This window comes from Arvicanthis niloticus, chromosome 1, assembly GCF_011762505.2.
Source record: "Arvicanthis niloticus isolate mArvNil1 chromosome 1, mArvNil1.pat.X, whole genome shotgun sequence".
Lineage (NCBI taxonomy): Eukaryota > Metazoa > Chordata > Mammalia > Rodentia > Muridae > Arvicanthis > Arvicanthis niloticus.
This window is the reverse complement of record NC_047658.1, coordinates 103641628-103713716: the sequence shown is the minus strand read 5'-3', so window position 1 is coordinate 103713716 and position 72089 is coordinate 103641628. Positions and strand designations below refer to the sequence as shown.

Below are 72089 nucleotides of genomic sequence, written 5' to 3'. Positions count from 1 at the left end.
TAATACCCATATATTAAAGCCGTGATAGGGCAGTGGGTATAGGCCTTTGTTAATTTATCTTTAATTTACTTGCTGTTGGAAATCAAACCCTGCCTGTGAGCAGCCACCAGGCCTCACACAGGAGGAGTTCCACGGAAATGGACCTCTGCTGTCAGTCCACTGGCCATACTCTAAGGACAGCTAAGGAGGAGAACCTCTCAGGAGGATGTCTCAGGGATGCTGACAGCATCTGGGCAGCAGCCATCTTCCATCCTTAGGTTTTTTGTTCTGGTTCCATTCGATTTTTCTTAACTGGGCAAGTATGTTACTTAGAGGGCTATGGGGCTCTCTGTAAATGTAGCATTGCTGTCTTCTAAAGAAACTGACAGTCTTTCTTAGCATCAACTCAGTCCCATACTTCAGCCACCAAGTCTCCACATGAGTGCAAACACTCAGAGCAAATAGACTTTTTAAAAGTGCAGGGCTGAGAAAAGAAAAAAAAAAAATCAAAACGGAGCCGGGAACACAGGCTGCCAGGGCTGCCTTCCCAGCAGTCCAGTCTCAGATTAACCCACTCCATCGCTACAGACCAGGTCACACTCACCTTTCTGGGTATTTATGAGCCAGACAGTTGCTAAGGGGGCAACTCATACAATCACTGCACAATTTCACAGTTGAAAGTCAAATAGCAATGATTTTGCTTTGCCAGCCTGACACCACCTTGACCATGTGGAAGAAGTCCTCAGCAGTGGAGGTGCTCTGTGGAGGACCAGGAGCAATGTGGGTGCAGGCAACTGTGCAGCTGAGATGCACTATGACACGGTCATAGAGGGCATCCAGGCACTCTTTTTTTCATCAAAATTCCATATATTATGGTAACTAGAGAATTAAACACCACCACACAACCCCCACAGAATGCTCTCTGTGTTAGCCTGCCTTCCTTAGAGACACAAGCCAATGCATACCCTATTGTGTTAAAACAGCATACACACACACACACACACACACACACACATATATATATATACATATATACATACATATATATTATACAGTGTACATGCAATATGACATAAATTATATCCTAAGCAGTTGACTCTTACAATCCTAGATGTCGGGAAGTCTCAGGTCCGGCAGAAGGCAGTGAGAGTCTCAGGACATTGACAGTGTAGCTCCAGTCCGAGACCATGTCAAGCACAGGTGACTAACATTCCAGCAATACTGCAGGCCTGTAGTCACAGCTATGTAGAAGGCTGAGTCAGGAAGGTGGCCAGTATGAGGCCATCGTGGGCAACATTGTAGATGAGTCCAGTCTGAGCCACAGAGCAAAGCCTCATGACAAACACAATTCCATGTTCTTCAGTCTTAATGTATTTTGTCCCATGAGTGGGGGGCAGCCCGGGTCAGGAATTGACCTCTGTTTGCCATTCCAATGTTAATGTGCTCAAGACACCCTCACAGACACACTGTTTAACAAATAATGGAGCTGTCTGTGTCTAAGTCAGGTTGCTCCAGGAAATAAGCCCAAGTGCTGGAATTCAACAAGGTCCAACACTCAGCTCACTTCTCCACTACCCAGAACTCATACCATACCATGTGAGCCAGTGCTGGACCCCTACTAAGACTGTTTCTTAAGGCCCACCCCATAAACCCAGGCACACAGCAACTTACTCACTAGCTCCCTCAAGAGAACAAGCTGGTGTTCATGACCCAGCATCAGATTAGTCCTCAGTAAGAGCAGCCTGCAGACAGAGTGATGTTGAGGATTAACCCCTAAGATCCCTTACTGGGCTTTTTAATGTTACAGAATCCTAGCTGCATATGGCTAGTCATCACAAATCCTCTTCCTTTCCTTCTGATGTCTCCCTGCTCCTAGGAGAGCCCAATATCATCTCCTGGTAACACTGATGGTTGTTCAAGACGGGCAAGAATGTTTCCCATTTACCACCTGCCTCCCTTGTCCACACTCTTCCTCCTTCATTCATTCACAGGCCACTTTCTTCATTTGGCATGCCCCGCCTCCTTCCTTCCTTCATAGGTGGCCTCATTCATTTATTCCATTCACCTTTCCTCTCTGCTCATTCACAGGTCACCTCATTACTCATTTATGTTTCACATTCCTCATTTATTGATATGCTACTTCCTTCATCCACAGACTACTTCATTTACCCCCCACCTCCTTCATTAACTCACGGGGCATATTCTTCATTTATTATACTCCTCCTTCATTCATTCATAGGTCACCTCATTCATTCATCTCATTTATGTCCTACCTTCTCCGTTCACACATGGGCAGCTCCCTTCATTTATTCACGCTGTACTTCCTGCATTCCTTTCTTCCTTCCTTCTTTACCTCTTTCACTCATATGCCACCTTCTTCATTCATTATCAAGCCACCTCCTTTGTTTATTCATACTCTGCCTACCTCATTCATTCATGTCCTACGTACTTCATTCATTCATAGACTACCTCTTTCATTTGCATTTATTCATGTTCTACCTTCTTCACTTATTCTTGCTCCACCTCCTTTGTTCGTCCGCATACTGTTTTCTTTAATCATACCCTTCATGCCCCACCTCCTCCATTCATTCATTCTCTGACTACCTTCTTCATCCTTTTTATTCATATTCCCCCTCTATCATTTATTTTTGATCTATCTTCATTCATTTATTCTCTATATTCTTTATTTTTTTCCAAATGCCTTTTCTATCCTGAGAGAATTCTATTGTCAAGAAAAAGATGACTAAGCTAAATCAGGTGGTAGACTAAGATGAAGGTTAGAGTTGCTTATCCAGCAGTGTTGAAGTGATGGGGTGAATGATGGATGACTGGCTGGCTGAGGAGGAAGTAATAAATACAGTGGACAGTGACCAAGGTCTAGCACAGAAAGGGTTCTGGTTAGCTTTTATCAACTTAACACAAACTAGAGACACCTTGGAAAAGGAGAGCTCAGCTGATGAATTGTCTCATCATTGTGGGGAATTTTCTTGATTGATGATTGATGTGGGGGGACCCAGGCACCTATGGGTGGGTGGTGCCATCCCTGAATCTGAGTTGTATAGGAAAACAGGCTAAACAAGCCATGAGGAGCCAGTCGGTAAGTGTTCTTCATGATTTTTGCTTCAGCTCCCGCCCTCCCTTACCTTCATGATAGACTATAGTCAGAATATGTAAGACAAATAAACCCTTCCCTTCTCCAAGTTGATTTTGGTATTGATGTTTATCACAGCAACAGGAAGCCAACTAGGATAGGAGTGACCCAGGAAAGACAGCAGCCAGAAGAGGGTGACTTAGATCAGAAGGATGGAAAACCAGAGGGTTCCATCCCCCGAGACACTGGCTAAACACAGATTGGCTGGTTCTTGGCCTGTATTTGTTAATGTTGTCCCTCCATTCTGTACCTTTCCACGCTCATCTTTAAATCTCTTTATAGACTTGTAAACTAAAGTGAAATGCAAACGATACATAGGTGACTGTTTCAGCCTCTTTCAGAATGCAGGCTGGCATCCTTAAATACACTCACATGGCAGATCAACCACCACCACCCTCCAGAACCTTCCATTCTTCAAAACCAAAAACCTGTATGTGCAAAACACTAGCTTCCCATTCCCTCTCATTTAAGCTCCTGGAAACCATGCTTCTATATTTGAGGCTGATGTCTAGGGACCTTGTGTAAGCGGAACCACTGTGGATTCGACTTTTTACAGCTTGCTTATTTCAGCTAGCATCATGTCCTCAAAGTCAGTTCAGATGTACTAAATCTCATTGTTTTTTCATACTCACAATGGGAACCTGGGCTATGTCTACCTTTCTGCTATTACAAAAGATGCTGCTGACTAACGTGCAAAACACGCCTGACTCCTTGCTTTTCATTTGTTTGAGTCTATACCTGAACTGGAGTTGCTGCGCCATATTGTGATTGTTCCTTCTTTTGAGATGTTGTTACACTGTCTGCCGTAGTGACTGAATGCACTGTTTCACATTCCCACCAGTAATCAGCAAAGAGTTCAATACCTGACACCCATTGCCAATGTTTGCAATTGTCTTCCGGTTTGCTAACTGCCACCCAAATGCATGTTGTTCCTCAACTCTTAACTCTTGTAATTTGTGTCCCAATAACCCAGGCCTTGAATTCACAGTGTCTCTTGGTGGTGCCATCTTGCCACTGGGCATCACAGAATAGTCACATGTTAAAGCCTTCCAGGTCTAGATATGTAGTCAAGATTTATCTCCTCCAAATCAAGAGCACTTTCTGTGCATAGGCAGAAAACATCTAAAACTCAGCCTTTATAAAGCCTTTCCACCCTAACTCTAAAGAATTGCATCCACAGCCTCCCCCTCTTAGAGGATACCCAGTCCATCTTCCAGGGTGTTCTGCCCTGACTCTTAAGTCATCTCTCCCCTAACCCCCTTTCCTACTGACCTCCTTTCACTGAGCATCCAACTTAGTCAAGAACATCTCTGTGATGGGAGATTGGCACCCATGGCCAGGACCCCCAGGTCACACATCTACACCATCATCCCACAGATACATGTATGGAGTGAAGTTTGTGGGAGCTCAGTGTTACCTGTGATCAAGTCAAGGGGTGGGTGTCATGAATTCTCCTCCTGCCTTCCGCAATAGCCAGGGCAAACTCTTATCTAGTACTGCCAGCTGGCACCATCCCTATTGATCCCTCGTTGCCTTCCACTCTGCCTTTCCTCCTCCAAATCATCTACTCTCCACAGCTTGCCTCATCTGACCTAGTCACTCTTCTTTCCTCTCCTAATCTGCCAGGCACACACCTACCTTAGGGCTTATCTCCAAATGTACAAGAAACTCACACCTTTCCCGATCACCTTTACATCTTTCCCATAGCCCATTTTGCCTTCTAAAGTGTACACAATTGGCTCGCTGACCATCCTCATTGATTTGCAAGCTTCTTTAAGACAAAGATTTGTATCTGATGTGTTTTTTTTTTCTTCTGAGATTACCCTGGTAAGAGTTACTAAGAAAGTACACACTGAGGACAAAAAAGCATTCTTGATCAGAATCATGAGATTCGAGCCATCAAAGGACATCAAAGCCGTGGAGTGGGCTACTGTGGAATTTGGATCTCTCAGTACACAGGTTGCAATAGAGTCTGACAGAAGTACCTGTATCCACAGTTTGATGTCCGCTTGTCAGGAGACCCTGGAGGGCTGAACTAAGGAGAGAAGAAAACGTTATGCAAGGCTGGTCCAGATTCCCAGAGATTTGATGCTCAGGGCTTTCTAGGCTGCTGGGAAAGAGCCTTAGGACACCTGGTCTGACTGTGGAGGGCAATTGTTCTCATTCTTTGTGGAGGCTCCCAGGCTGCAGCTGGGAACAGAGATGCACTCTGCCTAGCACCAGCCATGCCTGGGTTGTGAACAATGGGAAGCCAGGAAAGCCACTTTAGGATCTCTGGTGACTTAGAGTAGAGTGATTAAAGCTGGGAAAATGCTTTACCAATGAAGCTCCAACCTTGCTAGGGTTGGCCCAGGCTCAGCCCAGGGAGTCCAGACAACCAAGCCTCTTAATCCCCCCTCTACTACTGTATTTAGGAAGTGGGGTTGGGGGGCGGGAGGACTCAGGCTGTCTAGCTAAATTTGAATTTCAGGTAACTAAATTTATTTCTGTATAGAGATACTTCAAATATTGTAAGCGTTGTTTATCAAAATTCAAAATCCCTATGTTACTGCACCTGGAAATCTATTTCCTGACCACTGTGTGGGAGCTGGGCTGGTCACAGAAGATCCTGGGTCAAGGAAGCAAAACCTTTGCTTCTCTTTTGCTGACCATCCTTTGTCACCCATTACGGCACTTTCTGGTCACATGGGCCAGAATTCAGAATGACCTTGAAAATGATGTCACTGTAGTTTCTCACAGGGCAAGGAAGCCTGGACCCTGTAGACAAAGTTGGTTGCCCTTCCAGTGGAGAAAATATGATTGGGGTTCCCTCTCCCTCTCCTTCTTGTCTCACTCTCCCTCTCTCTCTTGTCCACAGCAGCAGGAAAGAGCAGATAGTAATAATTTCACCCACAATCAGCCCTATTACACTAAGTTTTAAAAGGACTGGGCTAGCCTTCCCAAATGAAGCCTGCACTAAGCTCAGTGCGGCTTTAGCTGACTCTAAACACCCACTGGCTGGGTGTGATCCAACCAGTTTTGTGGTTAATCTTACCACAGGCTTCTTAGAATGGGTTTGTAGCTTCTCCTCAGGAGGAGGAGGGGGAGGCCAGGACTTCCTCTGCCAGGAACATCTCAGGGTCAGATTGCTTGTGTTTAGAGTGCACCAATGGGGACAAGTGGTTTCCTTCTGATTGTTTCTTGAGAGATGGAGGGGGAAAATGCATTCTGCTAATCAGAAATGAGCCCATGTTGCACAGCAAGAATGCTTTCTCTCTCTCTCTCTCTCTCTCTCTCTCTCTCTCTCTCTCTCTCTCTCTCTCTTCCCCCCCTCCCCCCAGGGGAGCTGCTGCATTTTGGTCAGGGCAACCTTGACTGCTCATGCTTCCTCTCAAGGTGTGGCCTACTTAGCAGAATGAGCCAAGCACAACTATAATTAGAATTATATGCAAAATGAGAAGACTGTTTAAGGAACATCTCTGGGTCCTAAGCGTCTGTTGCCATGGAAGCCAGTGAGCAGCTCTGCGTTTCTGGTGAGTTAAGCACCGGTGGCCCACTCTCTGCTGAAGGGGCCCCTTTAAATAAAGTTGCCTTTTTTCTCTCTTTGGTTTCTGAATAAACATCAACCTGGGTTTTTAGTGCAAAATCCTGATTTCAAGGTTATTGATACCGTACTAAATTAATACAGTCCGTGGACGGCACACGCTGCCCGGCAAAGCCGAGAATGCTCCTGTCTCCTGAAGACTTGACATTTGTCTTTCATCATGTTCTGAAAGGTCACGAGCTACAGATGGATCAGGGTACCTGCCTGAGTTTACATTTACATGCAGTTTATTTTATTCCCATGCGCTTCTCATGAGCCCATCACCAGAATAAAACTGTAGCGCTTCCGCAGTCTCCAGGCTGGCTAAACTAGAGAGCTGTCAAGTTGCTCTCTCTCTCTCTCTCTCTCTCTCTCTCTCTCTCTCTCTCTCTCTCTCCATAATTTGAATTAAAATGAGAAATAGATGCTGATTTGATATTTCAAGAACGGAAGCTTTGAGGTTCATGTTGCTAAGACTGGCCATCTTAGAGATCACACCACAAGATTTTTTTTTTTTTTTTTTTTTTTTTTTTTTTTTTTGGACAGGATGATGTGGTAGGGGAGAAGAGGATGACAAGAGACTCTAATCCAGTGATGCACTTTATATTTGAACCCAGGACTCTCACTGCCCTAGTCACTCAAGCACAGTTTGCCAATAACAGATTTAGAATCGGTGGGTGCATACACTTGTCTTCACCTGTGAGTGTGTTATTTATGTGTCTGTTGCAGAAAACCACTTATGTGTCTGATTTACTCCCATATCTTTTCTTTTTTTGTGTGATAGATACTAAATCCCATCATATATATATATTCCCAAAATATATCATATATTTATAATATATTTAATATAATATATATTTTAATATATATATATATATATATATATATATATATATATATATATATATATATATGCCAAAATACCTGTGGAGCTGACAGAGCATGATGCATTCATTTTCCTTGATTTTGTAGTGAGGGAAAAGGCTAGCATGAATAATTCAAAATAATGCTGAGGCTGTTAGGATTCCGTATGGGAGAGGTCATCACAGTTGGAAGAAATGAGCTGGGAAACCATTACTATTCTGCGATCTTTGAATCTCAAGGTGACATCGTTATTATTTCTCCGTGTGTATAATGCGGTGCCTCAGTAGCCTCAATAGCTTATTGCTGTGTTTCCCATGTAGGGGAGAAAGATCAATTATATACAGACCTCGAAATGTGAACCATAAGCAGAGTGTCCAATCAAACTGTCATTAACATTCCTCACACCTTAGACATGTGCTTCCGGGTCAAGTGGCTTTAAAAAAAAAATGATAACGGATTCATTGAAAGTTAGAGTGGAGAGGATTTGTTTTTAAAGGGAACCATTTCTCAGTCAAATAACAGGGATTCTCTGATCATGTCTGTTAATTTCATAAAAAGCAGCCTCATGATCAGCTTGGCTCCAAGAATCCTTATACAGAGGTTCCAGCATGCACCTTTGAAAGACAGGCTTGTTACAGGTCTGATAGTAACCACAAGCACTCTTGAGTAAGCATAAAACAATCCTGTGTATTCACATCTAATTTACTCCTCTTCTATCCAGACTCAGATATCAAAAAAGAAGGAAAGAAAGAAACAGCGAGCACATGCTAAAGTGGTATTTATAGCACATCCCTCGCTATTAGTCACCACTACATAATCAGAGATAAATCTTGCTTTCTCTGGAATGGGATTAAAAACACCTTTACATTAAAAAAAAAATATTCAAATTGCTGTTGCAAAATGTCCCTATTCCTATCCCAAAAGGGTCCTTACATGTTTAAAACATTTTTTGTCTTCACAGAATTTCCCAAAACTTCCCACCATCTTATTTTTTTCATACAATTGTTCTATCAGCGTAAGGAGCATTACATTCTGTTTAAAGGCTAAACAGTTCCTAGCATGTGTGATTTCTGTAAGATGGATGCAAAAGCATTATAAATCTCTTAAGTTATACAGAGCTACTTTGATTGACACCCACCCTGCCTACCGCAGTCAATCTGACTCACCCCATGTTCTGATCAGTGTGGGGCCACCTGGCTTCTGGAGGTCATAGCTGAGGAAGCACACTGCTGTTTTGCTTCTAAACGATGTGAGACTGGTCCATCCTCATCTGTCATCCACTGGCTAATGATTTTCTGCTTTGTCTCCTTGAATTTTATTTTAAAATGTATGGTTTGGTATTTGTTGTGAAATAGTGTTTTACAGGATACATGAAACAGACCAGTAACAGATATGGTTGGCCGACTTCTTAGGAAGCATCTTTCTTCTCTCTTCTTTGTGATCTTTTTCTTGCTTTTCTTTATCTATCCCTCCCTCCTTCTCCTCCCTGCTCCACCCTTCTCTCAATCCTCACAGACTGGCTAAGCTTATATCTAGAGCTCATAGGCTCCACTGCCACCCTTTTTCAACTCTGGAGTGGCTGGGTCCTGCAGGTTCACACTGCTACACTTGGTGCTTCATAGTCTTTGAGCATCCGCACAGGATTGCCAAGAGCCAGACCAGACCTTGCCTTCTGAATGCACTGAGCAGAAAGATGGGAGGAGTAGGGTTCAATGAATGCCACTTGGTCATCTCCCTTCTACATAAACCCATCCTCCTTACTAAGCCACAGTGAGCCTCTCCTCAGATCTTGCCTCACAGGCAAAATCCCCAACCAACCAACCAACCAACCAACCAAACAAACAAACAAACAAACAAAAACAAGTAAGAAACCCCAAACAGGTAGCAAGACAGAAGGTTCCCTAGAAGAAGTTGTTGGGCCCTAAGATCCAAACCGGGAAGATGCACTCCCACAGAAACACTCACGGACAGGGGGTTCACTGCAAAAGCAAGAGGCTTATTGATTCCTGTGCACTGAGGTAGAGGAACCCCGAGCTAAAGCTCAGAGCAGTTTTTATACGGTTTTCACAGGGTTTACGAGGGAAATCTTACAGTCACCTCTGAGACAATGTTAACCACAAAGGCTGATCTCAAACGGCCACTCCCACAAGTTTCTTGGCAACTCATATTTGCACACTATCCTATGACAATGAGTGTTAGCTAAGTCTATCTTATCATAGCTCCTGTTTACCCAGGTTTATTGCACTAAGGGTCCAGCTTCCCGATAACCTTTTAATCCTCTTATCTTGGGCCCTCCTGGAATGTGTGTAAGTCTTTGAAATGTGCTTCTCCCAGAGCGTGTCTCTGGAGAAGTTAATTTTTAAGTTTAGACTGGGACCTGAGATTCCTTCAAAGGCAAGGCTGGAACTACCAAGTTCTGTGCTTAAAGTTGTTGCCAGAAGCTGAAGAAAGGCAGTGAGACTGAATGAGACAAGTTCTCCACAAACTCCAGCAAACTGTGTCTGGGTGGGTCGGATGTGCTGATGGTTGGTACTGCTTATTGGAAAGGAACACAGAATCCTTTAAAAATTCATATAAAATCTGGGGTGTGGTAGACATGAGTTGAGGAGAAAAATGTAAACCACCAATTATAAGCACATCAACCCAGGTTGTGTACCAGCACCCCATACCGGGTACCCAGATGCCCAGACACAACCAGACCTCTGAGAATGAGCCCCTCAAGGGAAGTGGGCATCCTCCAGTGAGCCTCATAATCTTATATTAGGTTTCTACAGCTGTCATAGAAAATTACAAACAAACCATGTCACTGAAACCATGGAAATGTTTTTGTTTTGGTTTGACTGTTTTTACACAGTTCTGAAGTCCAGAGAGTACAGTTAGGGTACATATGACAGGGCAGGTGCCCTGAGGATCCCGAGACTGTTTTTAGCTCTCTCTCACTGTTCATAGTGGCTCTGTAGTCCTTCAGCTTGGAGTGCTGTTACTTCACAATGTATGCTTGTCCTCCCTGCTCTCCTCATGCCAGGCTCATTTCAAGCCTCTGCATCCAGATACTCCATTTTGTACTAAGATACTGGCCTCAGACCCTCTCAATTCTCTCTTCTCACTGGATCCCATCTTATACCACAGAGACCCTATTTTCAAATTATGTCAGAGAATTACCATGAGTTAGGGCTTGAGCATATCTTTTGGGGAACAACACAGGTCAACCTTTTGTAGTCTCTCCTTTTCCAGCAAATGTATGGTTCCTAGACAATGAGGTGGCCACGGGCCCTAGTAAAGCTGCCTCACTAGGATTTTGAACATCCATTGCTGTGTTCAATGGTCCAGCATCCTAGAGGGTTTCTAGATTCTTCGCAGGTTTCTTGCCCTGTTTCTTCTCCAGGAGTGGCCACGAACCCAAGTCTCACTCTGGGAACTCCTTTGGAGCACAGCCAAGGAGAGTGGGTAGCTGCAGGCCTGGGAGGTACAGACAAGTCACCTAGGAGCTCAGGTCCTGTTCCCACCCTGGGGGCTGCCTTTGAAGTTAGCAGCAACTCTCAGAGCACAGGGACAGCAGTGGAGGGAGGCCCTGGCACACTCTGCTCTTCCACTCTGTTCAAAGAGAATAGTCTGAGCAAATAGCTTAGCAAATAATGAATGAATGGCAGAGTCTGGGCCAGCCCAACAGGAGACCTGCTTACAAGGGTCAGTCTTTCTACAGACTGCACCCCCTGCCTGAGGCATGCTGAGCCAGGCCTGAAACAGAGAGGGGAGGTGGCTCTTTCCTTCTTTTTTGTTCTTTATTTTTTAACATTTAATTTCTACCTTGCTGCCCTGAGGATGCCCAGTAGAGGCACAGGTGGTGCACTGATGGTCAAAGCCAGCCATTGTCTTATTTACTTGCCAGTGCCTGCAAGAAATAGGAGAGAAAAGTGTGGGAGGAGCCAGGCTTTTCCTGGGTAAGGAAGGCATTAACACTCTGAAGGCTTCTGTCTCCAAGCTTTCAGAGCCTGTATCCCCGTTTGGTCCATAATCACAGCTAATGGGCTGGCCACAGAGGCATCAGGGGCATAAAATGGTCTAACACTACATTGACTATAAATAGCAAAGCCATAAGTGACATTACTTTGCAGATAAGAAACAATCACATCATTAAGCAAAGGTGTTTAGTGTATCAGTCACCCTAACTTTGATTGATTGCGAGGCATTTGTCTGTCACCAGCACAATGGAAGCTGTAATGCAACTCAAGGGTTTAAAGGGAAAATTAAGATGAATATTGCTGCTAGCTCTTCAGTTTGCACAGATGCAAAAAGGGTGGGCCTCCCTTGCTGCCTGCAGGGCTGGCCTTGGCCCAGCTTCCAGGCCCAGCGGCTAACAGACTGCCCTGAGGAAGCAGAGAAGGTAGCCCTGGGGGCTAGACATGGCCTGCCCAGGGCAGGAGGCAGTGACAACCCTGAAGGAAAAACTCCCTGCCCCCAACCTGCCTTTTCTAAAGGAAGCAATACACTCCAAGCAGCAAGGCTTTCCCTTTGATTCCAGCCCGACATCAGGCATAGTTGTGGGAGTCATGACTGGAGTTATGTTGACCAGTGTTAAGGATTCAGATGCAGGCATGCTAAATACAGATCTGGTAGCCAGCTCAACTTTAATTCAGCTTAAATGAGGCACCACTCCAAGCTCAGGAAATACCAGGTGGGTTAAGCAGCAGTCTCTGTTTAAACAGCAGTTTCTGTTCTCCAGGACTGGGGACCCTACTAGAGACACTCATGGTACCAAGTTGCTAGGAAAGGTTACCATGGATGAAATGGGGTCGCTGGAGAGCTGAGTGAGGCTTCGAAAATGACTGAAGTACTATAAGAAGACAGCATCCTTCCCTCTGCTTGGAGCATCAGGAAAGACACAGCAAGGCAAAAGGAGGGTCCCAAAAACTTCAGAGGGAGAGATTCTGAATCACAGGAGTCACAGACAGAGGTTTCCGAAAAGATACTGTTGCTGCTACGTGTGTACAGATGAACTAGGTCGCATGCAGCCACCCAGGATACAGAATGCCAGTAAGGAAAGTCTGCAGGGCCGTGGGAGAGAAAGGGCTAGTAAGAACCCACTGAGTATACAGAAGGTCTTCAGAGTGTGGTCGAGCCTGCACCTGTTTTGATGGGCAGAATTGTCACTGACGGCTTCTGACTAGGTACCTGGTTCTCAAAAGTGGGAAATGCTTCCGGTGCTAAAAGAAAGCCTAACAAGGTCCAAGTTGTGGCTCTGGATATTTGTGTCTGAGAGGCTCTTTTGCAAGGACTGAGATGGAGCCAGAGTCTTCTCTCTGTTATGGTGTTTGTTTGTTTGTTTTAAGAAAGGGTCTCTTGTAATACAGACTAGCTTTGAACTTGCTATATAATCAAAGATGATCTTGAACTTCTTATCTTCCCATCTCTAACTTCCAAGGGCTAAAATTATAGGCACACATCACCATGCCCCATTAAAAAAAATGTGATGCTGGGGATTGAACTCAGGGCCTTTTGCACGATAGACACACACTCTACCAAATAAGCTATGCCCCATTGTTGCGCTATCCATAGAGACTGTAGCAGAATATACCTCTGCTCATAGTATCAGTTATTACACATCTCCTTGGAAGTGAATGAACCACTATCTAGTTGTAGAAATATTTCACTCACCTCTACACAATGACTGATCGATCTTAAATAATCATTACACCAATCAACAAAATCTGTAGAATTCATTGTATGAATCAATAATCATCTAATCAATAATCAATCAGGAATAATGTCTACTCAGGAATGGAGAATTCAAGACCCCATGGAGGGTGAAAGAGCAGATTAAATTTCTAGCTCACTGTCACAAGTTCCTTCCAGTCTGGCTTCTTGATATTGCCATTGGATTTTTAGAGGGAGACTGGTCCTGTATTTGCTATGTCATCACTAAGACACTGCGGGTTTTAAACTTGGGATGCCAGCACTGTCTCAGGAAAATATGGATACCTCAGGTTGTTCATGGTGTTCCCTGTGGGTTTGGGCTTATCATTTCTGTGCCTCCACAGTTTCTTAACCTCTTGCACCCCCTATGATTCTTTTGCGTATATGTGGTACTGGGGATGGGACCCAGGGCATGTGCCAGACAAGCATTCTACCACTGATTCGGTCTCAGCACCTTTGTGGGTTATTTTATGTTTGCAGTTATTGCAAACGTGATTTTGCCTGTGCATCATGCTTCAGATCCCACCCAGTCCTTGGATCAGCATTGCTAAGCCATTGGCTTGGCCCTTGTCAGGGAGATCCCTCTGCAAATGTGTCCAGTGTTTACAAGATGTGTAGTAGACATATTGGTCCAACATGTCCTGAGAGTTAAAACTGAGAGCCAGACATGGCTTTGCCTCTCACAGAGAGTGTTCCAATCTGAGGTTGGGATGACTGTAGTGGAATCAGAGATGGGATCTGTGGAAGCAGATGTGAGGTTCTCAGCTCTAGATGCAGGCTCTATAGCTGAGCTGTTAAATCCCAGAAAAGGGTGTCTCTTCCCTACACAGGACACCATGACCAGGGTGGAGTTCCTTGGCTGGGCATCTATTATAGCGTGAATGTAAAATGTCCTCCATAGGCTCATGGGTTTGAATATCCTGGTCTCTAGCTGGTAGCACTGTTTTGTGAGTTGTGGAACCTCTAGGAAGTGGGGTTTCGGCTAAGAGAAGTCTTGAGGTCTCTGAGGCCGGACCTTGAAGGTTTTATTCAACCTGAGCTCTTTGAGTCTTGCCTGTCTCAGTATGACTGTTGTAGTCTCATTCTTTCACCATACAAAGAGAACCACTCTCATTGCCATGCCTTTCCCACACAGATGGACTGTACTTTCTGAAACTAGGGGCCCAAATGAATCTTTTCTTTCTTAAAACACTCTATTGTCATTTGTGATAGCCATGCAAAAGTATCAAAGGAAGTATCCACGTAGCCTGTCCTAACTCAGCTGTCATTCATTCTTGCTAGGATCTACCTTACGAATAGTCCTGGTTTTGATAACCTGAACATTCATGTTCATAGAAAGATATGATTACAGGTCTAAAGAAGAGCTTGTCAAGTTTATAATCTTTAGTCTATCAACTTCTGACCAGTGGGAAGTGAATCTTACTCTTCTGATTATCTGTGGTTCCTTGTTGCACACCTGCTGAGAATCCCACCCCCAGTGCTTGGCTGAGTGCTTTCTTAGGGTTGCTTCAACTTAATGGTATCCATAGAGGAAGTCAAAAGGCCTTGGAGCCTCACCCTGTCCTCATCTGTGATGCCATGGGTGGGTGCCATGAGTTTCCTGGCTAACAAGTTCCCATCATTTCCTGAAAATAAATTCAGCTTCTTTGACTAAGAGGAGTCTTTCCTTAGTGAGTGTCTTTGTTACTTTTGCTGTGAAGAGACACATGACTAAGGTACCTTATAAAAGAAAGCATTTAATTTGGGACTCATGGTTTTACAGGGAAGCATGGTAGCAGGTAGGTAGGCATGGTACTGGAGCAGTACCTGAGAGACTGCATGTCATCCACAAGCAGGAGGAAAGAGCTAACTGGGATTGGAGACAACCCCAGTGACACACCTCTTCCAACAAGCCACACCCACTAATCCTTCCCAAACAGTTTCACCAATGGCAGATGAAGCATTCAAATATGTGAGCCTATGGGGACCATTCTTCAAACCACCATAGTCATGATGAAGAAGTGTGAGGTAGCTGGTCACATTGTGTCCATGACAGGAATTGGAAAGGGAGATGAACACTGGTGCTCAGCTTGCTTTCTTCTTCTCAGTCAGTCCAGGGCCCAAATTCATACAACGGTACTACCCACAGTAAGAGTGGGTCTTCCCCGGTTAGTTTCTCCAACATAGAAACCTCTTTAGAGACACACCCAGAGATTTATTTCTCAGTTGATTCTGGATCAAGTTGATAATGAAGATTAAGCAGTACAGTCTCCATCAGTTTAAGCCCTGTCAGATGAGGAAATGAGAAGTCAACTGAAGAGTGGGAAAGGACCAGGGAGACTGATGAAGGGGGCTGGGCTTCTGGTATAACAAGGAAGTATACAGTATCATGTTTCAGCTCCTTGAGTTCTTCTGGAACTTTTCAGAATAACTGTGTTGGGAATGCAGCCCTCGGCCTCTGTATTGTTGAGAAGTGGGTGATGTGGAATGTCAGGTTATGGGTTTCATCTCTCTGGTGAGTTCGGTGACTGTTAGCCTTCCTTCATTCTTCTCCCTAACTCCGCAAGCTGCACTTCACATCTGGGGGAACTTATATTTATGTGTAATCTCACTGCTTACACTCCGCTGAACAATAAAAGAACAATAAACTTAATAAAAAGCCCAAGTGATTGGAAACTGCTCTGGGAACAGCAGTCCGGTATGAAAGCTATAAATTCACTTGTGTGCTCACGACAATGTCAGCTAATTTTTATGAAAAGCCCATCACGCAACATGGTACCCAACACCGCGGTGGCGTGAGTGTCAGGCTTCAGACTTCCCCTGGTAACGAAATGGGAAATGTATCACAAGATGATATCGCAAGCCACAGATTCATCTTGAAATGCTCTCTCCAGCCAGGGGTGCTTCCTTGCTGACCTTGTCTCACACCTGAACTTCAAATTAATCATTTCTTTTTCTATACTATTGCACAATGCCCACTGGTACTGAGGCAGGGTGTGGAGAGGGCTTTAGAAAATAACAGCCAGAAATATCATGCCACGTGACAGACTTGATTGGCCCACATTAGTGAACCTACAGTAGACATAATTAGCCCCTGGAACAATAGCAGTCATCGAGAGGCCAGAAGCTTCATCTGAAACCATTATCTCCGACAGTACACTTTTAAATAAACCATCAGGGGCCCATTGCTTACTGCACGGACCCAGTGGGAGTACACAGTTGCTTGGTTGTCCCAAGAGATTATAGTGGATAAGAAATTGGGCTACGTTTCCACTTTTCAAAATAGACGTTTGCCTAATTGTTTATGATAGCTCCTAACCTGTTTCTCAGACCTCACAGTATTTTTTTACATTCTAGTAAATCAACTTGGTTGGAAAAAAAAAAAAAAAAAAAAAAAAAAAACCCTCTGGCCAGATGATTGAAAGGAAAAAAATAGCCGTCCTGGAGGCTAGTGCTGTGTGTAACTGAGCAGAGTTAGCAGCTATGGTGATGCATTCCATGGCTATAAGAGTTTGTAAACTTTATGGCCCTGAGCTGAAGACTAGAGCCCATAGGTTCTAACTTCCTATGATTATAACCATTCGTAGATAACAATATAACATTTACATATACATCATCTGCATATACAGCCCAGCAGCCTCTGCCGTCTATGACACAACTGGACCCAAGCTGTGGATATCTCTGGAATGTGTATTACTGAATGAGGAGACAGTGGGTCAGGTCCTCAAAGCAAAATTGAAATCCCTTCTGGCCAGCAGCCTAATATAAGGGGTCTTCCAATGGGGAGGAGATAGAAAAAAAGGGGAAGGAGGAGGACCCAGAACAAAGGACTCAGGGGTTTCTGTTTGTGAATGTTTGGCTGAGTCTATGGTCTATAGACACACGTGCAGCTGGGGACCCTGTCTGAGTGTCATAGACATGGGAACTTCATCTGCGTCAGACAACTCTCCTCCTGTGGGGGCAAAACTATCTCTGGACCTGTCTCCCACAGGCTGTGCCCTTCCCATGACTACCCTGCAGTTCTGAAACTCACAGGGCATCAGAAGAGGGTTCTAGCACAGTAGTATGGGAGCCCCGTGTGGCTTGCAGAGCACTGCAACAACATTCAGGAGGTCCTGCCTGTGGATTTCTCAGCTTCTGAGTCTACCAAGGCTGTGTCCAGGTTGGGGCCTGCCTAGTTGTGCCTCCTGGAACCATCAGAGATTTTGTGGAAGGTGTGTCTACTCTTTCTTTGCCTTTCTCCAGTACTGGAGACTTTCTTCTTTCAAGACCCACCCAAAATGTCAAACTCTCTGGGATGCCAACTTGGGTTCCTTCCAGGTAAAGAAGATGTGTCATCCAGGTGCGTTAACATCACACAAGTGAATAAGAAAATTAATAGAGGTTGCAAGTTAATACTAACAGGCCCACCCCAACATTAACCCTATCTGTGAAATGCTTGAGCACATGAAGAAACTGGTCCTGAGAATTCAAAACTGCAGGATCTCCATGCCACAGGGCAACAACAGGATATCTGAGAAGAGTCCCAGAGAGGATCCAATATTGATAGTGTGGTAGAAGCCAGAGACTTCGAACCAGGCCAATGACCCAATGCAATGAACATTTGAAGTGAAACTGTTTGGGCAAAAGTATATTGTCACACAACTTCTATGATGAGATGTTATTTATTTATTTAGTTTTCTTTTGGGGGCGGTTGCAAGGGTGCAGGGTGGATATGAAGGGGCAGATGAGTGGAAATGGGGTGTACGATATGAAATGAACAAAGAGCAAGAAGTTTCTAAAAAGGTACGTCTACTGTCTTTAGATGACTTGATTGCTTCAGCTCATCGAGTCCACACCTGTCCCCCACCCAGGCTGTGGGCCACATGAGCACCTCCGCTTACTACCTCCGGTATAGCCTTGTGTCACTGCTGTCCGTACACATGCTCCTTCTCACTGTAAAAAGAAATGCTTCGTACCCTTACGCAACAGTCTGTTATTTTTCAAAACAAGCTTTAAATAACAAGAAACTTCATTCTTCTGCAAGATAGCTCGTAGCTCACCAAATAAGGGGTTTGTGGCATTCAATCAGATGACAAGAAGCACTGAATGTTAAGTTTTCTCCAAGTGCTCCAACACCATACAAATAAATATGAAGCTACCTTAATAAAGGCTGCAAGTTAATACTAATTGAGCCAAGTCCTAATGTTTAGCCATGCAGCTATTTCCCTCTGTTTAGAGAGTGTTTAATACTTAAGGGTTGGTACCCTTCCTGTGATTAATTGCTGGGATGTGCACAGACTAGAGTCTCACGGAAGTTCATTCTCTGCAGGTTAGACTACAAGCATGGCTTCCCTGTGGACTCAGCGACTTCTCATTCCGGTTGGGAACAGCTCAGCTTCTCTCCACTTGACAAAGTTAACTTGGCGTATGGAGGAAGCACAGCTTCCACCATCTTGTCCAAGGCTACCGCCCTCAGGTTTCTTGTGATTTTACCAGCCCATGGCCACATGACCATCGTGAATTAGACACATATACACTGCTTTGTTTATCGCCCAAGCTGGAGATTTTCCTAAGTCTTCATTTTAACCTAGTAAAATCCACTTTGGTCTTTTGTTTACAAAATAGGCATTTGGCAGCAATTGTTTTAAAAATGAACATATAGAGAGATGGGTTCGTGATTTATACCCCGTCCCTGTGTAATTAAGAGACAGCTTTTGATTTCAATGAAGTGACAATCACATAATGGATTTTGGAAGCAAGATAAATATGAAGAGGAAGTGACATTTATGAAGTACACAGGGAGAGGAGCGGCGAGATTTATTTTGCAAGTGATAACACACTACGGTGACAATCTTCACTTTTACGGTTACAATTTGCCAAATGATCTCAAATCTTGTTAATTAAAAAAAAGGAGGGGCAGGAGAGGGTGAGAAGGCAGGGAGCCAGGAGAGGTCTTTTGTGCTTAAGCGGGAAGGTGCCTGCTATTTTCTTAGGGCTGAACCACACCTAGAGAAAAAGCAACTGCTCAGAAATATTCAAATGCTCAGTATTTTCACAGTTATTGGTTGTTCTTAGTAACTAAAAGTTAATTGATCATAGATTATCAACATATTTAAACTTTTTTTCCTCCTCAACTTTTTCTCTTAGTGCTTGGTTTTCTCAGACTGAAAAAAAAAATCAAACTGGTATGAAGAAATAAATTTTTTTTTCCTCATAAAGAGTGTAGTTAAGGGGGCCACTGCACTTCTTATCCAGTGCTTGGCTCAAGGTGGTGGTTTTTTTTTTTTTTTTTTTTTAATTTTTTAAATTTTTTTACTGAAGGTTTTTTTTTTTTTTTTTTTTATATTGCCCACAGTTAACACAAGGGCGAGGATAAGAACAGAGTTCTCCAGTTTGGCTCCAAGCCAGACCAAACTGGCCATAAGACAAGTTTCCTATAATTTGAAGATCTGCAGAAAAAAAAAAAAATGAACCTATTGTATTTGCCAGCCTTTATTTAGCTGTTTGCAATAAAAAAAAGTTTCTCTATTACTTTAAAGAAAACCATTTTCTTGTAACTCTCAACTCTACGAGGCAGTGAAATTTGTCATGGCAAATTCACATGTGAAATTCTCTATGTGATTTCTGCTGGCGTCTGCCATAATCTAATTACTTTCTAAAAATACGTGTGTGTGTGTGTGTGTGTGTGTGTGTGTGTACACATATATACTAGACTTAATACATATAACTTTATATATATGTATATATCTACCTATATATACTAGACTTTATACATGTAACTTTATACACATACACACACTCACAAACTCAGTGACAAAATGAAAGAAAAACATGAGTGATAATTTTGGCATGGTTCTGTTGGACAATAGTCACCTATCTTGTTTTAAACATAATTAAAGAGAGTTAATACCATCCAGGTGTGGTGGCTCAAGCCTGTAATCACATCACTTCAGAGGATGAGGCAGGAGGACTGCTACAATAAGGAATAAAATTCATATCTCCGTCCATGATTGGTCCCAATTTTTACTGGTAGGCATCTCCCCAAACCTCAATTCTTATAGTTCGGTTTCCCAGGAACAAGCCAGGTGAGGCTAACACATGAGGCGCGTTGTTTAAGATCCCACAGTCTTGATTTCCTCTGACAGAGTTGAATAATGATCCTTAGATCTCTCCGAAGATCTTCATATGTCAGCAGTATAAAAATCAAAACTGTAGCTGACATTAAAATGTTGAGGACATGTCTCCATTACTGATGAACTCCCATTGTTCCTGTGGAGAAACCTAATTTCTGGTTTTGTTTATTTGTTTGTTTGTTTTCAATATGTCTTCTTTCTGCCTTACCTTTGCCAGAAATGTTTAGACTCTCCCTTCTAAAGCATTGTGAGGCTACACGTTGTACAGGAATATGTGTATTTGTTTGGTGGACTGAAACTTAGTGACCACCAGTCTTTAGCTTCAAGAACATTTTTATAAGACACCACAGCTCCCTCTCTCACACTCATTCATCCACTTTCCCATGAACACACTCCTTTTGTCCAAACATTGGGCCTTGATTCATTCTCTGAAGTGTCTTGTCATTTTCTATCCTACGTCTCATCTTGTTAACATTTGTACTTTCCTACTTTTCTGATTTCTTCAGTTTTATTCTTCAGTTTTATCTTCTACATGTGTGGCAGCACTAAAAAGAAATCTTCTCAAACCACTGTTTCAATTAGTAAGATCTTCATTGTTTCCTGAATATTCTTTTTTTAAAAAATCTTGCACTGTTTCATGTGGGCACATGTCTTTCATCTCTGAGAATATTAATATATTACTAATATGAGTGGGGCTTTGCCACCGGATTCTGCTCACTTTGTTTCCTGAGAGTTCTTTCTCTCATCCTGTTTGTTTATTTTGATGTTAATCTTTCAACTTAGTGCCTTTCTTTAAACATGTGAAGTTGCTAGTTGGCTGGTGGGAGACACTGGCAAGCTTATTGGATCTAGGGTGTGTGAGAGGGGCTTATTGATGGTGACCTTGTTACCTGGCAACAGGCCAAACTGGCACTACTCTCAGGGCTGTGCACTTGTTTGGAGGGCAGCCTCTTCTGGGTGTACCAGTGTCTTTAGACGGAAATGCCCATATGGAGGATGGACATTTTCAGAGCACAGAGCAAAGGCCAAGTAGGCATGTTAGACACTTCTCATGTAGACTCAAATGTCCACTTTTAGTCTGGTGCTTCGCTAACATCCTTGGGTAGCCAGGTGAACCAAATCCAGTTCCTTTGTGATGCAGCCTCTCTGGAAAGTGTTCTCTGCAGTGGTGGAGAAGGAGAAGAGAGTGGGCAGCATGGTGGGAAAGATAAACCTATGGTCTAAGGAATTTTAAAGCTTTTCTCTCACTTTTATCTTTGTGAGCTCTTCCTGTACCGATGTTCTCAGTGGTAACTTGTGCCTTAAAATCTAAGCTTTTCTAGAGTCCTGCAGCATCAGTGAACAACTTTCAGGGAATCTAGCTTCAGCTCTGTATTCTGAACTCACTCATCTGCCATCTAACACTTGGTATCTTTTCTCATTGGTTGTCACGGTCTATCATCTTTTGTTTGTCCTTATTAGTTCCTGACTTTCTAATTCCATTGCTCTCATTGAAGTGGTATTCAGGAAAGGACAATCATAAACAAGTGTGTTTGTTCTTCCGTAACTAAACAGAAGTTTCGTTTTGCTTCTTCATTTTGATTTAAAACTATTAACTTTAGTGATGAAAACGCTGAAGACATATGAGTTTATTTAAAAATCAGTTAAACATTTCTACAACTGGAGAGGGGATAGATATATTAAGGTTCAATTTCTATCTCTTTTATTTTATATTTGCCTCCTTTTACTATAGATAAAAGAAATATTGTTCTAGTGACTAAGAGACCCTCATTCTTGGAATAGTTAATCAGGGAGAGAGGTATGCCTTTATTTTACCAGTTTCCTGTAATAAGGAATAAGGTAACACTCGCACCTGTTCCCATTTGGATTTATTTTCTGGTTTTTTTTTTTTTTTTTTTTTTTTTTTTTCATCCAGATGACCCTTGACCATCAAGACAGAATCTTAAAAGAGCAGCTTTGTTTACTGGCACTACCAGTCTATGTTGTGTGACTTCACATGTCCGGTTTGGGACTGGTAATGTGACTTGGGCCAAAAGTGCTTCTGGCTTTAGATGGGGCTTTATTTGGTAATCTTGGAGAAGCTGAGGATGCACAAGTGTTTCCCTGAAACATTTGAAACTGCTTCTTTGGTTCAGCCAGGGACAAAGGGCAGGTCCTTTTCCTCCTTTCTAGGGTGTGGAGGGAAAAGCCAGGCTCTTCCTGGGGCTGGCAATCCTATATAGCCTGTTCTAGTAGCTTCCTTGAAAACAACCTGACAAAACAGATTTGACTCAGCTAATCAAAAGCTTTTCTTGGTGATTCTGCATTTGCAGATAAATTGTCACAGGCCTCCTCAATTCCAGGATCATTTTATCCTGTGAGAAAGTTCTAGCATCATTCCACAAAGTTAAAACCGAGTGAGTGTGCCTTAGTGTCCCTTGTTGGGCTTAGTTTTCGGATGTTTCAGAAACTGAGTTTTCATTTGGATAACCTGGTGCCCAGTACGTGTACTTCTGCACACATAGCTCAGTCACTGGCAGCCCAGTGGTGGGAGTGGGGGTGGGGGTGCAGAAGTCATCTTTTCCCTGCTTGGGAACATATGAGTCCCACCTGTATCTCTCCTCACAGCAACGGGGCTCCCACAGCACAAAGTGCAACAGCAGCTTTGCAGAAGCAAAGGAGGGAAACTCTATTCTTTATGTTCTTCATAGTTGAAAGGATTATAAATAACTTCGTTATCGCCCCTGACTGGTGGAAAGGCTGGAAGAATGGACTTCCCTCAAAACATCCATACACAACAAAGCAATGTAAGACATGAGCAGCTTCCTTTTATCAGAGGAATGCCAGAAAACAGGAAGTCTGATATGCGTGCGTGTGGAAGCTAGACAGCCTGTGTCACTTGCTGTCTCCAGCATCCCAATCTTCCTACATCAGTCTATTCTTTAATGTTTATTCGTAACCAAGGTGACTAGATTCTCCCATCTCAGTTCCCTGGGCTCACTTGCCTTATCTCTGTGGACTCCTTGCTTCTCCATTATCCTAAGCCTTTGCCTGCCCTTTTCATCTGGATGACTTACTTCTTCTTCCCAAAGTTCCCCCAGGCCAGTGTTATTGTAAGGAACTGATTTTACTAAAAAGAAGAAAGTTGAGATGGAGACACCATAGCTCCCAATGCCACCATGTTATGAGATTGCGCTCAGATATTTCCCTCAACAGAGAATGCCCCACTCCTTGTCCTCTCCCATGGACACAGCCTGCCATCCTGGGCTTGGCCACCTCTACCTGTTATGGTATCTTCATGCATTTTCTACACTCTCTTACAATGCTCTGGCCACTAGGGAATGGGTTGCAGTCTCCTATTCAGCTTCTATACTTGATCTGGCAGAACCAAAGAGCTCTCTCTGTTTTACTCTCTCACTGGACTTTGTCTGTAGGACACATCCCTCTTAACTGATGATTTCACAAGGCCTTTCCCCTCCATGGGACCATCTGATCAAGAAATAGATCTGTCATGTCCCAGAGGGAGGTAGCTAGGCTACTGTGTTTCCTGTGATAGACACTGGAGAAGGCATCTGAAGTCATCTAGATTAGTACCTATTGTGCCTAGGCTCTCTGTGATGGCTTTTTCTTTTGTAGACTATGGTATAACCCTATGCTAGGTGTGATCAGCAATCTCCAATGCGCATTATCAAATCTGAACATTCATGAAGATGCTGCACCTCTAATGTGAGAGGATGTTACAGCTGCCATGGAAGAGCCAGGGTGACACTAACCAAAGACTCAGGTTCACCTGGATTTTGTTTTTGTTGTTGTATACCTGTGTGTGTGTGTGTGTGTGTGTGAGAGAGAGAGAGAGAGAGAAAGAGAGAGAGAGAGAGAGAGAGAGAGAGAGAGAGAGAGAGAGAAAGAAAGAGAGAGATGTAACTCATACTAACCTTTAATTTGCAATGCTCCTGTCTTAGCCTTTTGAATCTAGATTTGCAGGCATGTACCAACACACCTAGCTATATTCATCATGCTGAGTGTTTGTATGTGTGTGAGTGCAGTGTGGATATTTGTGTGTATGCAGGTATAATGTGTGTATGTTTAAAGGCCAGAGAATATTCAAAATGTAACAAGCAGGCTAGGCTGGTCGGCCAGGGAGCCCCTAGAATGTGCCTATTTGCACCTTCCCAGTGCTGATTTTATAAGCACATGCTACCATGTCCAGTTTCATGCCTTTTTCTTCTCACTTATGTTCTGCAGAACTCAATCTTATACTTGCAAGGAAAACGCTTTCTTTAATGCCATGGCCATCTCCCCATTCTTTTTAAATGGAAGTATGTAATATGGCTTCCATCAATCGGGCAACTGTCAACCAGGGTTTATAGAAAGGTCACATTCCCTCAACCAGCTGCTGGAGAAGGTAGAACCTTCCACCAGCCAAGGGCTAGGAGAAAAACTTGATGCACTTCCATTTCTGAGAAGCCCCATTCTCCGTTCCAGGCTGCTTCCTCAGGCTGGTCATGCCGTTAGCTGTTAGCTCTTGAATTCCTCTGTGCAAGCACAGCTGGATAGGGACAGGCCTTCTGCAGACCAACATTTACAAGGACACTCCCTTCCTGCAGAGCTGAGGCTACAGGCTCAGGCTGAGCCCTGCTTAGAAGTGATTTCATTTCCTCCTGCAACAACTTCCCTGGATAGGTCCCGGGATCCTAACACCCACGTTTACAGATGAGAGAGAGCACAGGCAGGGGAGGTCACTTGTAGAAGGCCACACACACAGTAAATGACAGGCTTGGGATTTGAGGAAGGCTCCAGATCTGTGCGCTGTGTCAGTTTCAAAGTCCTGCTCCACTAGGGAGAATGTCTTGTTTGCAACCTCTAATAACGAATTCATGATGGACTGCAAGGGTTTACAATATTCCACTGAGTGTGTATTTGTATTCAAACTGGCTATGTTTATAGTTTGGTTTCTAGATATGTCCATCCTTGAAAGGACAAATATAAGAGAGAATGCTCATCCTAGGAGAGTAGCAACAGGGTCAGTCAAACCTGTCCAGGGGAAGGCAGGAGACCCCATGACTCTTAAATCATTCTGGCTCTTGCTCCGCCTTGTGCTTATCTCAACTTACAAATAATATTTAGTCACTGGTTCATTCCCCCATTCTGTTCCATGTCAGACTGCAGGTTCCACAAAGACAGTGAGCCTGCCTACTTGATTCCTCACTGTGTCTCCAGCTTCTAGCTGTGGCAGCTTGCCAATGGTAGCACATAATTATGGTTGAGCGTGTCCATGGGTTAGTGCAAAAGACACACTGATCACAATTCATGTAATTTCCCTTTCCATGGGATAAGTTGGCTAGAAGTAAAAGCAGACCTCCGATGTCCTAGAAGTGTCACAGCCAGAGTGTGGCTACTACTGGACCAGCAAGATCATCTCGTCCAAGGTGTTTCTAGTCTTAGTTCTTAAACATGCACTGTGAGTTCACAAGGATGGTCACCGCATCACATCCAGAGGACAGCATCCCACAAACTCCAACCACCATCCTGCTCTTGTGTCCTTTTTTCCCCCTCTTCTGAGATGTTTCCTGAACCTTGGTGTGTGTATAAGTGTGTGTGTGTGTGTGTGTGTGTGTGTGTGTGTGTGGAGAGAGAGACAGAGACAGAGAGAGAGAGAAGAGGAAGAGAGAGAGAGAGAGAGAGAGAGAGAGAGAGAGAGGTCCCAGTTAGAACTGGACGCTCAGTCTGTTATTTTCATCTCTTTGACTAGTAATGAAACTCTGCTGCACTAGGGAAGAGATATAGGAAGAATTAGAGGGGAAATGTGGAATGGATGTCATTGTATTTCATTGGATACATATATGAAATTTTCAAAGAATAAAAAATAACAAAAAGTTAGTTAAAGAGTACATACAATTGCTGAATTTGAGAATTTAAAAAAAGTTGATTTCTATTTTCGAGGTTATGGTTCAAACTCTTTCATTTTCATCATCATCATCATTTTAGCATTTATTAATGAACTATCTCCTAGATCTAGTTGCAAATGTGATATTTTTACTCCAGTTAAAGCAAGATGAACTCATACTAGCACAGATGTGTTGGGCTCCTCACCCAGAGTTCCTGATGGAACACAGTGCAAACCAGCTTAATAAAAGCAGGGGAGACGCTCTTTGATGAGGTATGAAGTCATAAAAGGAAATGGTTCAGCACCAGGAGACTGACATGTTTGTGTCGGTTCTCACGGGTTCCAGTGTCATATCGCAGTGTCTGTGGCCCCGTGATGCCTAGACAAGTGATGGAAAATCAACTTAAGTCCGAGGAAATTAGCTGTTTTATGATATGGAAAGTCTTAACTCTGCATAGTTGAGTCCACAGGTCTCATCACCGCCCACCCCTGTTAAAATGCAAAGAATAAATATCTGTGGAGTTCTCTGCCAAAAATGAGATGTGAGACATCTATCTATACCACCCCTCCCCCAAGGCTTGGGGAGCATTGTAGAAGAGGGGCCAGAAAGAGTGTAAGAGTCAGAGGCCAGCGAGGACCAAAGGGAAGCAGTCTCCAGGGAACGGCAGGATTGCTGGCTGCACTCATCCACACCCAGCCTCTGCAGTTACCTCCAGGAGGTCAAGCCAGTTAACACTCCAGCACAGAGACCTCCTACTTGTACCCAAGGAGCTGTGGACAGTGGACAGTGGACAGTGATGGTTTCTTTGAGGAAAGAGAGAGAGGGAGAAACAGAGGGAGAGAGAGAGAGAGAGAGAGAGAGAGAGAGAGAGAGAGAGAGAGAGAGAGTTTTTCTTTAAGGGTGTAGCTCTTGGTACATTATCCTTGTTCCAGTGGAGAAGCCCATACGCTTGAGCACATGAGTAACAGAAATTAGACTCAGTAGGTTATTTAAAAAAGAAGGAGGAGGAAAAGGAGGAACGGGAGGAGGAAGAGGGGGTGGGGGAGGAGGAGGAAGAGGAGGAGGACAAAAAGACATAAATTTGAAGGGGATTCGAGAGTGGGTGAGAGATTTGGGAGGAGTTGAAAATGAGCAAAGTATGTCATGTGCACAGATAAAGTTCTTAGATAAGTAATAAAATATTAAACATTAAAATGAGCAATGCTGAGTTTTTGTTTTTGTTTTTGTGTGTGTATTTATTTATTAAGAAAACACAGTGGGGCTAGAGAAATGACTCAGCCAAAGACCATGAAGTTCTGGGTAAAGAAACACAGTTAACCTTCCACTGCAACTAAAACAACAACAACAACAACAACAACAACAACAACAACAACAACGCTTCGTTGATAGCTGTGGTATTTGGCAAAACTGCACAATCTTCAAAAATGAAGTGTACACCAATGAAGAAGGCAGAATGCAACCATTGAGAAGCATCTGAGTGAAGCACCTCATTCTTGGCTCAAAGGCTAGCTCTTCCCTGCCAGCTCAGCCTCATTAAGTAAGTGCCCTTTGTCCAGAATAAAGTAAGTGTGTGTGTGTGTGTGTGTGTGTGTGTCCCTGTGCATGCACTTGGGCAAGAGCATGTGCATATGTAGTGTATTTTTTTTTTATTCCAATTAGTTGATGGTATGTATTTCTAATTTCAGCACTGATGAGGTGGAGTCAGGCTGATCCTTGAGGCTCTGTAGCCAGCCAGCCCGTCCTACTTGGCTATCTCTGGGCCAGTGAGAAGCGCTGCTTCACATAGTGCCTGAGGAACAACACCAGCATTTGATCTCTAACCTCTACATGTGTGTTTACATGTACACTTACATAACTATGTGCCTCTACATGAACACACACACAAATAAAAAATTATTAAAAATCCATTTCAATGTGAAAAGCTCACTGTGAATCAAATATCAACATTTTGCTTATGAAGATGTTGCCGGTGGTATTTCATCTTGCTTTGGGATCTAGTGGGAGTGGATGGAACAAGACTGCTGACTAATATGCATTAGTTATTATGTGTTGGCCTTCTTGTTCTTGGGCATCTCCTAGGAATCCTGTGTCTAGAGCAAATTTTTTCTCCTCCCCATCTTTCCCTTGGTAATGTCTAGACTAGTCAAGAAGGCTCAGCCTCTCAGGCCCATATTCCAGGGTTTACCTGGAATCAATCTTCAATTGTTACTAGATCAACAAATTCTGTGCGTGAGAGGAGACTTTGCTCTTCAAAGTGTCCTCTTCTGAAAGCTCTTCACTTACAAAGCTTTCATGGTGTTATTGCCAGTGTGAGCAAGAGATGGCAATTGCAGCTGGCATGGCTGGCCACAGGGCACATCACACGTGTGTGTCCATCTGTCTGGCGGTTTCTTTCCACAAGGGAACAGTGATGGGAGATGGTCCTAGGCTTTGATTGTACCTTTGAGCATTAGGTAGAAGATGTCTATCCTTGTGCCTTGGGCTCAAGACTAGGAGGGAGGCCTGTGAGCAGGGTAGTTAGTGTTTAGAAGTGTCATTCTTGAAGGGAGAGGATGCAGAAGAAGTAATGTCATGGGGAAACAAGCTCACCCCACATAGTGAGGAAGATTGGAAAATAAAGATTTACCCCATTAGTAAAATGGGTGCTTAGCAGAGAGGTACCTGCCATTCTCTGAGCATGTCTCCATCACGAGGAATGCGGATGTCTTTTACCTCCCTGCCTGAAAGTATACGTAGACTGCTCAGGCCTGGCTCCCCAATCCACCACAGCTGTGAATTTGCTACTGCTTAATATAAAACAGTCCCCTTCTGGTCATTGTACTGTTTAATTTATGGCCTGACTTGGTTTGAGGGGGTCTCTTGGTTTGGGGAGGGGTCTCTTGATCAATACATTTAGTCCCATCATCTACTTCTTTCTTTCAGCTGTTCTTGGATGTATTTGAAAATTGTGTGGGGGCGGGTCTGCTAATGATGGCACTGCTTGCCCTTTAGGGAATCTGGGCCCTGGCTACTGGGCAACTGGGCTTTAAAGGCCTCTTGGCCACAAATTAATGTGAGTTTTCCAGATGCACTGTTTCCAGTCTCAGCTTCTGCATGGGCATCGGGGATCTAGGGTGGACAACGTGAGGAAGTCAGTGCTGCCGGCATAGGCGATTTCTCTTGTGACCTCCATCTAGCGCCAGACTCTGGACAGTTAGGATTCCTGGGGTCAAAGGACTGAGGTTTGTGAGTTCACTGACTCTGACTTTCTTGCTTCTCCTGGCATGTCCAGACAGACTAATGAAAATCTACAGTGGACATCCATTGGGGCTGTGTGCTCAGGGAAGGCCTGATAGCATCACCTTGTAAGTTACAGGCAGAGTCCTGGTACAAAAAGTGCTTCTGTGACAACAGCTTAGTGACCCCTCAGGGGCCACAGAGAAGAGGGTCACAATCTCTGCCTAATCTGAGCACTGAGGATCAAAGGTGGTAACAAAGCTGTGATTCAATTAACCGGTTGTTTGTATTTTCATGCAAATGAAGACAAGTGCGTCGGGCACATCCTCTTCAGCTTTGTTGTACATTAAATAACCACCCCAGCTCTTGGGCTGAAAACTGGATGTGTTAACTTGAATTGCTGGGGGTGGTCCCGGACCCTTTTGCTTCCAAGAGCTTCTGCTGACTGGAGCCAGGCAATTCCCACTGACTCAGTAATTCATAGGCAAGGTAGTCTCTCACCTCCCCTTCATTTTCCTCTCTGTATTCCACAGAGCAGACTTATCTCCTCCTATCAATTACAGCCGTATTAATTTATTTCCCTCTATCTCTCTCCCTGTGCTTGGTGGGGGTATGCTCACTTAAAATATATTTTTTTCCCCTTGCTGGAGGCTTTCGTGAAACACGGCTAATATTCCGCACTTGGGATTTGAGCCTCTGCATCTCACAAACTTTGGATGTATTGATGAACAAAAACAAGAGTGCGGAGAATCTGGGAAATTAGCAGCTGGCAGAGAGTGTGCAAACAGGAAACGGTCTGATTCTGTGCAGGGGTGCAAAATTAGGAAAAGAATTCGAAATTGTCTGGTGTTCGGGCGGGGGATGCTATTGTTTTCAAAGAATAATCCCATCTATTTTAGCATTTTTCAAGTGTGATTCCGAGGGTAATGTTCTTCCTTTGATTGTGAGCGACGTTAATTGAAAGGTGTGGCTTAGCCTCTGTTTTGGCAGTTAGACTTACATCTTTTGTTTGAAAATTCAGAGCTCTGGTTTTCCGGCCAGCCTCCCTCCGAGGTTCTGTTTTGGAGTCGTGATGACAGCCGTACAGTGTGTTTCCTTGTGTGTATGGTAACAGATGTTTACGTGAATAACAGACTTTTTTATGAAGGCATACACTTTATAGCCAAATACTAATTAAAAATAATTGCATGTAAGCATTTTTGTTTATTCCCTGTTGTGCGTCTTTAATCATTTGAAATCACCTGCAGTTGAAAATTGAGGCAAAGATTTGATACTGCAATTATAAGAGGCCATCTGACTATATATTAGGTTGAAATAGATGCATATTTCAGAAGAAAAACATCTTAGATGAACTGTGTGCCATGTCATTCTGAAGTCTTGTGTATAGTGGGTCAAAATACTAATATATTACTTTGTCAAACTAATAGGATTTTAAGCCATCATTCGGGCACAAAAACAACGGCTTCATGAATAATATCCTGTACCTGACACAGGCTGCATTAACAAGCTCATTACAAGTGGGTTTTAATTAGAGGCGTAACAGATGGTTCTCAATAAATATGGGCAGTGGCAACTGACTCCCTAGCTTTTCCTCCCCCCCACCCCCTTCAAAGATAAAAATTGTAGGTAATTGAGAGACTTAGAGCCTTAGTTTGGGCTTAATAATATGTGTTCAGTTAAAACAATGTGTCGAGTGCCAGAAAGATGACTCTCAGATTGTTGGATCTGGGAAAAGAATGATGGGTGGGAGATGCCTTTTCCACTCCTGGTGAGTTTTCAGGCACTTAGCAGGGACAAGCTGAGGCGACCACAACCTCTTTCCCGGGCTTTGTTTTTTGAGCCTTGCCTGTCAGCGCGTTATGAAGAATTAACAAGACGTTTCGGAGTGGTCTTGAACTGCAGCTCTGAGCGCTCTCACCACGGTGACATTTAACAGACACATTTGAGCAGAAAATAAAGGAAAGGGAAGGCTCTAAAAGCCACCTCGCCTCTCTGCACAGGCATTTTACAGTTATGTGGTGACTGGAAGAGGAAGAGGAGGAAGGGGAGGAGGAGGAGGAAGGGGAGGAGGAGGAGGAAGAGGAAGAGGAGGAGGAGGGAAACACACTGGGCAGAAGTTCCAGTCTGAGAGTTTCCATTTTAAATAAAGCAGACTAGGCATTTGTGACTAGGGTCGGGTAGGAATTTGGTGAATCTCTCACAGGAAGAATGTTAGGAAGTGAAATTTACATTTGGAAAAAAAATGTCTTTAGTACAGAGAAAAATCTTATCTAAAAGGAAAACATGGGATTTTAGAAATGAATGTGGCAGAATTCTGACAAGTCTTTATTCCACCAATTTTTCTTTTAGATACGCAAAAAAAAGAGAAAGGAAAAGAAAACAAGAAAAATAAAGAGGAAGAGAAGAGGCGTGGAAGGGGTAAGACAAGGAGGGACAGCCAGTTCAAGCTGCTAATGAATGCTGGTGGATCTGAGATCTCCTGCTTCTGTCTGAACAGATAGTTCCCGGGATGATGGCATTGATTCCCTGGGAACATGCCTTTGCCACATCACAACTACAAAAGGTTAGCTTTGGGTGGAAAGTCTTCACATTTTCAGCATTAGAAAAGTAGATGAGTGGACAAGTGCCTCCATCTAAGGACCTTGTCCCTGGCCCCATCCTGCCATCTCTCTGCCTCCTGTTCCGAGTGGCATGTCTCCGAGCACTCACAGCAGAGTCGTGTTTCATGGGATGCTATTGCCTGGAAATAAGGCCACTTCAGGTATAAAATATTCCGCCCGTATTCCCCGGGGCCAGGAGCTGACATGCAGCAAGTCTTCAGACGGAAGCCGCTAGGCCAGCAGACGCGTGGAGGTAGTCACTCAGCTGCAGCCCGAAATAGCACCAGTGAGTGTGTGAGGGGTTTAATTTCATTAAGAATTTTTTTTGACAGCATGACACCCCAGAGTCTTGTTCCAGTTGCTTCTTATCACTTATGGAGGGGTGGGGACTAAGGAGGTGGGAGATAAATCCCTAGGCTGGACTCGTAAATTTCCTTTTTAAAGGTAAGGAGCATTGCTCCATATTGTTTGAAAAAAAAAAAAAAGTGGACACAGTGGGAATGTCAGCATCTGGGCAGGGGTGGCTGCTGTCCTAACTTGGAAGCCCAGCATGAGATCCTGGTGCTGTGTGTGTCGCCAGAGTGGCCTGATGACATAGATATAGAAAGAGACAGGCTGTGTCATTGTGTGTGAACCTGGGATGAAAATAATCAAGCCTTCATTCAACAGATGGATCTTGAACTTGCCCGTCAATAAGCCACTGGGCCACTTTGGCTGTGGCAGGACCAGCTGGGCTAGGACATAGGTGACAATGTAGTGTTTTATCTGCTGAGTCCATCTTGCCTCCTGACTGTGCCCCCTGTCCTGCTCAGGGTTGTTGACAAACCTACTTGGCTAGTGCTTGACAGTTAAGGACCAGTCCTTAGAGCCGAGACAGGCTGCCGGGCCTCTAGTGACCAGGAGGCAGGGAAGCAGCTGAAGTTATTTCTCACTCCTGAGATCCCTGATTCGTAATGCCCCGAGGACCTGCAGTTGTCAAGGCCCCTAGGGCTCGGGGCTGTCACCCTTCATGCTTAACTAGTTCCTAGGGACTGTAGTGAAGATTAATAGATGCCATGGCCTTCATTGTCATCAGGGCAGAGATGAAACTCAGCCACACATTTGACAAGGCGGCTGGCCTGGTGACTAAAGAGCAGTGGAGTGGAATTCAGGGGCCCAGACCTTTCCGCGAGCCTCCACTGGCTGGTAACCTTGGAAAATCATTTATTTCTGCCCAGTACAAGTCTGTCTGCTGTGCAGACCTCTTATTGAAAGAGAGCCGATTGAGCAGAGGAGGCTTTCAGTGGCCCTTCCATGTCCAGTTCAAGCCCAGGTGTGGTGAGGAAAGGCTTCTGAACTGAGCCTGAGGTTTTGTATGATTTAGTTTTCCAACCAACTGCAGACGCGGTGCCAGTATTGGCAACATGTCTGTTTCCCACAGGATCATGGTCCTTGCAGTCCTAAGCTCCTAAGCGAGCTCTCTAGAGCACAGTTCGTTCTCCAGTGGGCCCCATGCCTAGGTAACATATCCCTGAGCTCAAGTGAGAAGAAGGAGAGAGAGAGAGAGAGAGAGAGAGAGAGAGAGAGAGAGAGAGGCTGGAAAGAGGCTGGGAGCTTCTATGCATGTGTGTTTTACTCTGTTATTTCAACTTGATTTTCTAAAAGAAGCTTTCTCTTTTGCCCCATTGTACAGAACCATCCATGGTCTGACTTTTCTCCCCAGCCAGTCAATTCAAAAGGAAGTGCCAGCAAATCTTTGCTTTAAAAACAACAACAACAACAACAACAACAACAACAACAAAAACAAAACAAAAAACCCATTATATTTTAGGAGAACTGAGGGTGACAGAGAGGACGGAATCCAGTCCCTGCCTGGTGCAGCCTGTTCTCAGCATGCATCTCTGCACCCTTTAGCCTAGACCAAGGTTATATGACATCACTGCCCACATACAGTAAGATGTGCTTTGCATCACACTGGCAATGAATTGACAGTGGACTCCCAATCCAAAAACAAATGGAGAGTTTTTATGAAATGTTTCATCCACATATCAGTCTGTCCATCCGTCTGTCCATCCATCCATCCATCCATCCATCCATCCATCCATCCATCCATCCATCCATGCATGCACATCAGAAAGGAAAGCCTGTCTACATAAACCTGCAGGAGTGAGGCTGTCCCTGGGGCTGCTGAAACACCCCACCCCCATTGCTCAGCCCCGAGCAAGGATTGCCTTTTGTCTCCAGCCAGCTTATCCAAGACAGTTGCTGCCTCACTTCAATTAAGTTTGAATTAATTCTTGCCGGTTTCCTTTACAAAACATCCAGGTTTTAATTGTTTCACCTAATTACCGGACTGTGACCCAGATCTGAGACCTGACACAGGTGATAGGAAACGATGGGCTTCCTCAGATCATATTTGAGTGTTGTCTCCTGAGCATCTGGGAGAGGGATATTCCTCCTCTTTGCTCCTGCTGATTTGTGGGTCTGACCTTCCAGGCCCTCGAACAAAATGAAGTTTCCCTAACAGATAAACACACCCCGACTCAATGAACAGGCCTCATGCTTAGGATCAAAAGTAGCTCTAATTCGTCTCCAAAGCCAGCCTGGGACATGTGTTTGAGTCAATGAGGAAAATCTGAACTTAAACTCACAATTTTGTGTCTTCCCAAATTGTGCAGGAGGCTTTAAGAATAGAGACCCACACACTGTGTAGCTGCTAATTATAGTATTCATTTCTAGCTAGATATTTGTATGCAAATATCAGCCTGTATAAATTTGGCATTGAAAGCACCCCAAGGCTCTAGCCTGGCAGATGGGTATTGGATCACAATGAAACTTAACAGTACCTGGGGGCCTTGGGGCCAAGCAGAGGCTCGGAGCAACAGGAGAGCATCCGTCTTCCCTCTTCCGAGATGACAGTGTGGGCTTTATACATTGTTCTGGCTAGGAAATATTTAAGAGGTGGTTTGGAAAAACACTTTGGGCAGATAGCCAATTCTCCCTTAATGTTCTGCAGACGGTTTGTAGACCTTGGAAAGTAGGACATCTTTAAATCACTTTATTTTGCTTTATTTTAAGTGGAGGAGCATCGACTTAAGCTGGGGGAATCTCGAAGCCCACTCTGTGGATTCATGGAGCCTCTAGTGGGAGGCAGGAGGCAGGTGCTAGAGGAGGGCTGTATAAACCCAGGGATCAATTTCCCATCTTTTTGTCCATGAGGAGGATGGCAAAGCTTTCTTGTCCTTATCCTTTCTTACTTTGCAAAAGAAAAGCACTCTTCCAGAGAATAAGATGAATCTTGTGCTTTGGAGAGACTGCTGGGTAGAGTCCTGGCTGGGACCTGGGCTATAAGCAAGTGCCACAGAATCCCATTTGCAGAGATTGTGGGTTTGGGGAGCAGTCCAGGGCAATTGTTTTCTTGTTCGGTTGCTACAAGTGCAGGGATGCAATTAAAAGCAGATGACAAGAGATTCCAAAGGAAAACAGCAGCAAAGGAAGAAGGCGTCTGAAAAAAGAAGAGCCCCATCCCCACCCCCATGCAAAAGGCATTCATAGTCAGAGTGGTGGAGGGGCTCTTGGACTATTGCCTCTTACAAAGAGACTTGGATTATCTGCAGCCATAATTCATATGCTCACACGTTTGGAAAGATTTCAATATCTGCCCCCATGTAAATGGGCTTAAAGGGTCCCTGAACCATGAGCACAGACTGGCTGGGCTTAGGAATCTTTATCCTTTAAGGCAGAAAAATGAATTTAGGAAAATGAAACTAGCTTTTTTTTTTTACAGACATCCAAGGATGTGTGTTACTAAGCTGCTTTTATGTTGTATTCTCTGGTTGAAAACTTCCTTGCCTTGAATTGGGCAAAGTAAACATGTCTGGTTTTTCCCAAAGTCTTAGGTAAATGAATAAAACTGGGCAAAATATCAAGTGGATATATTTTAATTTGTCACAGTTTCCAAAGAAGTTTAGGGCAGAGCGCTGAGTTCTCAGTGAGCTCATGGTATCATGGCTGATCCCAGGCCTGTCTTCCTCTCCAAGAACATCCTGACCTTCCCTTCCTGTGGCTCTTTTTTCATTAGTGTTCAAATTTAATCCTCAAGAGAAGAACATTGAAAAATGTTGAGGGACAGCTCTCTGACTAGGAGGACATCATGAAGGTGCTGAAGCTGCTGAAGCTGCTTAGGTGAACTTCCCTCATTCCAAGCTCTGTATTTGAATCTAGCCCGCGTATCATTTGAATGAGAGTTGGGATTCTTCCAAATCTTCTTCTCTTTACATTTACTCTCTGTAGGAGCTAGAGTGAACGCTCTTATTTTCCTCTCATTGCAGATGAAGAAACTGAAGCCCGGAGAGGTCAACAAACATCAGAGTGACCAACCCAGCCAGCAGCTGTGAGAGTTTTGGGTTAGGCCATCGGGATGATACCTTCTTTTAGGAAGCAGACAGTACCTTTGAGATCTGGGATGACTGTGCCCTATGCCAGCATCTGTAGTACCCAATTCTGCTCCCACAATCAGTTCAGAATGATTTCTGTTACCCCGGCTCCGTGGTCGATGAACAGCATCAGGCTGGAAGGAGTCTGGGAGGACTCAGGGAAGACAGAGAATGACAACAGAAGTGAGCTGACAGCCTGACAAGAGGGATGGAGACAAATCTCAAAGGCAAGCCGGGGACTGTGCACCAGGTAGTCCCGAAATAGATCAGGCCTGCATCATTAAGCAGCTGGAGTTTCTCCCAGATCTTCTTTTGGAGAGGCCAAAAGCCACTGGTGAGCTAAAACCACCCTTTGTCTTTAAAGGCATGCACAGCACGCATATGGCAAATTAATTTCTTCGTCATCACCACAGGAAATAGCCACACGGTGTCTGCCAAGTGTGCCAGAAGGAAGTCTCCACCTTGGCTGCTTCCAAGGCCACGGCAATCAGTGTCACCGGCTTGTCCTCCTGCTCAGAGACCTTCCTACAGTTGTTCTCTTGCATTTCATTCTGTAATTCCCTTGCCTTTCCTACACTTGGCTAGTGTCCACGTGTCACCCTTACCTTAGTCTTCCAGGAAACTTATTTTTATAAACTGAAGATAAATACAATATTTTACTCATACCCAGGTTGTCAAGAGATGTAGCTGGGGCCCAGAACACAGGGTCTGACACAGGATCGACAATGGGTTCCTGAGAGTGTTCATGTGACCCTCTTCATTTTCTATTAGAAACCAGAAAATATTTTTTTGTTTATATATTTACCTCAAAGGTGTGTTACAATTAAAGTGGGCCTTAAGTTTTAGATTCTGTTTTGTTGTTGTTGTTTGTTTATTGTTGTTTGGCTTGGTTGGTTTTTGTTTTTGTTGTTTATTGTTGCTTAGTTTGGTTGTTTGTTGTTATTTGTTTGTTTGATTGATGTTTTAGGTTTCCTTCATTGTGTTTCTTTTACATCATGTCAATGTGAGGCTATAGAGTCGGTTAGTGATCTTGGCATGCCTTCCTGACACTGGAGTTCAGGTATCTGGAGCAGAAGGGTCTTTTTAATTCTTGAAGAGCAAAGTCACATAGACTCTTGGCCAGCCTTGTTGCTAGAGGCTGAGTCTGGATACCAGCCTGGCTAGGACTTGAGGCCCAGGTCCTACTCCCAATAAAATTTCTGGCTCCTCCACTGCTATAGTACCCTTGACCCATTTTTTGTGAACCTGAACTCATTGTCTTGGGCGGACACATATCAATACACTATCTCTTCGCTGCTAGGTCTACTTTGGAAGGTGACATCCATGTATTGAACAATTGAAGCCCCACTTAACTTTCACTTCTCACCTGGTGCTGTTTCCCCCCTCCCCCCCCCCCCCCCCCCCCCGGGAATCCATTCTCCGTCACTTTTTTTGTGACGCCAGTCAGAGGCCCCAGTTTTTGTTGGGGTTTCCATGGCACTGGAAAAGGAGCTCCCAAGCGCCAGCAGTCACTTTCCACATGTAAAACTATCTAGGGTTGCCAGAGAACTTCTCCAAATACTTGCTGAAATTTCTGGACTATTAGTAGTATGCTGTGAAGATAAAACATCTGGATCCTGGGCAGTTATTTTGCTGTAACTTAAAAAAGAGCAGAGATAGCATGGCTCCATCTGCCTGTCACCTATGCTCAAGGTGGTAAGCTGGCTTCTACTGGCATCACTGCAGAGAACTGCAACCCTGGATCACTTCAAAGATCAGCCTAGAAATGGAGATGACTCTAAATAGCTTTTAGATTTGCTATGTTGGCACTGAGAAATTCTGAAGTGGTCTCTTAGTAACATGTCATTGTAGCTTGGCATTGTTTCAAGCCATCTCATGTTGGTACATAAATACACGTTCAGGTCCCTTTTTAAAACCCATGTCTTGATGGATAGTGGGGTTTTGCCAGTTGTGGATATTGTGAATAGAGTCATGCTGGACTTCAGCTCATTCATAGCATTTCTTCACACAACCTCGGCTATGAAATGTCTTATTTTGTCTGAGCTCTGGCTGCTGACAGTGGCTCTCCTCAGAGCCTGGACCCATTGTATCTGGGCCAGAGAGCTATGTGATATCTGCTTCTCACATCCATGGCCGAATTTGGTATTGTTGGATACACATTTTGTCCCTGTGGAAGGTGTATTGTTTCTCATTTTGCTTTAATTTTCCTTTCCTGCGATATTAATGCAAATGAGTAACTTAGACCATGTTTAATTGACTTTTTGGCTTTCTTCATTTGTAAAGAACCCACTTAAGCACTTTACACATCTGTCTATTGACTTGTTTGTCTTTTTCTTATTGATTTGTAGGCCTTCTTTACATAGGTCGGCTCCTAATCGCTCTGTGCATTAAATCCACGGCCATTTGTCTTGTCTTCTGGATTTATAAGTCTTTCTTGACCCCACAATATAAAAATAACTGGTTGTTATTATTATCATCTAAAAACATTGGAATAATTTAAATGACATGAGCTAAACTTTTGGAAAATATTGGAGACTACATACAAATGTTCTTATTTAAGTGAACAGCCAATTCTCCTAATGACATTGTTCAGGACTATCTGCTTTCCATTGACTTGAAATACTGCTCTGAAGTATTACCCAGGTAAGCACTTTCAGGCATGTTTCTCTGAGCTCTTGAGCATTGGTATGCTGATTCCCAAAGATGACACCATTATACATATCCCACCATCAGTTGAGCCCTTTATTGGTATACCTTCCCTCATTTCTTGAGGCGGGCGGTTCACTGGCCCCAAACTTGCTGCTCATTCTGGGTCAGTGGTCAGCAAGTTCCATGGATCTGTCTGTCTCTGGTGTTTTTCATTGATGGGATTACAAGTACACACTACTGTGCTTGGGTTTCTGTGGGTTCTTGGGATCCAATTCATGTTCTTATGCTTCCAAGACAAATATCTTACCAACTGAGTCATCTTCCAGGTCTGTCCAGTATTTTTGAAGACTAATGGCAAGTAAAGTATTTACTACAGACATGTTTTTGTTTCCCCAAAGTGCGTGCGTGCGTGTGTGTGTGTGTGTGTGTGTGTGTGTGTGTGAAGTCAATTTCTAGGTACTAAATGTTAGTGGACTAAACCTTGGCCTTGGTGAGGAGAGGATATGGCCAGCCTGAACTTTGTCATTATAATCCAGTTGCTGCACCACCACCATTCATAACTCCCTGGAGAGAGCAGACACAGACTGTGAGGGTAAGAGTTCAGCATGCATCGTCTTTCCCAGAAACTCCTGTGATCATTCCAATCTCCCAATCTAAAACATCCTACAGAGTCAAGGCATTTGTCCCAGATGGGTGGCAGAAGGAGAGCCACCTACTTGGACCTGTCTTCATACTCTGACTCTAAGTCTGCCTCTGCCTTTCCTCTCTGACCTGCTGGCCCCTCCTGCTGTGACTTGTCAACCCCACTGAAGTGATTCTTGGCTGTCATTCCTTCATCTGGGCTGGGTCTCTTCTCTGGTCATAGAGAGGCAACTTCAAGAGCTCTGCAGGCAACGTTGGTCTTCCAGGATTGAAGAAGAGACTGGATATAAACTCATGAATGCATTTTATAACCCGACCTCTCTCTGTTACACTTGACTTTGGAAACATAGCTGCAGACATTGGTGTCTTGTGGCTTGTTTTGTTCTCTTAACTGACCCTCTTGCCCTCATTGCAAAGCCTGAGGTATGAGTTCTGTGGTGTCCAGTAGCAAGGAACCCGTAGAGTGGTTCAAGAACAAATATAAACAATGTCTAAATGTCCTTTTTGTGTGACTGTGACCTTGCAGACACTGTGTAGGCCATCATCTTGGTGAAACAAAATGATGGAACAGGTCTGCTTAGTTCATACAAAATCTCATGGCTAGTATCTACTACTGTTCAGTACTGAAGAAAGACTGAGAGGCTATTCCATTGCATGGTGGTGTTTTACTTTCTGGTTTTTTTGTTTGTTTGTTTGTTTGTTTGTTTTTGTTTTTTGTTTTTTTTTTGTTTTTTTTGTTTGTTTGTTTGTTTTGTTTTTTTCAGTCTGTGAGTAGGGAGCTGTCAGGGAGGGATCAATGTATTTAACACAGGGTACATATTGGGGCAGGTGCTACCAGATGCCTGGAGGACTTCCGTTCCTATGGAGGTTTAAGTGAAACACCTCCATTTCCAGTATTTCAGGGCTCTCAGGAAGCTTCTGTTTCTCAGGTAAGTAGAAGGTGTTTGAGGCAAACTTCACCTTTCTTCTTTCTAACAGGGGACGGGGCGGGGGGGGGGGGACCTTCCTAGCCAGAGAGATGCCAGCCTGTGCTCTGTAGCCCGGGCTCTGCTAGAGTTCCTTTGTTCATGTTGGTGGTGCTCCAAGGACTGCTGTCCTCACCCTGCCTCTGAGTGGCCACAGTGAGTGGTGCCTTCCTGTCATGTGTGAAGGAAAGTGGAAGGTGAGGCAGGAGATACTTGAGGCTTCATATGTCACAGCCTCTAAATCTTTCCAGGCGTTCCTAAGGCAAAAGACATTGGCTTCTCTCCCATGCTCCCACTGCTGGCCCTTGTCCTGGTTAGGTTTGTGTGGTGTGTGTGTGTGTGTGTGTGTGTGTGTGTGAACTTGACAACTTGACATGAGCTAAAGTCATCTAAGAAGCGAGAACCTTAATTGATAATTGAGAAAATGTCTCTATCATACTGGGCTGTGGGCAAGTCTGTGGTGGTATTTTCTGGATTGATAATTAGTTCTTGATTTGGCAGAGCCCAGGCTAATGTGGGTGGTGCCATCCCCGGGTCCTGGATGATAGAAAAAGGCAGGCAGAGCAAGCCAGTAAGCAGTGTTTCTCCATGGCCTCTGCTTCAGTTCCTGCCTCCACGTTCCTTCCCTGTGTCCCTGTCCTGACTTCCCTCAGTGATGGCGTGTGACCTAAGAGCTGCAAGATGAAATAAACTCTTTTCTTGACAAGATTCACTTGGTCATGGTGCTTACCATAATAATAGAAATCCTAAGACACCCAGTCCTGTCTGGGACTTATTCTGAGGAAAGCCCATGAGGCCTCTCTCATAGGCATGCTTCATGGATACTTACAACATGGATAGAAACCATGGAATGCCTTCATCTTGAAGCCCAGTACATTTGTACATCTCACCCCTTATCCACACCCATGCTGTCACCTGTTCTGAATGTATGACCTGGAACCTGTCAACCTCCCACCCAGGAAATCCACCCTGAGTCAGTGAATCCCCACATCTGCCTCTCTGCAGAGGAGCATTTTGTCTGGTCCTGCACCTCCATTCCACATGGTTGGCACAGTTGGCCCTTCTGGTTATGGTCCTCAAACAACTTGAGAGATGCCCAAGATCTTCCTTGGCTCTGGGGATACCCTGAAGCCCAGCAAGGAAGGCAAGGATGCCAGGACTCAGCTCCAAATCCCTAGTTTTAACATTGTGTCTCTGCTTCCTCCAGAGCCTCCGATGTCTGAAATGGTTTCATCCATGTCTCATAGAAGATGCACAAATGGGATGAAGTGCTGGGGGATATTACAGATGGAGCTCTGGATCCAAGAGCTGCACATTTATCAGTGTAGGGTGGAAAAGATTGGAAGAAGTGTGTATTGAACACAGACAGCCTCTCTTGCCCTTGTTCTCCAAGTCACATGGTGTGATCTTGCCTAACAGAGTAGGCTCAACATGTCAACATTCTAAGTCACTTAACATTGGTGTGTGTGCGTGTGCATGTGCATGTGCGTGTGCGTGTGCGTGTGTGTGTGTGTGTGTGTATGGTCAGTCTTAGGTATCAACTATCTACTTCTTTCTTTTTCTGTTTGAGACAGGGTTTCTCACTGGCCTAGAACCTTCTTTCAATTCTGTTAGACTGGCTGGCCAGTGAGCCAGAAGGATCCTCTTGAAATTGTTCTTCTAAGACTGGGATTATAAGCATGCATCAGTATACCTGGCTTTTTACATTTGCTGCAGGGGTTGAACTCAAGTTCTCCTGAGTGCATGGCTAGTACTATGTGGACTGAGCTACATTCCCAGACCCCACTGTACCATTTTTCTGTAAGACATTTGAATGTTCCCTAGTTTTGATTTGCTCAGGGGTTCAAGTGCCTCAATGATACTGAGGGACATCTGCATTAGTCAGCTACTTAGAAGATGGCTATGGGGTGATGGAAAAACAATAAGACAAAGCCAGCAGTCAGTCACCATAGCATGGAGCCCTAGTCCTTCAGTGCAGGCTTCCCCACCTTCCTCCTGTTCCCTGATTCTGGTTTGCAGAGTATGACCCCTTTCTCTGCCCCCTTCCCTTCCCCCATTTAACCTCTGAAGGCTGAATTCTGGGGTCTCTGCTTCCCTCCTGCCTTTCTGGCTGTGGCTCCAGAGCTCGCCTCCGCCACCCTCCTCTGGAGGAATCGACCTTTCTGCTGTCACCCTCCTCGTGGCCCGAAGACACGGTTTTCCTAATAGAGCGTTTCATAGCAGCAAAGTGGTTGTCGATAAACCCTTCAGGTCGAGCAGAGCCTTTGAGTCAAAGGCAATCCGCGCTCCTCATTGAGCACTGAATGGTTTGTTTCAAACTCTGGTGCCAGTCTGGCTCGGAGGAGAGGACTATTATCGCTATTAGGTCTTCCTGTGGTTCCTATCGTACGTCTTATTAGCAGCTTGTGTAAGCACCTGCTTGTGGATCCATCTTTATCACTACCCTGTTGACTCTAATTTTATAAAACCTGTACAAAGTGAATAAATTAACGGGTGTGAACCCCGCTGGGGCCCTGACCCTCAGTGGCATGCAGGCCCCGGCCTGCTGTACAATGTAACGATCACATTATAATCTTGTGATATTATTCAAAACGACTTCAGATAAATGAATGATAAAGCAGGGTGATGCTGCCTCCATCACAGAGCTGATATGGTCCCTAATCAGTGTCCAGGCATATGTCATTACATAAATTATGAACCCAAGCTGCATGGGAATTCCCCCAGAGGCATCAGCTGATGTCAGGCCACGGGCTGAGCTCTGAATTCTGAAAAACAACATTCCCTTTTACTCTTTTTTAATTTCTCAGAATTGCTCACAGACTTCTTCAAGGCCTGGGGAATATGGTTGGATCTGCCTACTACTGTCTTCATGGGAAACGATAAACACTTTCTCTTTCAAACTCTTTTCCACCCTCATGTTCTCTATCCACTTACCGAAAAGGGCTTTTCTCCTGCCTTGAGCTGGTGAGCGAAGAGTCCTTAGGTTGTGTAAGTGGATGGTCAGTGCAGGGGGGGGATCAAAGGCATCAAAATGCCAAGTTTAGGATTCTCTGAGTCCAGAGTCAGAAACCAGGCCATTGGTGCCAATGGTGGCTTATTGGATATGGTCTTACAGTAAGTGTAAGAGGCATGGACGAATTCCCCTAAATGCAGGCTGGCTACTAGCTGTTGAGTGCTGGTTGGATGGGTGGGTAGAAGGCTAGACCGCTGGCTGGCTAGATAAATAATAACTTCATCATGGGAATGAGGCTTCCCGTGGTGGGGCTGTCACCTGAGATGTTCACACCATGTCAGTTGGGTTAGAGGTGCCCTACCATAGTTAGGGGCTCATCTTCCTTTGAACCATGCTCACCCACTTGGCAGCTCATGCCCTAGGACAAGTGAGTGTGGCTCTTTGATTCTCAATTCCTTTATCTGCAGAAAAGATATACTACACTCCTGAACATGGATAGTGAAGATTTCACAAGCTAATGGGGCCACTTTGCCAGTGACTTCTATGATTCCCCAGCACTTAACAAGCATCATAAAACTGAGAGCTAATGTTTCTAGCTATTGTTGTTATTTATGGGGAGATTGGAACACTTTGGAGCTCAATGGCTTGTCTAGCAGACTTCAGTAAGAGTTGAGTCATGGTGAGTTGCAGTTCTTATTCTAAGCTCCTGATGAAAGATGGCTTTAGTGTATCTTGTTAAGGTTCAAGCACAGTGGTGCCTTCTCTCATTTGCATTCTAAGATGCTAATTTATAGAATGATGAAGTTTGTCATTAGAAACTGAGTGACCCTACCTCTAAAATGTTGTCCTAATATGTGTCTGTGAAAGAAGCAAACTGTAAAACCTTATCATCATGTATCAGTCCGCCCATTAACATCACCCACAGTTGGTGTCTGCTCACCTTCTTGATTCTGTTGAGTTGGAGACAGATGATCTTTGAGGTGCCTCTCTGTGCAACAAACTTTAAGCATTTAAATGCAGGTTTTGTGTTCGTGGCCTCTTGTCGCTGTGCACATGACTTCTAGAATTAAACGTGTGTATCAAAGGATACTCAAAAAAATCAGCTTGCCAGGAGCCATGAGTCTGTGGGATGATGGAAGGAACAAAGCCAGTGGGGAGCTTGGAAGATTGGAAGGGGACAGAGTGCTGGAGTCACAGGGCAGAGCCCAGTGAGGAGGCAAATAAAATGGGGAACTGTAAAAAAGGGTTTGATTGAATTTGAAAAATCAAACCAGGTGGGAGAAGAGACTCAACCACATAAAGTTCAAGGGAAGGTGAGGAATGAAGGGAATTTTTCACGGCCAAAGACAGTAGTGACACCAGGAAGGAACCCTAACACTAACGCTTTCTCTGCCTTGCTAAGGCAAAGCCCTCTCACACAGGGTCTGGAAGCAGTCCTGTGGGAGACCTGCCAGATGCTGACTTGTCAAGGAACGTACATGAGAAATTATATGATGCACTTTAATGCAGTTTTAGAGTTAATCTTTCACTGCTTTTTAAAAAATAATTTTAAACACAAAATTGACACTGGTCAACTCCATGTGTGTTGATTTCCCTCTTTGACTACCTTCAGAGAGGGCTAATGACTGACTAATGGAATCCAGAAGCTGGCTGGGCACACCCTCACTTCATCTGGGTCACTACTGTTTCAAGCCTGGTGCTCAGATTCATGCCACTGGGTCGGCTTTGATTCTAAAAGTATTAGTTAATAGACAAGTCTCTATGAGTGGTCTGAAAGACACCCCAAGCTTAATTAGTTTACCAAATGTATTTTGGGGATGACTTGCTAAAATTCTCAAATAATGGGCTTTGGAACTCTGGAGATTTACTAATACCCAAGAAGTAAGATTATAAAAACCATAAAGGATTGCTGTTGGGAAAGACAATCATTTTAAATGCAGTCAGAGGAGGAAATTAGATCCTGCAGTTACCACACCATCAATGAGAGTTTAACGAGGTCTAACCATTACTGAAGCACTGGGCAATCTTCAAATAGTAAAACACCAAAGATTCTCATGCCTGGGCTTACATGGTCTGAGAGACCTTACATGTTTGATTATGCTGACAAAAAAAAAAACCCGTGATGAAGTCAACCCACATGCAGGTTAAGAGCCAGGGTGACAAATTAGCAGCACTTGTATTCTATAAACATCCTGTATTCTTGTGCCGCGGTTTGTACAAATCCAATACACTAGCCCACATGGTATGGTGTGTGGGATCAGCTCTATACTGTTCAGATGCTGCTGTGGGATCTGGCTGCTGCTCTTGCCTTGGCCACAGTGCCTGATTCTAGAGGGGCTTCCCTGAGCAGTCCCTACACCACATGGAACAGTGGGTTTCTGTTTATTTTCAGGCTGTGGCTAAGCACAGATAATTGTATTCCCCAAAGATATTTTTTTTCTCAGATTTTGATAAAGTCAAAACAGAAATTAAACTGGAATTCTGTAGCTGATGGCATTTATAGTAGTTTTTTTTTTTTGCTAACACAAATGTTATGATATTTTTTTAAATGAAGAAAATTGGCCTTTCTCCCAGAAAGGCAATGCTGGGAGGAATTGGCAGATCTGTTGAAGTATGTATATATACAATATGTATATATACAATAAAAACAAGTGACATGCCAGGCCTCCCTCCTTCTGTTCTCTCTCTCTCTTCTCTGTCTCTATCTCTCTGTCTCTATCTCTCTCTCACACATCCATTCATATTACACATGTACCAATGTACTATGCACATATAATACACACCACACATCATGTGTGTAATATAACACACACTCTGTCACATACATTGCATAGTTTTCTGTGGAAAAGCTCTTTCTCCATATTGCCTCTCTCACCCCAAAGTTCATTGAACAGAATTATTTGAATCATTCTCAAAGCCAACTCTCGCATCTGACAGTGTGGAGCAGTGATCACGGGGACCTTAGTTGCTGATTTACTTCCCAAGTGTGTTAAGCTGTGTGCAGCATGCTCGTTGAGTGTGTCTGCACACGTGTCTATCCATGAGGACATGGTTATGCACGTTGCTGGTGTCTTTTTTTTTTTTTTTTTTTTTAGCAACTTCTAGACTGATTTTTCTGGATCTTGATGTTATATGTTCACAGAGCCCCATGAGAATTCAGTCTGAGCGGACAGGCAACTTGGGTCATTCTGATGTGTCTTGGAACTCACTGAGAACAGGGGTGACTCTCTCTCACCATGCTCACATGTAACCGTGTGTGCTGATGGACAAGCTAATTAGCTTGATGGTGGCAATCGTCTCCTGAGGTACCCTTATACATCACCATGTGGACTGGAGACTCAGGTGATGTATATTTGTCAGTTGCAATCTGAAAAGGTAGAAAAAGAGGAAAATGGAGTTTTAGCAGAATGTTTAGAAACACATTTAAGCTAAATTATCTATTTGCATTTATGAAGATCAAACCGATTGTCCACATTCATTCATCAATCCTGGCGATATCCTGGGGCACTTGGCTCCCTGGCAGGCCTGGGAGGAAACCAACATGGATCTAATTTTTTGGGAACCCATGGCCTGGCACAGACACTTATTGAGAAGCTGGATTTCAGTGGGCACTGGGAAAGAGGTGCTGAGACCATGTGGAAGCTTCTTGAAGGAAGTGGCTCTTCAGCTCAGAGCTGAAAGGAGGTGATAAGCCCAGGTTGGGAGCCAAATGGCCCCTGGGGGAGGAAGGCAAGACCCATACACAGAAAACAGGCCAGAGATAGCCAGTACGTGGAGAGCCCAGGGCCATGGCAGTAGGTTGCACAAGGCCTTGTGGGACAGTTTTATGTTCTGCAAAGACTGAAGCAGCGAAACTTGCAGAATATCCCACATTTAGGTGACCCCAGTTGCAAAGTTTGTAGTTACCCTTTAGCTCTCCTTCTGTAGACCCCAGAGACCAGCATCCTGTCTGGACAGCAGCATCTCTCCCACACTCTTCTGTTGCTGGGTAGAGGAGGAGAGCTTGGCTTACGACAGGTTTCTCCCTTTCTTTTTCCCCACCCTATTCTTTTTCTTCTTTGCCTTCTCTGTTCCTTCTCCCTCATGATATACCTAGGCATAGGTCATAGTGTTACACATGGCACATTTCTTTCTTCCTGAGGTATGCTTTGGGAGGAAGGACTAGACAAAAGGATGTGGGGATGAGCCATCTCAAGGTTCTATACAACAAAGATTCTTCCCTATTGACTACAAGCAGGATAGGAGATGAAAGGTGTGAAACAGGAAGATCAAGTTTCGGGTTGGGGTCATCCATCCAGAGGAGGGTTCAAACCCTGGCTCTCCACTTCCTAGCTGTGTAACCTTGGGCAACTTTATTTTCAGAGGCCTGTCTCCTCCACCCCCTGCCATGTAGAATATAAATAACCGTGCCTTGCCTTCTGTCTCACAAAATAATCCTCACTCTTAAGGGAAACAGAGTGAATACAATATCAAATATTTGCATGAAAGTAACATAATGTAAAATAATAGTAACCTGACTTTATTAAGTTGGAAAATGTAGAATAAGCATGCTGAACAGTAAAAATACATACATGCTCTTTCACACAGAGATACGCAGAACAGAACAAGCTTACCAATACAAAATGAAAGCATGTCTCACAGTTATTTTAACAATAGCAATGTCTTAACAGGCATTAGGCGATGAAAGATGGTGTAGTCATGGGAGCGTTTCCTATTTGTGCCCCCTCTGGACGATAATAAAGTGTGCATGCTCCTATGGAGATGGTCCACAATTTCAATAATATATTGTAAATACACAGTAAAATACAACTAGAACTTTGGTTCCCAGCCCTGGGTATGTTATGCTGCCCCATGGAACCCAAGGGAAACTCCCGGTGGCAAACAAAATTCAGGAGGGGAACGCCCAGCTCCATTGAATAATTGTCGCTGTCTCTAACCTGTTTCCTTCGTGCGACTTCCATTATGCTGATTGCCATAAACAGGCATTACGAGCGAATACGACGTGGGGGGACAGAGTCTGGGGAAAACCATGTTTGAATATTTGTTTCTGCGTTTACATGCTCCACTGATGAATGAAATGGTAAATATTTAAAGCCTGAAACTCTTTTCATTTCCCCTTCAAAGACCCACTCTGAGCCTCTCTGGTCGTCGGGCATTGCAGCTCCCCGAGTCATTAATCACTCTTTGTTTGGGCCGGGGTTTTATTGTTTGGAATTGTTCAACTCCTGCTCTGGATGGGAGAACACCAAGATACCAGGTCCTTTGTTCCTTGCCTTGGTCCTGTGGACATACCTGGAGGTCCTGGGTTTGCAGTAAGAGAGGGTCCTGTAGAAGTCACCTATGCTTTTCAAAACACAAAAGGCCAAATGTAAACAGATTACCTCTAGTTAAGCAGCTTGATGGACACTTCCCTGTGACTTGTGAGGGCTCGCTAGATGAATGGTCACCTTTTAGAAGCCCCTCCCAGTTAATTTTAAAACAGATATTAGAATCAAGTAAGGGAGGAACATTTTATTGATGACTGATTATTTCCAAAGATGTATTTATGTACTGAACAGGGGACAGGAATCGATCTGATTGTGCCATGTGGAGAAATAAAAGAATTACGAGAAACACTTGATTTTTTTTTTTTTGCAATTTAATTCACAACTTATGATGATAGAGTTAACCATGGGTCCTCAAGAGGCCCTAAGATACAATCCATCATTAGAGGGTATTTAGAAGCATATTGGAAAGCCTTGATAATGTATGGTTTTGTGGCTATGCTAATGTGATTTAGGAATAAAAATATAATAACTTTCACCCCAAAATCACATAACATAAAATATCTTCTGTCAGGGAGTGATTTGTGGGTTGCGTTTTGCACGTGTATGTGGGTTTGGGCAGTTCTTTATAAGGTGTGTGAGCTTTTATTTTGTTTACCAGCATACACCACGGTACTAACAAGGGTTTTATTTGAAGCACACACTCCAGGTTTACAATATTATATTGAAGTGTATACATCCTTTGGTGCAACAACAGCAGCAGCAGCAACAACGACGACGACGACAACGACAACAACAACAACAACAACAACAACTGCTCCTCGACTATATCCACACTAGTGACAAATCTGCCAGGAAGTGACTAGTTGATATGCCTTTTTATTACCGGAGCTGCCTTGTTTTCTCTACTCAGAATAAAGAAAATCACAGGATTCTTACAATAATAGCTGGCAGCAGGTAGTTACCGGGAAACGCATGTCCCCGACTCTTCACTTTGTAGCATCCATCCGATGGCAGATTAGAGGCAGGAATCTGCAGGTCGGTGACAAATACACGGGTAATAGCATTCAGCTTGCCTAACTGTAAAAGTGAATTCACTGGTGCTCTTTGTTTGATTGTCGACCTGACATGTCAGATGAGAAGGGCCCCTTGGATAACCTGCCAAAACAACAGCACAAATAAACGTCAGACACCGCGGCTGCTTGATGTCGAATTACAAACATCGGGCCCATCATGGATTCAAATGGAGCGGCTATGTAAAAGCCCAGTGGTGCCCGTGGGGTGGGGCTAGTTGGAACCGAGTGCCTCTGGGTACCAAGCTGCTCGGGTGTTTTTTTCCCCCTTAGGGTGAGCTGGGAGCCCGGGCTCCGCAAACACGACTGCAATATTTAGCATTCATTGGTTTTCTTATAAAATTTGTCTGATCCTCTGATGTGACAGGCTCTGACGCTGGAGAAACTGCTTCTCAAATTGCCTCCTGTAGCACTGCTTGATTCCAGCGAGCGGCGGTTCTGGGCAGGAAAACTGTCCGAGGCGAGACATGCATCCTGCCGAGTCTCTTTCTTTGCGTATTCCCTTTGCACTGAGACGGAGCCCCACAGCTTACAAGATAGCAACTGTGGGAAAGGGGTGGTATTTATCGCCTGCGTTGTTTTTAGGTCCAAAGGCGGACTTACAGGGTTGCTCATTACACTTCTGCCTTGTGATAAAAATCTCTACAACCAGTGACAAACTTCCTTGGCTGGAGTTCATTTCGTCTCACAAGCTACTCAGACCGTATCATCCCCCCAAAACCCTACTCAAACACATTATTTCTTTAAATACGGAAAAAAATAGTCTTCTACAATCCCTTTTAAAAATTTGTGTCAACCTGTAGTTTTAAGTACCCACTTCAGAATGGGTAAGCAAATTATTATTTTTTTTAATTTTTATTTTTTTTTATTGTTTTGTACAGATGTGCAGGTACAAAATGGATTGAGCAGACTTGTCCTTGAACCTGTATATTTGTGCACTCGGGGTGGCATCCTGGTAGGCAGGAGGCCGGGCCATATTGCTAACTGAGCTGACAGATAATGAGCCCCTGCCCTGCCAGCTGTAGTGTGCTCCAAATGACCTACACACCAAGTGTGAGTGGTGCCTTTGACCAAGCAGTCTCAATGACATTTAGCATGAAGCCAAACTGACCAGGAGAATACTCAAGGAAAGATTGTCGATAGCTGTTTTGCCCCCTGGGCTGTGGTGTTGAAAATATACTATACATTTAAAATACATTTTCTCTATTCTTAGCCCCTGGTTTAAATCTTACGAAGTTTTAAATGGCTGGAGGTAACCGTGTGCATCTGAGTTCTTTAAAAGTTCAGCAAGAGGCTGGAGATTGGGATTTCTGGGTCAGCAATCATCCCAGGTTATGTGCTTGGGTTAGTGATTTTTTCCAAAAGAACACAGGTGAGGGGTACATGTCTAATGTCTATAAAAATTTCACAATTTTCTTAACACAAGTACTGGAATGTCATGGTATTTCTGTATGAATGGAGGAGTCTCGTGGCATCCTGACAACATCCTTGCTTGGTGAACACGCAGCTCATCAGAGAACTATGTTTATTTAGGTCTTTGTAAGAAGGTTATGAAAGCTAATTTTTCAATCGCCAATATTGCTGATTAAATCACCTTGCTTTGTATCATCTGGCCCAATCACAGGATGATGTATTTACCTTCCCTGTGTACGTGAAATAGATGGGGACAATGAAGTTTATTTTAACTGTAGTTATTTAGAAACACAGTAAATGGTAGACATAGCAGAGGATGCTCAACTGATCTAAGCAGCCCAGGAGCCGGCAGAGCAGGTGCTGGTGTCCCGTTTTTAAAATTACATTTCAGTGAACATAACAAACCCTCCTGCGTTACACACATCACAGTAGCGACTTATACTGGCATTATTCTGTTCGACCTCATTCCTGCTAATCACCCTCCTACTTTTAATAGCTGCCACAGTGGGCGAAACAGCTTACTGCAGTATTTCTTGCCGAAAGAATGCCTGTCAGGCGATTGATGACAAATTAAAATTAATAAAGAAGATCGGTGTTGAATTTGAGGGAATGGAGAAACCACAGCATCCACGTGACGCCCGTGGCCTCTGGGGCGCTCTGTGGAGAATAATGTTTTTGGTGTGCGTGTATTGTCTTGAAAGGAACGCTAAAACTGCCAAATCTCTGCCTGGAAGAGTTCCTGAAATAGGAGCTGTATTCTTTTAGCCCTCATCACATGTAATTTATCCCTCAGAGAGGCATTTCCCATTCTGCACACCTTCTCTCTGGCTGTAATAATAGCGTGTTTCCAAGGTTCTACAATTTTATTTACCTCGGTGAGAACCTTTGCAAGAACAATCACATACACATCAGAGTCCAGGAAACACAGTGGATAAGTTCAAGTTGAGCACAGTGCGGTCTGCGGAGGCGTCTGCCTCTGCTGCAAGAGGGCTCAGCCGCCTCCTTAAAGAACCAGCGTTTCTGTTTGTTGAAAGGTTTTGTGTTTGGGGGTCTTTCTCTTTCTTTGAGAAAACGCCTGAAATCGCAGGGTGCTGATCTGTTCTGTGCCACCAGAAGGAAGAGATGTAATATTTCGGAAGACTGGATATATAGTAAATAAATACGTTCCCATAGTTTACATATGTCTCATGTTTACTTATAAGTAGCATGTTCGTTTAAAAAAAATCTTGCTGGGAGAGCAGGAGCATGAGGAAGGTGCTTGCCATCTGGGGCTGTGGGGAGGGTGCTTGTAGATGATAGTAAAAGCTGGAAACATGGACAGGAGGGGCTCACTGCAGTGATTTGGGGCTAATGCTCCCAAATCAGAGGACAAAATTATTGTAATACTTATTTTTAAATTGACTTGTGTGTGTGTGTGTGTGTGTGTGTGTGTGTGTGTCTCAGACAACTGTCAGGAATTGGTCCATATAGGATCTGGAGTTGTAACTAGGTTGTCAGCTTGGTGGCAAGCACTCTTACTCCTGGATCCATCTCACTGGCCTGGAGGACAGAATTTTGACTATACCCAGGAGACTTCAGCAGCTGTCTTTCTCCTAAAGAGGTAGTAGTCTAGGCAGGGTCAAGGTGCATGTTCTGAGTGTCACTTAGTGAGCTCCAACAGTATGCTGCCCTGGAAAAGTGAAGTGGAAGTAAGCTAAGGATGTCAGATTCCCGGAAATGTAGAACAGCCCTACAGACATCACCATTCCAGCTATGAACAGAAAGGAGGCATCATCTTCTCTGGGGACAGGAGCCAAGGACTAGATCCATATGATCAGTCCTATCCATCCTCTTCCAGGGCCCAGATTTCTCCCTCTGTGTGTTCTCCTTTTAAGTTGCAAGCTCCAGGCATATATTCAGGGATGGGGTGTGAGTAACCCCAGCCATAGCATGAGCTTCTGAGAAATGAGAAATTAATTAAGGGGACCCTGTGTGCTGATCTTCATCTCCCCACTAAGAGCCTTCTTTGTACTTCTGACTCCCTGCTTTCTACCCTAGTTGCTTGGCCTTTCCCCAGATGCTGAGGCCTGTGTAGCCCAGCTGTGCTCGTCTGTCTGTAGTCTGCTTCTCCCAGCTGGCTTCGGGTTAGTACTGAGGTCACACTGGCTCCCTTTCAGTAGGCAATGTCAACTTTGGTACCTGCACAGTCATGGACTGGAGTTACTTTGGGTTGAGATAATTATCCAAGATCTGGTCATTCAGGAAAGGACCTGAGTACACACATGGACTTGATATTTCTTCTTTCCTTTGTCTTTTAGTGCAGGAAGACTTGGGTCCCCTGCAGGCCTCTGGCTCTAGGCTCTAGGCACTTTGGATTTAGGATACCTGGATGGAGAGACAGGGAATATGGAGTTCTGATATTCAACTACCACAGACTTCCACAAGAGTTTGAAAGCTTTGTCTCACTTCTGTAGAAGCTCATTCAGGGGACTAATTAGAAACTTGACATTGCAAATTACAACCCAAGACAAGCTAGGAATTGTATGTGTTCCTCCCCAAATGTCTAACGATGATGCAATATGCTTTAAGCACCGTAGCTGTAGCTGTGCACCCCCTCTGTGGGGTACCCAGCCATTCACTGAACAGGTGTGTAAGATGATCCACCCATTCATCTCAGTCCTGAAGTGTGGAACTGTTTTAATGCAGGATTAAGAGAGCTGATGCCTTGAGTAATTGAGAGGAATGCCTTTGTGAGTCACAGGGCTGACATATACTAGTCAAATTGCTCTGCCTCTGAGTTGTAAAATAAAAATAGAGAAAATGAGAAATTAATTCAATTAAACATTTTCACACCCACATTTTACCTTTCCTTACTGCTCTGGGGAATAATTTATGAAATGTATATCGCCAGAAGAGTTATTTTTTTGCCATTATTTTTAACTTAATGAGTATATCTTACATATCCGAGGGAAAGAACAAAGGTTAAATTTTACATTAACGGCACATTGCTACATGGCATGCAAATACCTCTATGCAAATATAAAGTCCCTGGAAGATAAATGTGTTATATTTTTAACCAGTTAACTATGACGGTGAAGTATCGTGTAGGGTACTCAGTGGCTTCATTTTTATATCTTTCTTGTAAATAATGCATAAAGTATGCAGATGGTGTCAAAATATGATTAAGCTATTAGCTTTATACTTTCCGTAGTTAAGAATGTGTTCAATGTGGAGCGCCTAATAACTCATTTCTAAAGTCGGTGACCATTATGAAATATCTCTTGTTCGAGTGAACGTTATCATGTGACATAATGATTTTGCTTAAAACCAAGTTAAATGAGGAGTAAAATTAAACAATATTGCATGAATTGTGTTTGACTAATTTTGTGTCACATTATATTAGCCAAGCTTTCAGAATTCGTGTTAATGACAAATAGTGCGGACCCCAACATGCTTTATATGTCTGCAAACCACCCTTGAGTCATTAGCTCTTTAGAGGTTGGTTCACTTTGGTGGCAGTTTTTGTAGCCACTGGCTTTTCCTGATTATTTTTGTCCATAAAAGCAGACACAATTTGGAAATAAATTTTACACAGAGAATGGGGGCTTAATTTCAATTATAAAGGCATGGTTTTGTTTTTGTTGTTGTTTTAATTTTTTTTGTGTGTAAAAAAGCAAAACCCATTCATTTGAAGACTTGAGAATATCAGGAAAATGTCCCTAAATCAGAATGATGGGGAGGGAGAGGGAGGGAGAGAAGAAGAGGGGGAGAGGAGAGAGGGAGAGGGGGAGAGAGTGAGATGATAGTTTCAAAAGGACTTTCCTGTCACGTGATTTTTAGGCTTAACTGGAAGCCTGGTCAGAGGACAGAAAGGATCACCCACTTTGTAAGCCCGTGACCTTCTCCAAGGTTAACAACATCTTTAAGCAGTTATGACAAGGTTGACCTCCTAGCTTTGTGATGTCGGAGGTGGCTGGGCACTGATGTCAGTACATTTGCTGTGGCTTGGCCTGCAGGCTTCCTGATCCTACCTGCCAGGCTGGGGTCTATGTGGGGGAATGGTGTCAGGGCAGCTCAGCTCTGCCCTTGCAGAATCAGGACTGATTTCAGGAGCAGCGGAGGGAAGCTTGCTTTCATAATGTTTACATGCACTGCCTGGAAGGAGAACTTGACCTTTATACAGAGCAGTGCTGACCTCTATGTAGTCACAACTATGATCTTTGCTGTTCATATAAAGGGATTTAAAGTGTGGGGAAACACCATGTATGGAGTAATAAAACTGATCAAGTATGAAAAAAACATCATGTAGGTGTCAGAGGCTATTTCCCCAAATGTTTGCAAACACACTTGCCTTTAAAACAATCGGGCTGGCAGGATGGAAGGCAGGCTGTTTGTAGGGAGTGTGGGCTACAGAACGAGGCACCAGTTATGTCTGCTGTGAACACTCACTTTCCTAGCCTCTGATGATGGAATATATATCAGGCATGGTAGCAGGAAAGGGCACTGACATCACCTGGGCCTTGTTCCTTCCTCAAACTGTTAGAAAACTCTGGGATGGAAGAGTGGTGTGGTGCTGTGGTGGTTTTCACTTTCGGCTGGTCTAAAGCGCTAAGTGCTTGCTTCTCTTGCTGAGCTGGGGAATTGTCTCTGGTGCTGAGGGACAGAAGTGACACTTGGACAGTGGTGCTAGGAAGTAAGTGGTGAGCGAGCCATGCTTTACCCAGGTAGGAGGTGTCCCCTTGGGCATTGGTGTGCCCTGTGACCTGCAGCATTTCTGGCTCAGTGTGGACTGAGGACTCAGTGTGGCCGTGTAGTGACTGATGGAGCATTGACGAATCGAAGGAAAAAGCCCACATCCTCTTAGAATCACTGTGACAACTGAGCATCTTTTTCTACACCCATCACCTGCTCGGGATTCAGTGTCCTGCTCACGGGAAGAAGACTTGACTACTTCATAAAGGCTCGAAGGCAACAGTGCCAGTACCTACGTGCATGGAGTTTCTGTGTTTGTGATGGCCAACCTTTGACACAGACTGACTAGATTAAGAATTACCCTGATACACATCTCGGAGTGTGTCTCAGTGTGCTTCCAGGGAGGCTTAACTGAGGAAGGAAGACTCAGAACTCTAATGTGAACATCTTCATCCCACAGGCTGCGATTCAGGATCAAATAAAGAGGAGAAATCGAGCAGAGGGCCACATGCTTCTTTTTCTGTTTTCTGATTGGATAAAACATAAGCAGCCACCCCAGACTCCTGCCGCATGCCATGATTCAAACTGTGAGCCGCAACAAGTCCTTCCTTCTTGACTGTGTTGTCTTGTCAGGTGCTGTATATAGCAATGAGAACCACACGACTACGCTTTTACGTGTAGACGTATCTGAGGGAGAACAGTTTCTGTGTTTGGCTGGTTTGTCTGTGATTGTTCATTCCTTCACACATACCTCAGTTTTGCACAGCCTCTTCAGTGAGCCCTCAGTTTTAATTAGATTTTTATTTTACAGAGTTTATTTCTAAAAATCAAGACAAACGATAGAAAAACAAAACAAAATATTCTATTATTAGCTCACCACCCATACAGCGCTCTGTTAACATGAAAGAAAATAAAGTTTAAAATCATATCTATGGAATTAATTAATTTGGGCTTACAGAGGCTCACAGAGACTGAACAGAAAACCAGGGAGCTAGCCTGGGACTGCCCTAGGCCCTCTGCATATTGTATTACAGTTGTGTAGTCTGGTCTTCTTGTGGGACTCCTAACATTGGAAACAGGGGCTATCCCTGACTCTTTGACCTGCTTTTGGGACCCCTTTTCCTCCTGTTGGGTTGTCTTACCCAGCCTTAATATGAGGAGGGTGCCTAGTCTTACTGAAACTTGATGCGCTGTGTTTGGTTGATATCCATGGGAGGTCTGGCCTACTCTAAACAGAGAGGAAGGAGTAGATGGGAGGGTACGGAGTGGACACTGTAGGGGAGAGGGACTGGGAGAAGAGGAAGAAGGGGAAACTGCAGTCAGGATGATATATCTGAGAGAACACAAAATAAATCACATGTGTGATTAGATACAATTTATACATATTATATATGATATATATCATATATGTGAATGAATGATTAGGGCATAGAAGAAAGTGTAAAGGAGGATTTCTTTCATTTGCTGCTACTAAATGTAATAGATTCTTAAAAAAAAAAACACAAACACTTGTGAAAAGACGAAGGTTATATATCGCCTAGTGTGTACATTTCTACACAGGAAACTCTGAGAGAAACCAGTATGTTTTTCATGGAACACACCTTGGGTAGCTTCTTTTCTTTGCATAAATATATGCAAACCTTTTTATCTTACAAGTTTTTCTTCGTTATTATCTTCTTAGCCAGCTCTGAAATTTTTGGCAAGTCCTTACCTCATGTTGGGCTGGTGTTTTACTGGTAAAACTGGTGTTTACTGGTAAACTGAGTGGTTTACCATGTGCAATACTGTGGGTTTGACCCCAGACCTTCAATAAACAAACAGTAGGGATTGTTTTTAAGGTCTGTGTAGGTCATGAGTTCAGATCCTTGCAGTACGTGGGTAGAGGCAGATCTTTACTGCTCTAGTTGTGACTTGATTAATCCCATGTCCTTTGTCTCCCACGGGTGGTCCTTCTGTGTAGCAGACCCCTAGGACTAGGACTTGTGAATAAAGTATAGCCTTTCTCTGCAGCCCAGGGTCAGGCATAACCATTAGTGTGGGCACCATGCACAAAGTAAACCTTCCTTAAGTCGCTTCTTGTCAGGATTTTTGTTACAGCAACAAGAAAAGTAACTCATGCAGTGTCACATATAGAAGTGTCTAGAAAGAATCGGTAGATGGTATATATTCAAATCTTAGTGAGATGGCCTTGGGCAAAAGACTTAACTTTCTAGGACATAGAAGTTATCCTTAGACAGGAAAGAACTTGAGAAGAAGCCATATGTACCCACCTGAAGGTATGGAGAAGTCTGATAATTCCTCCATCCCTGGGGTTTTTAATCCTGGTACATGGAGGCTATGTGTCTACTCTGTGTCCAAACAACATTTCTAACTATGGCCACTGAATGTCACCATAAGACAGAGAACCCTGGGAACCGAACCTGTAGTTCATCTCAGGTAACTAAATTTCTCAGAGTCCCTATTGATATTCCAAGAAGTTAGATTTGCTTAACACAGGAACTCCTTGGTCCTCTTATATTCAAGCAATTGCTTTTAATTTTTAAAAATGACCTGTTTATTGTGAGACAGTGAGCTCTGTGAGGCCAAGGTGAGATGCCTCTGCCCCTGCACCTACTCCCTGTGGAGACCACCCTGAACAGCAAAAAATGTCTTTTCAAACATCCCCCATACACCCATGACATGCATTTATCTACCTATCTACATTCCTAAGTGCTTTTGCTTGTATGAGTGGGGCCTTTAAGCTTGCCTGCCATTTCCCCCTCTCTCTGTAATGCATACTGCTCTCGTAAAGCTCAGAGCTATGGCACTGCTCCATTGTATGGGAATCTAGAAGAATAATGACTTTTCGCCAACACTGTCAATGCTGAAACTATTTCCACCCGAGTCCATCCGCGCGCATGTTTATTTCCTGTGAAATGACTCCTTATTCTGAAATAAACTTTCTTATATATCCTAATCATTCACCCATATATATCATATATCATATATATCATGTAATATTATATGTAAGTCCACATATGAGTTTTAACTTTATTTCCCTTCATGTTTACAGAGATTACTGTTTGTATGTGTGCTCAGCTAGTAGAATGATTCCTGTCCTGCCGTGGAATTACAGCAGAAGAGGGCACACCCACAGCATTTCAGTGGATGTTAGCGAACAGCTTTTAACATAGCTTCCACTCAGAGCACCAGAGACTCTGATATCTCTGAGCATTTACCAACACTAGATTTGATCCGTCTTTAAGCCCTCGCCAAAATGATGCACACACAGGAATGTAGCTTGTGGCTCTGCCATCCTTTTCCTGGTATGTTGGGTCCTGAAGTGATGGTTTCTGTCCTTTTCCCACTTTGATATGAGGTCTCATTGACCTCATGATGTTGGCTGCCCTCCCCCCCCCAACCCCCGTCCTGCCCTGTGGTTCTGACTTTATGTTAGGAGCTCCACACAATCCCTACATTTGGACCTTTGTATCACACTCTTGTGCAAATAGGAACCTTGCATGCACTTGCCTTATAACATGTCTTATAACTGGTCTTGCCTTATAACATGGGCACTTGATACATGTTGTAGTTTGCTTTTCCGTTGCTGTGATAACCATCCTAACACAAAGCTGCTTGGGGAAGGAAGGTTTTATTTCAGCTTAGAGCTTACAGTCCATCATCAAGGGAAATCAGGACAGGAGCTTAAGGAAGGAACCTGAAGGTGGGAGCTGATGGAGAGACCATGGAGGAGTGTAGCTTACTGGCTTGCTTCCCCTGGCTTGCTCAGTCTGATTTCTCAGAAAGCCCAGGCCCACCTGTTCAGGATGGCACTGTCCACAATGTGCCAGGCCCTCCTCTACCAATTAGCGATCAGGAAATGCACCACAGGCCTTCCCACTGGCCAATCTGATGGAGGCAGTTTCTCAGTTGACATTTTCTCTTCACAGGTACATCTAGTTTGTGTCAAACTGACTAAAAGTGTGAGAATACGTATTTGTTAAAGGATTACATGAAGAGCTACAAAAATGCCAGGACACAAATGAGGCAAGACTTACAGCTTCTGACTGTCCTCACGACAGGCTTTCACCTACCTCACAATAAAACCATTTCACCTTTCTTACGATCAAAGCAGATATCTCACTATTTCCTTTTCCTCTTACAGAAGCAAATTGACGTTACAGAAAATACAAAGCCCCCACTTAAAAACTCCTTTATGTTGGCGCTTATAAACAAACCAAACAAACAGAAACGTATGATTTAATGAAAATGACTTTTTGTCTACGAACTGTGTACCAATAAGGTTAATTTCAAAGGGGAAATGTGCTATTTACTAAGACTATACATATGGGGCTGGGGAGATAGCTCAGAGGTTAGGAGCACCTGCTGCCCTTGCAAAAGACTGGAGTTTAGTTTCCAGAGCCTACATGGCAGCTCACAATAGTCTCTTACTGTAGTTCCAGAGACCCAACGCCATCTTCTGGCTCCCAGGGCATTGCACACACATGGTCCACATACATGCATGCTGACAAACATACACACACAAACAAATAAATTAAAAAAAAAAACCTGTAGATGCTACACATAGCTTCCCATCCTAAGTGGAAGGGAGGGTGTGAGGGAGCTGCCTCCAGGCAGTCTGTGAGCCTATGTCTGCTCTTCTGCAGGATCCCCTGGATTTGAGATAAACTCCAAGGATTTAAATAAGACTTTAACTTTAGGAAGCTGGATAAATGTGTAAGAAAAAGCAGGAACTGTGATACCTCTTGACTCAGCAACTCAACCTAAAAGCCATTCAAACTAATGTTTGCACTAAAGAACGCGCTGTAAAGTGTCATGCTCAGGGGCAGAAGGTCAGGGGCTATGGAGATGGCTCAGTGTATAAACTACTAGCTGTATCAGTGTGAGGACCTGGGTTTCCCCAGAACCCATGGGAAGATAGATGTGGGTCTCATCTATAATCCTAGGACTCCTATAGGGGGATGGAAAGCAGAGACAGGAGAACTCCAAGAAGCTCAGGGGCAGCTAATCTGAATTACACAGCAACAAACATCAATGAGACCCTGTCTCAAACGAGGTAGAATGCAAAGCTAGGATACACACCCAAGGTTGTCCTCCAGCCTCTACAGATGTGCCTTTGCATGTGTTCACCCACACCTACATGCCCCATAACATATGAAAAAATTTAGAGGACTGGTTTATTAAATCATGATATCAGCTTCATGGAATTTATGCATTTGCTATAAACAATAAACATATATATGAATATGTTTGGGTATACTATATATATATATATGTATATATATGTACATATCTTGCTATAAGACATACATGTGTAATGTAAAAACACAAGTTATCAAATATTATATGGCACATGACTCATTTATCTAAAGCCTATCTTACCAAGATTTTATTTCCTTTCCATTAGGACAATCTGTTAACTGTAAAATAATAAGATTGAAATGATAAGTGTCCACCTGGTCTATCATCAGTAAATGACTGGATGTGTTGGCAGCTGTGGGGCCTGAACAGTGGAGCTGGAGAGAGGTCAAGGGTCATCTGCTCCCCAAGGTGGACCGGGTGGAAAGAACTGCATACATGCTTCTCTCCTCAGAGGTTCACCTTCTGGCTGGTGTGCTAGCTTCTTCCTTTGCTTCACAATGAGTGTCTCAACAGAATACAACTCCTGTCTGTGCCTCTGCAGTCTCCCTGCAAACGGCTTCATCCTGAGCTGAATTCTGTTCCTCTTGTGAGTCCAACAAAATCCTGCCCCTTGTCCTAGTTGCCACGCCCCAAGTCTCCATTTCGTCACACTTCTCTGTCTCCTTGGCCTCAGTGGGTGAAGGTGGAAAGAGGAGCCAGGAAGGCCTCACAGGGAGAACAGATTAGAACTGGGTTTGGGCTCTGTTCTGTGTCCCAGAAGCTGGGACAAATCATGTTGGGCAGACTCTCAGGATGCACTTTTAACCCCACTGCAGGCTTGCTTCTCAGAGAACAAAGTCCTTTTGGGGTCACCACTGTCTCATTTGTCACTGTGTCCAATGTCTCATCCTGCAGAGCCACTGTGGACAATGCCAGGGGCATAGACCTGCTTCAAAGATGCTCTGGTCAACACCTCCTTGCAGCAGGCCCCTGCATGAAGCCGCCATGGCTATAATGAGTTACTTTATCACTGAAGCCAAATTTTGATGTTATATCCAGTGTGTTGAGAAAAGCCTGATGTAGCTCTTGGCTGGCTTTGAACTCTACAGACTGAAACTCTTGATTCTCCTGCCTTCACCTCCATAATGCTGGGATTATAGGTGAATGCCATACTGGCCCGAATTTCAGCTTAAAAACAACTTCTTCGATTCTGCTTCTGCTTCCTCTTCCTCTCCTCCTTCTCCTCCTCTTCCTCCTCCTTCCCCTTCTCCTCTTCAGTCTCCTCCTCATCCTCCCCCTTCTCCTCCCCCTCCTCTTCTTCTTCTTCCTTCTCCTTCTTCTTTTCTCCCCTTCTTCTCCTCCTTCCTTCTCTTTCTCCCTCTCTTGCTCTCTCCCTCCCTCTTTCCTTCCCTTCTTTTTTCCCTCCTTCTGCCCCATTCTTCTTTCCTCTTTCCTTATATGTATGTATGTGTGTGTGGGGGGGTACATGCAGGCTATGGTGAAGATCAGAGGACAGTTTGGGGCAGCACATTCTTTCCACTCGGTGGGACCCAGAGATGGAACTTAGGTCATTAGACTTGGTGGCAAATGTCTTTACCTACTAAGTCATCTCTCTGGTTTCTGCACTTCAATCTTGCAATTTGAATGTTGTGGAAGAGCACCAAGATTTCCAAGTACCCTATTGCCAGGGACAGCAACCCTGGTACCTGAAAGCATCTGTATGGCATTGCCTAACCATGAAGTCTTCTCTGACCTTGAGCTAATTGCCCCCTGTCCCCAGAACTCTGCACAGTAGCAACTATTGCAAGTGATGGATTGGTTCTATAGTCTTCTCAGACCATGAGATAGGGATAACAGAATCATGACCTTGTTTTGCTTTATTAGTGTTTTGCAGTTAGAATCTAGAAAAGCACATGGTACAGAGCTTTTGAAAGTCAGCTCTAGGGATTCTTGGGGTTCTCACATCCCTTTTAGGGGTCCATGAGCTATATAGTTTTTTTGTCTTTATATCAGGTCAAAGTTATTTTTAAAACAACTAAGACTTCATGATCTTCTCCCTCCTCTCTCTGCTATCAGTTTATGTTGGAATTTTCTAGAGTTCACACACAAGAAATTGAATGCAGAAGCATATATAAAGGCCTGGATGTCTGTAATATCCTTCTTATTAGCATGCTGATCAGTGATCACTTATCTTAAGAGGAACTAATGTGGAAACCAATCTTTTATTTCTTTTTTCTTGAATATTTTATTTATTTACAATACAGATTTCACCTCCTTTCCCCATTTCCCCTCCCTAGAATCCCCCTATCCTATACACCTTCTTCTTTATGCTTTTATACCATTTTGATTACATGCATGTACTAAGTAAGGTCAGTTCTAGGTTGAGGGTGTAGCAATACAATAGATGCAAATAGTCGAGGAACAAGCAAGACAATAAACACAAATAGTCAAAGAAAAAGCAAGGCATTAAACCCAATTAAATGAACACTCCCGTGATCACTGTTTCTAAGGGCTTATCAGGATGACCAAAGTATCTGAGCCTACTTCCCTATCTTAGCCCAAGGTCATTTTCATGTCTGAAGCCTACTTCCTTGTTCTAGCCTAAAATTTAGATTCCTGTCTGAAATTATCTCTTTGTTCTGTCCTAATATTTAGATTCCTGCCTGGGATTACTTCTTTGTGGTAGCCTACAATTTAGACTCCTACCTGAAATTACTTCTTCGTTCTAGTCTAATGTCAGATTCCTGCTTGAAGCCTACTTCCTTGTCCTTGGCCAATGTCAGCTTCTTGCCAAGCAGCCCCAAAGGCTCTCCACCTCTCCCCCTTTTTTATTTTGTTAACAAGACTGAGCCTGTCTTTGGTCATTCTGACAAGAATGCCTTTCTTACCTGTCATGGAATATGCATTATCAAAGGCAATGCAATTCTGTCTTAGGTCGGTAAGGCTCTGTACAGAATCTTACCCGTCCTTGACTTGCCAGCCTGTTAATTTAATAACTCTGTCTGGGGGTCCATTTTCAGGTTTAAGCAATGTACTTTGGCTGCCAACATGTTGATGTGGTTAAAGGTAAGCTTTAACATGATTGGCAGGAATAAAAGTATTCCCAGGACAAGAAGGGCTAGCCTAATCAAGCTATATATGCCATTCCTGAGGTTTGTCCAAAATGGAAATACTGAGCTTAGGCCATGGATAATCTTATTGCATTTTCTGCAGCATCAAAGGTCAACAGAGAAGCATTCTTTAAATTCATAATATCACTATGCAAAGTTAACACACCCAGAGAGGTGTTAGGATTATGCCAAATATCCTACAAGTGTCTTTAAACATTTTTCTAATTATATTGACAATCATTATGAATTTCAAAAGTAACACTACTCCAATGATATTTGTCATGACACTTGGGATGGCTCCTAACTCTTAAACCCTGAACCTCCTTCAGATAATCTGAATGGGTTCGTTGTTCCAGAAACCTATATAAATTCTTTTGTATACTCAATACATTAGTAACATTTTTTTTTTTTGCTAGATGGTTAACAAAAATAGTTGTCTTAACTCCTTGTGTCAATGCTATTGCAGAAGCAGTGGTGCTAGCAATCAATGAAATTAAAGCTGTTATACCAGTGATAATCAAGCCTGCTACCCTCTTGCTTCTGCTTAAAGCCTAACTCACTTTAACTCCTCCAGCACTTTCAAGCTTTTTTTTTTTTTTTTTTTTTTTTTTTTTTTTTTTTTTTCTTTTATTCTTTTTTTTTTTTTTTTTTTTTTTTTTTTTTTTTTGCAGAATCAAGGTTTTCTAATACTCAGGGCAGTGAGATGAAAGCTGGTTGATAGACCCCCATAACAGACATGCCAGGTTTTAACACACTAACATAATTGGAAATTATACAGACCATGCTACTTACAATAAATGCTGTAGAAGAGACAAAACCAATTTTATCTTGACAATTAAAAGAGCCTTAAAACATGCACTAACCCTTGTTTGAAATCCAGATCCTGTTTCAACATTATCTCTTGCTATCCTAACATCATAGTGAACTACAGCTAGCTTCCAAATATGTCTCTGCCAAAGTCTAGATCCAGTCTTCCAAAAGTATACTGTTATTTCCTATAGTTGATTGATTTCTAGACCAGTTCATGATTGAGTCTTAATAGCGGGACACCTTTAAGAAGAATACAAGGGACATAATTTCTCCTTTCGATTCTCTATCCCACAAGGTCTAAAAACTTGAGACAAGGCAGCTTGTCCCATCTGGGATATAGTCAAGCAAAGTTGGGTCAGGATCATATGTCCAATACAGCTTCCCAGTCACCCTTGTCAGGGCACTCAGCAAGCTCACAGGTCAGCATCATTCTTTGTCTCAGCAACAGTATGTCTCACCAATCTTTTTAAAGTTCCACAATACCTTGTCCTTGAGGATTATATGAAATTCCTGTAATAAATTGTTGACAAAAAGTCTCGACTGCTCAACTACAATTGCCAGACCCATTATCTGTTTTATTTAATTGGATATTTTATTTATTTACCTTTCAATGTTTTCTCCTCTCATATCCACCCCCCTCCCAGCCCCTTATCCCATCCCCCCTCCTCCTATTTCTATGAGGGTGTGCTCTCGCCATCTTCCCATTCCTGCCTCCCTGCTCTCAAATTCCTCAACACTAGGGAATCCAAACTTTCAGGCACCAAGGCCCTCCACTTCCACTGATGCCTGACAAGGCCACCCTCAACTACCTATACAGGTGGAGCCATGAATTTCTCTCTTTGTGTTCTCAGGCTAGAGGTTTTAGAATGGCTATTCCAGCTTGTTTCTTAAGAACCATTTGCTCGAAAAAAAAAATGTTTTCCAGCCTTTTACTCTTAGGTAGTGTCTGTCTTTGTCACTGAGGTGGGTTTCCTGTATGCAGCAAAATGCTGGGTCCTGTTTACGTATCCAGTCCGTTAGCCTATGTCTTTTTATTGGGTAATTGATTCCATTGATGTTAAAAGATATTAAGGAAAGGAGATTGTTGCTTCCTGTTATTTTTGTTATTAGTGGTGGCATTGTTTGTGTGACTATCTTCTTTTGGATTTGTTGGAAGAGGATTACTTTCTTACTCTTTCTAGGGCATAATTTCCCTCCTTGTATTGGAACTTTCCCACTATTATTTTTTGTATTGCTGGGTTTATGGAAAGGTATTGTGTAAATTTGGTTTTGTCATAGAATATCTTGGTTTTTCCATCTATGCTAATTGAGAGTTTTGCTGGGTATACTAGCCTGGGCTGGCATTTATGTTCTCTTAGGGTTTGTATGACATCTGTCCAGGATCTTCTCGATTTTATAGTATCTGGTGAGAAGTCTGGTGTAATTCTGATAGGTCTGCTTTTATATGTTACTTGACCTTTTTCCCTTACTGCATCTACTATTCTTTCTTTGTTTTGTGCATTTGGTGTTTTGATTATTATGTGATAGGAGGTATTTCCTTTCTGGTCTAGTCTATTTGGCATTCTGTAGGCTTCTTGTATGTTTATGGGCATCTCATTATTTAGGTTAGGGAAGTTTTCTTCTATAATTTTGTTGAAGATATTTATTTAAGTTGGGAATCTTCTTAATCTTTAAGATTAAGAATCTTAAATTGGGAATCTTTAAGTTGGGAAGATATTTATTTATTTAAGTTGGGAATCTTCACTTCTTCTATACCTATTATCCTTAGGTTTGGTCCTCTCATTGTGTCCTAGATTTCATTTTGCATTTTCTTTGACAGTTGTGTCAATATTTTCTATGGTATCTTCTGCACCTGAGATTCTCTCTTCTATCTTTTATATTCTATTGGTGATGCTTGTGTCTATGACTCCTGATTTTTTTTCTAGGTTTTCTATCTCCAGGGTAGTTTCCCTTTGTAATTTCTGTATTGTTTCTACTTCCATTCTTATGTCCTGGATGGTTTTGTTCAATTCCTTCACCTGTTTGGTTGTGTTTTCTTGTAACTCTTTAAAAATTGTTTGTGTTTCCTCTTTAAGGGCTTCTACCTGTTTACTTGTGTTCTCAAATTCTTTGAGTGTTATTTATGTCCTTCTTTAGGTCCTCTAACATCATCATTAGAAGTGATTTTAGATCTGAGTCTTGATTTCCTGGTGATATGGGGAATTCAGGACTTTCTAGTGTGGGAGAACTAGGTTCTGATGATGCTGAGTACCCTGGGTTGCTGATGCTTATGTTCTCACACTTGCCTTTTGCCATCTGGATCTCCTTAGTGCTACTTGCCCTGTCTCTGACTGGAGCCTGTCTTTCCTATTATCTTGGTTGTGTCAAAACTGTGTGGGGTGGGTGTTGCTACTAGGGTTAGAGCTGCGGCCCAAGATCTGCTCAGTTTTTGGGTGTAGACTAGAAGGAACCAGTGCTCCTGGCCAGGAGTGAATTTCTGGGTCCTAGTGGGTCCCAGTTACTCCCTGTTTGGGGCAGATATTGCTGTCTCCTTACCTAAGATACTGCTGGGGTTAGAGCTCCTGGGAGCCCCGCTTCCTCTGGGTTCTGTGAGATTGGGTGCAGAGCTGCCACCGGGGATCTACTCAGTGCTCAGGCCCAGACCAGAAGGAGAAACCAATCTTTAAATTATCAGTAAACATTAGTAGACATGTGGACAAAAGCTCTTTGTAGGTCTGTAAGATATTAAAGAAAATGCGGCAATATTATGAGGCTGGGCAATTTGGGAGTCTCTAGTCTGGGAGGTACTAAAAATACTTGCTATACAGTGACATGTATAGCTCACTTGAAGTCTCTGCTGTTCCAGGAGCTCCCACCTTCTTATCTGTGTTGTCATTACTTTCGATATTTTTGTCATTTGCTTTTTTCTCCATTGAACATCTGATTGGTCTGCCTAGATCTCAAGGCCACATTGAGGAAATACTTTGGGGAGAGATTTCTGCCAAGGGGACATGGTGGCAAAAGGACTCAGAAAAGCCAGAAGGCCAAAATCAGTGAGCTGGAGCAGTCAAGGAGGAAGTGTGATGCAGAAGAGGCCACACAGGCCTACATGCTGTGGGATGCTACTGGCATGGGGGTAGAGGAGGTCACAACATGTCCTCAGACTACTTGTGCTTTAGGAAGACTTAAAGTTGACTAGTTAGTGGTGGTAAAACTTAGCCTCTAACCCCACCAGCTGTGATGGTTATCCTTTACTATCAAATGGATGGGATCTAAACTCACATAGGGACACATTTTTGAGTTTGTCTGTGGGGTTTACAGAGAAGTTTAACAGAAGAGGAAGAGATGACTTACCCTGCATGTGAGTGACTCTGTTCCAGGGAGTCCTAGATTGAATGTAAACAAAAACATAAAAAAATCCGAGAGAGAGAGAGAGAGAGAGAGAGAGAGAGAGAGAGAGAGAGAGAGAGAGTTGAGTACCAGGATTCATCTCTCTGCTTCCTGACTATAGATGCCATAGGATCAGCCACCTCATGTTCTCTCCATGATGGACTATGTTCCCTCAAACCAGGTCCTCAAACATTTTTTTTTTCTTCTTTAATTGACATCTGTCAGGTATTTTTTCCTGACTATTTAGAAAGATGCCCACTTCTGCCGTGCCTTCTTCTTGGCCTCCAAGACACTGACTAGTCAGCAGGGTTTAGCTTAGGCCCTGAGACCTCTGGAGGCTTTCACAATGTGAGCCACAATCACATTGGAATCTGGCCACAGCTGCCTCTGTCAGGATGTAAGGAGCAGGCTCTCCAGGAATAGAGCAAGAGCAGGGATCAGGGCTGGCCCACACAGCATTCTGCTAAAATAGAAACATTCTGTGTTTACATTATCTTTCAGGGTGGCAGCAGGCTCAGAGCAGGTTCCATGCACTGGTATGGCTTCTAGTCCAAGAGAGGACCTAATCTTTACAGTGGATTCTCCACTCCTTAACACTTCATTTCAAGTATGTGGGACCAATGGCTTTTCTGTATTGGATGGCATGGTGGCATGAATGTAGGAACTGTTTTTGGACTTGCTTCAGCAAAACAGGAATGTATAAATTTGATATAGGCTTCAAGTAATCACTCTCGTGTGTGTGTGTTTGTACACATGCGAGTGTGTGAGTCTGCCCAGGCACTGGCTGTCTCCTTCTATTGTTCTCTGCCTTATGTTGTTGAGACAGGGTCTCTCTGTGAAAGTGGAGCTCACTATGGCCAGTCAGCTCAGCCCCAGCTCCTTTTCTTCTAACAGACTTCCTTCAATGTCCTGGGGATGGCGTCCCTAGCCTGACTCTCAGATATATTGTCATATCAAAGCCATTGTGTTCTTTTGTTTCTCCAGGAGGCTGCTGAGACCCACTCCAGGAGTGAGAGGATTACAAAGAAAGGCTATGAACTTTTACTCTTGTTTCTTCTATAAGCAGTCACCTCTAGAAGATGCTTAGTGGCAGGGCCCCTGCCCTGAAGCACTGGATAAGGTAAGTGGGGACAGTCACAATGACCTTTCAAGTTTTGTGAATACCATGGTTTTGGATGGGGGGGGAGGGTCAGGTAGGTACTTCTTCAGATGCAGGCCATTGAGGTAAGTATGAAAGTATGCATGCAGAAAGTATGTCATGGGTACTCAGAAAGCATGTACCATCCTCTTTCCATATCATTCCTGGAATCCTGGGGTGGTAGCCAATTCCATATTAATTCAAAAACGTGGATCAGGAGCTAGAGATTTTTTTTAAGCTTTCATCATTAGCCTATAGTCATTCTTCTGAGTGAAATGGTGTGTGTGTGTGTGTGTGTGTGTGTGTGTGTGCCTTCTGTTTCTGGGTGGGAGAATGATAGTGGGATGGCTGGGCTTGAGAGAAGTGTGCAGCCTTTCCTGTGCCCATCCCACCACAGTACATTCCTGTCCCACCTCTCAGAACCCAAATGATGTCACCAGAGCTTTGGAAAATATTGTCCTTCTTTAACCTGGCTCTAGAAGTCAGGAGGAGCCCGCACTGTCATGCACAGACACAAGACTCTTTATGGACCTCCAAGTCAACCTTCATTAGATTTCACTCATCACTAGAGAAGCTGGGTGTGAGGTGGGGTAAGTGAGGTGTCCGAGGCTTGAGAGTGCCTTAAATCATGTGTCCCAAGCTTTCATTGCTTTATTTGGTCCCATCTTTTTGCCTGGAGTCCAATGGGTATTCGTAACCTAATTATCTATCACATGTAATGTCATCTCAGTATAATTTGCATGACGTGAGAAATATGTACTGCATTGCTTTTACAAAGCCTGAACATTTTGAATTTATAAATTCATCTTGCCGAAGAGGTTCCAGTGGACTTGGGTGAACTCTACCCACTTGGATTTGGAACTTCACGTTCCTCATTCCTACATCCTGAGCTTAATGCACAGCACTCAGCACACAGTAAATGTTAATGTTTGGCCCATTTGATCTGACTGACATCACATGTCTGACCAATGTCTACTGTATAGAATGGCATCTTTACACCTAGAGAAAGCTCTCAGCCCAAGACCACAGTCGTGCTGTCAAGGGCAATGTCTGAGACACTTTGACAAGAGGAGCATGATGGCTCCACTCTACTAGGGAAATACCAGTAGGGAATTATCACTGCAAATTCATCAATAAACAATGTCATGGAGGTTCAACCCAGTTGGTGCTTATATAAACATATGTGTACATGCAGCTCAGCCACATGTGCATGCAGTACCCAAGGAGGCCAGAAGAGGGCATCAGATTACCCCTAGAACTGGTGTTGTAGGCAGTTGTGAGCCCACTGTGTGGGTGCTGGGAATAGAACCTAGGTTCTTTTTAAGAGTATTCAGACTCTTAACTGCTGAGCCATCTCTCCAATTCCCCAAAATGTTTAAGAAGACAAATGACAAGTGACAATGTGGAAACCAGGAAAGAGAACTGATGCAGGTAGAGATGCATGGTGTATGTAGGGTTACCAGATTCAGGACAGAACCAAATAATATGGTTAAGTTCAGCTTCAGTTCAATTAAAAACATTTTTTTAGTGTTAACTATGCCCTAGATATTGACATACTAAGATAAAGTATTAGGATATTCTTATGACAAAATGATCAATATTGTATTTGAAATCCAGGCATAACAGCTCTGTGTGTGTGTGTCTCTCTCTGTTTCTCTCTGTCTCTATTTGTCTCTTCTTTCCCTCTGGGATAAAAAGAGTTGGCAAAGAAATCCAGGTCCTTGGCCCTTTGTGTTTAGGGGAAGAGAAGACAAGAGGTGTCAGTCTGAAAGGGATCCCAGCTGTCTAGGAAGTGAGTGAACAGCCCCTGGATGAGGATGTTATGGTTCTGTCCACTCTGAGGTTTTCCAATGTCTTCTCCTGAGGCACAGATTATTTTTGGTAGAGTACTCCTTACTCTATTTGTGTGGGGAGTACTCAGATGTATTAAGCATACACTATGCTGGCTCAGGGCCTGGATGGGTAAGTAGGTCCATGTATGTCACCACTCTGGCAAATTCTAGGGGAGGAAACACATCTGCAGAACAGGTGGCAGACTTGCCCCAGATCCAGAGTTGCTGAGAGCTCTGCACAGGTTGAGAGACCAGACCCATCACTCACAGACAGCAGGGGTACAGCTGCTGGAACTGTTGCTGTCCCCTCTGCCCACAGCACCTGTGCACAGGGCTTTGTCTGCACCAAAGCCATGCCAAACCTGTAGAGGCTGTCTCCGCTCTGTTGATTTAGTGTGGTGGCTGTTTCCTTTGCTCTTATTCTAGAGAAGTCTGTACAGCCAACATCGACAGCCAGAGACCTGAGTTTGGCTTGTCTTTCTGTGGAGGAATGTAATTGCAATGTTAAGTCAAACCTAAAACCTTGGCAGAGGGTGTCGCCTGTCAACCTGTTTTAAGGCTGTCCTCAGAGCCAATTTAAATGTCTTTGCAAGTTACATGTGATGAGTCTAGGCTGATTTTGCAGATGGTGGTAGCA

The 72089-nt window shown here is 43.6% G+C and overlaps 2 long non-coding RNA genes across 2 annotated transcripts; one reads left to right on the top strand and one right to left on the bottom strand.

The window, feature by feature from the left end:
* Positions 1-31030: 31030 nt before the first annotated feature.
* LOC143434235 (uncharacterized) lies at positions 31031-52578 on the top strand. The gene is made up of 4 exons (XR_013103583.1): positions 31031-31195; positions 31777-32313; positions 36338-48731; positions 49613-52578. It is a non-coding gene; the product is annotated as an uncharacterized LOC143434235 (long non-coding RNA).
* LOC143434233 (uncharacterized) lies at positions 48150-49995 on the bottom strand. The gene is made up of 2 exons (XR_013103578.1): positions 49855-49995; positions 48150-48994 (listed from the first exon to the last, which is right to left on the bottom strand). It is a non-coding gene; the product is annotated as an uncharacterized LOC143434233 (long non-coding RNA).
* Positions 52579-72089: the final 19511 nt, after the last annotated feature.